The 67,566-nt window shown below is 44.0% G+C and overlaps 1 protein-coding gene across 2 annotated transcripts; it reads right to left on the bottom strand.

Annotated features, from left to right (window-relative positions):
• Positions 1-13,504: 13,504 nt before the first annotated feature.
• PFDN1 (prefoldin subunit 1) lies at positions 13,505-66,075 on the bottom strand. 2 transcript variants are annotated; one of them, XM_073573713.1, is made up of 4 exons: positions 65,771-66,075; positions 46,900-47,066; positions 43,189-43,273; positions 13,505-13,889 (listed from the first exon to the last, which is right to left on the bottom strand). In XM_073573713.1, exons 1-4 carry the CDS (start codon positions 65,801-65,803, stop codon positions 13,830-13,832), a joined length of 345 nt encoding a protein of 114 aa, XP_073429814.1. In that variant the 5' UTR covers positions 65,804-66,075; the 3' UTR covers positions 13,505-13,829. The 2 variants fall into 2 exon arrangements, with proteins under 2 accessions (XP_073429814.1, XP_073429813.1); XM_073573712.1 differs by lacking the exon at positions 13,505-13,889 and adding an exon at positions 38,718-39,307 and having other exon boundaries at positions 65,771-66,072.
• Positions 66,076-67,566: the final 1,491 nt, after the last annotated feature.

The raw sequence follows: 67,566 nt of genomic DNA, 5'->3' as shown, positions 1-67,566 counted from the left end.
AATTGTCTATTATGACAGGGACGGGATGATTTGTGGTTCAAGAAAGTGACTGTGGTATGAGAATGTGCTTGATTAAAGAAGGAACTAAGATCCAGACAATGTGTCAGGCAGTCGGATAGTTAAAAGTGATGATTTGAAACAAGACGTTTCCCTGCTAGATGATAAGGTCCCTCCCCAGGAAATCCCTTAACCCTAAGGCACCGATGTATCCTGGACTACCGAAACTCAGTATGCCCCCACCCTATGATCCTGCCGGGTGGATCTGTGCTGTATGTGTAGTTACTAATCCTCAGTGGAGAGAGGTCTGTTATAATTGTGGCACAAGAAGACCGAGAGTTGCAGCCCCCACCTCTGCTAACGGCACCTATTATCATCCACCGCTAGCCTTAGTCCCCGTTATTGCTAGTGGTTATGAGTAGCCACCCCTTCCATTTACCAGCTCCAGAGGAAAAAAAAAAAGAAAAGTTTTCAGACTTTAACCTGCTTTGTTCAGGAGAGAGAGAGATAAAAAAAAACAAGAGCAAACAGCAGCCTCTAGCCCCCACCGCAGCTGCGATCACACAGTGTGCCCTTCAGCCCACACAGCAAACTCTGCCCCCCCTTCCTCGACTTCAGCTAGTGGGAATCTTGCTCCTCAGCCCCTCCCTGCTAATTCTCGTTACTGCTCAGCTTGTAATCTCTCTCATATGTCCTGTAAATTTACTAGGGGTAGATTTATTATCACAGTTCCGCTCCTGAATACAATTCCAAGATGATGGTCAGATGTTTGTTTTTTTTGTTATATAATCCCTATGTAGATGAAGACAGTGAGGAAACCTGTATTTTGCATGCCCTTCCTATAGTTATGATGGCCCTGATAGGCCCAGGTCCACCCCCAATATTGCCTGAGGATCAATGACTCACCCCATACCTCTCAGAGATACCATCTAAATTCTGGTCAAAAGGGTCAAATGATATAGTGAAAATGCCTGTAGAACCAGTAAAAGTGTTTCTCAAACCTGGTGCCTAATCCACATACTCTTTTGTCCCAAATACCCCAGGATGCTGCTTGGTTTACAGTTATTGATCTTACCAATGCCTTCTTTAGCATTCCGTTATACCCAGACTGCCAGTTTCTATTTGCATTCACTTAGCAGGGACGACAGTTAATATGGACAGTTATGCCACAAGGGGCACAAAACAGTCCCAACCAGTTTGCAAAAAATATGAGCAGGTGTCTTTTGCCATTGCTGCCATTGTTAGCCTCCTTAAGCATCTGGCAGCACTGAACTGTCGGGTTTCGGCCTCGGGACTTCAGTTCTGCCTTGGTCAAGTGATATTCTTGGGTCACTGTCTCCTTCAGGATGCCAGAAACCTCGCAGAAGGAAGAATAATAGCTGTCAGCTCCCTTCCTTTCCCAAAAGATGAAACTGAACTCCAGCGTGTTCTTGGACTATGCACTTATTTTTGTCAGTGGATACCGGATGCATCCCGCATAATGCAACCCCTTTACAATGCCTTGAAAGATGGTATAATGAACTATAAGGAAAGATGGCAGTGATGAGGATTACCTCCAACATGATTGTTCCCAACTTCTGACTGAAGAAACAGCTACTCCACTAAATGTCAGAGAGAATCCGCTCCCAAATCCTGATCTGGTGTTATACACGGATGGTTCAAGATATGCTGACGAGTTTGGTAGATTCCACTCGGGATATGCTGTTACCACAGAGGACACTGTAGTGCACACAGCTGTGCTCCCGCCCTCACAGTCAGCACAAGAAGCAGAACTCCAGGCTCTGTCTACTGCATGTACTTTGGCCAAGAACAAACGGCTAAAAAATACACGGACTCACGGTATGCATTTGGTATTGCTCATGATTTTGGGGCTCTATGGGCCAATCGAGGGTTTATTACTACTGCCGGAACCCCAGTGAAAAATGCTGAAGCTGTTAAAGCCCTCATGGACTCAATCAAATTACCTACTCAGGTGGCTATTATCAAAGTTAAGGCGCACGGCCCTAGGAACAGACCACAGACTGTTGGCAACACATTTGTGGATATGCAAGCAAAAGCCGCCGCTCTCTTACCCGTTGAACCAACCATGCCAACTATGGTGACCACACGCTCTCAGCGTAAACAGTTACAAGAAGCATTGACCCTACAAGAACCTGATGATCTACAACAGACTGAAGTTTTCTGTCGGACCCTGCAAGACCGCTTAATGACGATGCAGAGAATGTCTCCAAAGGAAGAGGTGAAGCAATGGAAGACTGATGGGGCACGTATGGATAATGGTCTCTGGAAAAAGGACCAACTTGTGTGTCTCCCTAAGCGGATGTACCCTGCTATTGCCACATGGACCTACACATCGAGGAAAAAATCAGGCCCTCGCACTGGTGCAAAAATTCTACTGGGCCCCGGTTCTCCAGTTGGCCGGAAGCATTCCCCGTTACCAACATGACTGCAAAGACCACAGCGAAGAAACTGGTGATGGAAGTTTTATACAGATATGGGGTTCCAGAAATTGTTGAAAGTGATCGAGGTCCGACCTTTTCTTCTCATGTGTACCAAGAAGTTCTGACAATGCTTGGATCCACTGTAGCCCTCCATACTCTGTACCACCGACAATCCAGTGGTGAAGTTGAGAGGCTGAACAGCACACTGAAAGGACAATTGGCCAAAAAATGATGCAGGAGACTTCTGCTCCATGGCCAGAGCTCCTACCCATTGTACTATACCACATTCGTACTACCCCTATTGCAAAATATGGCCTGTCCCCATATGAGATATTGTTTGGTACTAGGCCCCCAGTTGCAAATTTCCAGCCTTAGCAGTTATCAGAAGAAACCGACTATGTTGTTCAATATGTTATTCAGCTTAGTAAAAATCTTGCTAACATCTATGTTCTAGTTTCCTTTTCTTTTCCAGATTCAGCAGAAACCGACACCTGTCATAACCTGAAGCCTGGTGATTTGGTAGTCGTGAAGAGGCATGTCAGGAAGCACGGACTAGAACCCTTGTATGACGGTCCCTATGAAGTCCTCCTCATCGCCCAACAAGCCAATATCAAATAAAGGGGGCATAATGTTTTGGTTTTCCGCATTTTTCATATTATTATTGGTAGAAGTTAAAGTTAGAAGATATCCAAAGACTCAGATCAATACGATAAAGACAATGATCGTCATAAGGACAGTTGGTGGTCAGACACCTTCTCCTTTCTCAATCCAGCCAATTGATTTAAGGGAATTGGGGGCTGGATAGCTGGGATCTTACAAAGCTTGTTACACATTGCTGCCTGTATCCTTGTTGTATATGTGATACTAAAACTTGTTCTTTGGTGTATTTCTGTATGTATTAGGTAATTCTGTACCAAAACAGCTAATGATGATACCAAAGGTGTCGTTGCCTCTGCTCTTCTCTGCACCGATCTCAAAAGGCTACTTGATGAAGATGTTGAAGCCAAGTACATGGCTACCTACAAAAGATCCCCACCACCATCATCAAAAATTGTTATTCGTGAACTGCAGTATACAGGGGGGACGGGTGCGCCGCGACAGCCATGACTGATAACACGGCATCAGTCATGTGAAGACCAGTACCCCTCAAGCTGTTAGCTTGGGATAGCACCTCTGATGCTGCATATGTGTTAAAAATTTTTATCTAGGGGGGAATGTGAAGGGTTAATACTAAAATCAGAGTTGAAGTTTCGTTTTATCCATTCTCTGTAGGTTTCGTTTCTCCGTTTTTGTTGTTGTAAGATACATTTTTGTAATTGGCATGGGCTGTCATGAAACCAGACTGTTCCCATCTGTATAAGATAAGGGAGGTGGGAATGTAAAACTCTGAAGAATATGCCATTATACTACTTTCTACGCTATCTAGGTACGGACATATATGTAGTATGCTACTGGTACTTGAGAACCTTGCATAATTAAGCAAAAGATTATAAAAGATGTGACTAAAATAAAGGGGCTTAGTGATCTGCCTCGATCCTCCCGTACAGAGACCCCAGTCTCCGTGTGGTCATTTGAGTTGCTAGCAACACTGGAATAATTTGGAAATCACTGGCTCAACCGTGAAGGGTTAATTTAGCCCTCCCAAAATAGCTACCTCGACAACAGTTCTTTTATCAGTGCCCGGCCAGGACTTTACCTCCCTCTGGACCACACCAGTTAACTGGCCAGTGAGGATGCTGACTTTTTGACTATCAGACAGGGGGTACACTTCAAACAAACTGCATAGTCTCTCCTTGAAATCGCTCAGGGTGTGTGACTCCCCTGAGTTTTGCGGTAACCAGGCCGCTTCTAGTATGTACGGCATTGTTAGTGGCATTACGGGGGGCTGCGGCCACCGCTGGATCTCCACCTAGGTTGGACATTTTCTTCCCCTCGATGAACCTTAGCCAGGTTCTGTGTTTCTGCTGGTTTATCAGTCTGCTGCTCTGTAGGTGGGATGAATCGAGAGCACAGGGGTTCCAGGTCAGGGCCTCCTGATTTCCGCACACCGCTGGGCGTGATAATGACGGATACCAAACAATTCAATAAAGTTTATAGCACACAGGACCCGGTGGTTCTGGGTTGCAAAATCCTGTTTGTGACGCCAATTTGACACACCCCCTAGGGCCGGAGGGTACTCGGAATTGGGCCAGACAGTTCTTTGGGGGAGGTCAGGGGCCGTGATCCATTTCTGTGGCCGTGGCCGTGTCATAAAATGGGGAATAGTTATATGGAATTGAGTCGTGACACCACCCGTGGTGTTGGGCAATGGGTGGCCGACGATGCGATTCAGGACCACTGGGGTCGATGGTGAAGCAGCAAAGATGGTACAGGTCCCCACGGGTAGAGCGGGGCCCCAGGGCAAGCATTTTTGGCTGTTCAGGTTGTGGTGATCGTTGGGGTGCAGAGAATAAGTAAGGGACACAGAGAAGTGCAGTTTTATTTACCTTTTAATTCTTGGCAGATGAAAATGCAATCCGGGGTACCAGTTACAGATGACAGGAGTCCGGCTAGCCTGGAGGCCTTCAGGGGGTCCACCCTGCCAGGTGGGGTTGGGGACCTTCCTGCTGCGCTCTCTTTTCTGGTCCCTGCTGCCTGTAGCTAAACTGTGGCCCTCTCCTGTGTGTTGGTTTTAACCTATAGGGCAGACAGCTTGAGCCTTTCACGGGCATTGCCTTTTCATTGTCAGCCCCGGGCTCTTGGTCTGCTGTGGTGCCTCTGGGTGTTCAGTGTGGCCAGGGAGCTTGAAGTCCCTTGCCCTCCAGATTTGGCTGTCGGGGCGTACAGCACCCGCCCAGCAAAGGACTCTGGCGACCTTTAAGTCGGCGCTCCGCTCCGGGGTCAGCTCCATGCAGCTTTAATTCCCCAGAGCCCTTGACTCCGCTCCTCTCCACCGAGCAACTGCCAAACAAACTTAACTGACTCCTCCTCCCGACCAGAGAGAGCAACTCCCCTGAAGTCAGGTCTAGAGCTCGCCCCTCTGGCCTGGAGCAGGAATTGCTCTGTATTACCTGACATGGAGAACCCCCACCTCCAGGCATGACATCACCCCTAAGAGGGAGGTAATGTCACCGTGGCAACTGAACTCTGGGGTGCCACACATGCACCATATTTCTGCTACAAAACTGTACCTTCCCCACAGCAACTGTGTATGACACATTATTGTTTTCAAGGGTGTTTATGATGCCTGTAAAAAAAATGTTGACACAATATGTTGATGTGTACCCTCCCAGGGGGAAATGTTTGTCAGCCCATACACTTAGTGTATGGGCATTACAAGTATAGGAGACCCACTGCTTTAACCTGGGAAAACATTTTTCGGAGGCCATCCTCCACATTTCTTCCTTGGGGGATTGGAGTGCATACAAATTTTGGACAGACCTTGTGTTCACTTTATGGGCAATCTTTATGTGACTTAAAAAAATCATAATAATGGGAACTTTTGTTTCATGTGGCCATCCACTACGTGGGTTCAAATGCTTATTGGGGTGCGTGTAACTTTGGGGTAGGGCAGGCCTTGCATTCAATGCATAATCAAACCGTATGGGAGTACTAAATGAAAAATATGAACTTGGTTTTCCTGTGGCCATCCAGTACGTGTGTTCAAAGGCTTATTGGGTTGCGTGTAACTTTGGTGCAGGGCAGGCCTTACATTCAATGCATAACATACAGTATGAAAGTACCACATGAATAATGTGAACTTGGTTTTCCTGTGGCCATCCAGTATGTGTGTTCAAAGGCTTATTGGGGTGCGTGTAACTTTGGTACAGGGCAGACCTTGCATTCAATGCATAAGCAAGCGGCATGGGAGTACCAATTGAATAATGTGAACTTGGGTTTCCTGTGGCCATCTAGTACGTGTGTTCAAAGGCTTATTGGGGTGTGTGTAACTTTGGTGCAGGGCAGGCCTTGCATTCAATGCATAAGCAAACAGTATGGTAGTACCAAATGAGGAAAAATATGAACTTAGTTTTCCTGTGGCCATACAGTACGTGTGTTCAAAGGCTTATTGGGTTGCGTGTAACTTTGGTGCAGGGCAGGCCTTACATTCAATGCATAAGCAAACAGTATAGTAACATAGTTATTAAGGTTGAAGGAAGACTTTAAGTCCATCTAGTTCAACCCATATCCTATCCTAACTTGCCCTAACATGTTGATCCAGAGGAAGCCAAAAAAAAACTCATGTGGCAAACAGTAAGCTTCACATTGGGGAAAAAAATTCCTTCCCGACTCCACATACGGCAATCAGACTAGCTCCCTGGATCAATGCAATATGAAGGAAACTAGTGTATATACCCTGTAATATTATACTTTTCAAGAAAGGCATCCAGTCCCTTCTTAAATTTTATTAGGGAATCACTCATTACAACATCATATGGCAGAGTTCCATAGTCTCACTGCTCTTACAGTAAAGAATCCACGTCTTTGAGTATGCTTAAACCTTCTTTCCTCCAGACTTAGAGGATGCCCCCTTGTCCCCGTCACAGGTATAAGAGTAAAAAGATTATTAGAAAGGTCTTTGTACTGTCCCAGCATATATTTATACATTGTAATAAGATCACCCCTAAGCCTTCGATTCTCCAAACTAAATAACCCCAAGTGTAATAACCTGTCTTGGTATTGCAGACCCCCCAGTTCCCTAATAACCTTGGTCGCTCTTCTCTGCACCCGCTCCAGTTCAGCTATGTCTTTCTTATACACCGGAGACCAGAACTGTACACAGTATTCTAAGTGTGGTCGCACTAGTGACTTATATAGAGGTAAAATTACGTTCTCCTCATGGGAGTAGCAAATGAATAATGTGAACTTGGTTTTCCTGTAGCCTTCCAGTACGTGGGTTCAAAGGCTTATTGGGGTGCATGTAACTTTGGGGCAGGGCAGGCCTTGCATTCAATGCATAAGCATGTCTAATGATGCGTCACACACCACATGGCCAAATAAGGTTGTAAAATGTAATGAGAGAAAAAAAAATAACATTTTTGAATTTACCAAATGGCTGCAATTAAACAAAGAGGGAAAAATTTAAATACTTTCCGTACCCACTATATAAGTGATACTGCTATATATAATCACTGTATCACCTATATAATGTATGTACAGCAGTCTATATACATTGTATAGGCAATACTGCTACTGATGTGTATATTTGTTATATAAGTGATACTGCTGTATATTTTAAAACTGTGCTGTGGTCTCTGAATTTTTGCCAGAGCTGTATACAGCTCTGGCAAAAATTCAGAGACCACAGCACAGTTTTATAAAAATCAGCTTCTCTACATGTCTGACAGCCATTCCATTCCAGTGTCAGTTGAATTAATGTGCTTCTGATTAGGTGATCACCTGAACCAAATCTTATTTAACGAAGGAATGTATAAAAAACCCTGCTGTGGTGTTCACAATCATATTGCAATAGGACAAGCTGGATGGCAAAACAAGTGCTAGAAATATCGCAAAAGTAACCGGAATGAAAAAATAACTTTTAACCATGTCAAAGGAGTTGAAAAGAAAAGTCTTGAGTGAGGAAAAGAAGGGCTAAATTCTGGCTTTACTAGCAGAGGGATACAGTGAGCGTCATGTTGCCTCCATCCTTAAAATTTCTAAGATGGCAGTCCATTACAACAAGGTCAAGCAGCAGACATTGCAGACAACAAAGCTACAGACCGGAAGAGGGTGAAAACAACTCTCCACTGACCGGGATGACCATCATCTTATTTGAATGTCACTCAGCAACCGCAGGATGACATCAAATGACCTACAAAAGGAATGGCAAATGGCAGCTGTCATGAAGTGCACGGCAAGAAGAGTTTGAAACAGGCTCTAGAGGCCGGGCACAAGTCATGTAAAGCTAGAAATAAGCCTTTCATCAATGAGAAGCAAAGGAGAGCCAGGCTGAAGTTTGCCAAAGACCATAAGGATTGAACCATAGAGGTCTGGAGTAAGGTAATCTTCTCTGATGAGTCTAATTTTCAGCTTTGCCCAACACCTGGTCATCTAATACTTAGTCGGAGACCTGGAAAGGCATACAAGCCACAGTGTCTTGCACCCACTGTGAAATTTGGTGGAGGATCGGTGATGATCTGGGGATGCTTTAACAAGGCTGGCTAATATTTGCGAAGGACGTATGAATCAAGCCGCATACAAGGTTATCCTGGAAAAAGTTGATTCCTTCTGCTCAGGCAATGTTCCCCAACTCTGGCGACAATGCGCCATGCCACACAGCTAAGGCCGGTTTCACATTAGCGCTTTTTCAGCGCGTGCACGGCCGGGGGTAGCTCCGCCCCCGAGCCGGCTCTCTGCCCGGCGTGCCCGCCCCTTGCTTGTAGCGCCGCCTACTAGCGGACAGCGGCGCCTGCGATCGGCGCACCCTATCTTTAGCATAGGGTGCGCAGATCGTGCGCAGGCCGTGCGCTAGTTGCGCTTTGACCTGCGCTGCGCAATTTTGACGGTGCACCGTGCGCGCCAAAATCAAACTTTTCGGATTTTGGCGCGCACGGCGCACCGTCAAAAGTGCGCAGCGCAGGTCAAAGCGCAACTAGCGCACGGCCTGCGCACGATCTGCGCACCCTATGCTAAAGATAGGGTGCGCCGATCGCAGGCGCCGCTGTCCGCTAGTAGGCGGCGCTACAAGCAAGGGGCGGGCACGCCGGGCAGAGAGCCGGCTCGGGGGCGGAGCTACCCCCGGCCGTGCGCGCGCTGAAAAAGCGCTAATGTGAAACCGGCCTTAGTCAATCAATGTGTGGATGAAGGACCACCACATCAAATCCCTGTCATGGCCAGCCCAATCTCCTGACCTGAAACCCCATTGAAAACCTCTGGAATGTAATCAAGAGGAAGATGGATACTCAAAAGCCATCAAACTAAGAAGAACTGCTTAAATTTTTGTACCAGGAGTGGCATAAGGTCACTCAAAAGCAGTGTGAAAGACTGGTGGAAAGCATGCCAAGACGCATGAAAGCTGTGATTAAAAATCAAGGTTATTCTACAAAATATTGATTTCTGAACTCTTCCTGAGTTAAAATATTAGCATTGTTGTTTCTAAGTGATTATGAACTTGTTTTCTTAGCATTATTTGAGGTCTGCAAGTACTGCCTTTTTTTTGTTCTTTTGACTATTTCTCATATTCAGAAAATAATACAAAATTTAGTGCTTGGAAATTCAGAGATATGTTGTCAGTAGTTTATAGAATAAAAGAGCAATTTACATTTTACTCAAAAATATACCTATAAAGAGAAAAATCAGACAAATGGAAAATTTTGCAGTGATCTCTTAATTTTTGCCAGATATATATATATATATATATATATATATATATATATATATATACAGCTCAAAAAATAAAGGGAACACTTAAACAACACTATGTACTAGGATGTGTTCCCTTTATTTTTTTGAGCAGTATATATATATATATATATATATACACTGTATATATATATATATATATATATATATATACACACACACACGTACATACTGTATATACACAGCAGTATCACCTATGTATAACGTATATACACACATCATCAGTGGCAGTATCGCCTATTTGACGTATATACAGTAGTCTATACATTATACAGGTGATACTGCAAATGCTGCATACATGTTATTCATGTACATAAATGAGAACAAAAATAGACTTTTTTTGAACTTACCAAATGGTTGCAATGAAACAAAGAGTGAAATTTTAAAGGGGTCTGAATACTTTCCATACCCACTGTAAATCTCAGCCTCTTATGCTTTTGTATACCAACGCAGGAAAGGCATTCGGTAGGGTTAACTGGAAATTTTTGAATGAGACACTTTCTCGACTGTGTCTGAAATCCAATATGCTAAGCTGGATTTCCGCCTTGTACTCAAAGCCAACCACCAAGGTAAAGGTAAACAGATCTTATCTAAGGTTTTTCGATATATGTAATGACACGTGACAAGGGTGTCCGCTTTCCTCTCTGATTTCCATTCTCACATTGGAACCATTTCTTAGGTGAATTCAGTCTAACAATATACTGTAATATTGAGTCCCTGCATTTATGGCTGTCCATATTGATTGCGGGCTGCCTATGCAGACAACCTGCTTTTCTTTATTAATAAACTATGGACTATTTCTGTACCTAACCTGATGTCAGAATTCAGTACATACAATAGCCTTTCAAATTTTAAAATTAATTTTTCCAAATCAGAAGCAATGAACATTCCACACTCTGTCCTGACACCTGTGAAAACCACCTTCAGTTTTAAGAGGGCTAAGTCAGCTATGAAATATTTAGGAATATTTTTGACAAATGACATTAACCCCTTAACAACCAGAGGAATTTTTGCTTTTTGCTCCCCTTCTTCCCAGAGCCATAACTTTTTTTTAACTTTTGGTCAATATAGCCATGTGAGGGCTTGTTTTTTACGGGATGAGTTGTACTTTTCAATAACACCATTGGTTTTAACATATCATGTACTGGAAAACGGGAAAAAAATATCCAAGTGCGGTGAAATTGCAAAAAAAGTGTAATCCCACAGTTGTTTTTTTTTGTTTTGTTACCATGTTCACTAAATGCTAAAACTGACCTGTCATTATGATTCTCCAGGTCATTATGAGTTCATAGACACCAAACATGTCTAGGTTCTTTTTTATTCAAGTGGTGATAGAAAATTCCAAAATTTGCGTAAATAAAAAAAATTGCAACATTTTTCGATACCCGTAGCGTCTCCTTTTTTTGTGGTCTGGGGTTGGGTGAGAGCTTATTTTTTGCATGCTGAACTGACGGTTTTAATGATCCCATTTTTGTGCAGGTATGATCCTTTGATTGCCAGTTATGCATTTTAATGCAATGTTGCAGCGACTAAAACAACGTAATTCTGGCGTTCTGACTTTTTTCTTGTTGCGCCATTTCACGATTGGGTTAATTATTTTTTTATATTGATAGATCGAGCGATTCTGAATGCGGCGACACCAAATATGTGAATATTTGATTTTTTTAATTTCTTTATTTTGAGTGGGGAGAAAGGGGGGTGATTTGAACTTTTATTTTTTAATATTTGTAAAAACTTTTTGTAATTTTTTATGCTTCAATACTCTAGAAGACTAGAAGCTGCAGTTGTCTGATCGGCTCTGCTACATACAGGCGATGATCAGATTGCTGTATGTAGCAAAAATGCTCACTTGCAATCTGGCTATGACAACCTTAGAGGTCTGCTGGAGACCTCTGGTTGTTATGCCAACCTATTGGTGACCCATGATCAGATCACCGATGGGCAGGTTTAGCGACGCGCTTCCGGTAAGTGCGAGTTAAATGCCGCTGTCAGAGATTGACAGCGGCATTAGCCGCGGGTGGATCGTGATTCCACCCGCGGCTGTTGCGGGCACATGTCAGCTGTATATATCAGCTGTCAGAAGCCCAGAAAGGTGCGGACTCTGGCTCTGAGCCCGCATCAAACAGGGGGGAATCCGACATCGGCATGCTAGTATGTCGCAAAGGGGTTAAACTGATGTACTCTCTTAATTTTCCTAGGTTACTTAAATCTGTGCGGGAGAACTGCTCGAGATGCCTATACATGGTTTGACAGAAGCGCAATTTTTACGATGAATATTCTTCCTATCCTATATGTCATTCAGACTCTCCCGATTACCATTCCCTCATCCTTCTTTAAGAGTCTCTCTGCCGTCCAAACTAAATTTGTTTGGCCAGGTAAACTGCACATATTGATAGGGCAACACTATATCGTCGAAAGTCCTCAAGGGGTATAGTGCTACCTTCTAACATCCTAACAAAAAAATATGTTTAAAAAATGATGCTGATGTAGACATGTGGGAAATGTTATTTATTATTTTGTGCGGCATAACTATCTGATTTAAGTACATAAAAATTTTAAATTTGAACATTTTCACATTTTTAGACATTTTCATAAATTTACGCAAATCATATCGACCAAAATCTACCACCAACATGAAGTACAACATGTGACAAAATAATCTCAGAATCAATGGGATACATTGAAGTGTTCCAGGGTTATTACCACATAAAGAGACACTGGTCAGATTTCTAAAATTTGGCTGGTCCTTAAGGTCAAAATTGGCTCCATCACTAAGGGGTTAAAGTGCTATCATGGGATTTTAATTGTAGTCATGCCTGTTTTGCTATACTATTTCATTGTGACCGAGCTGTCAATCAGTGTTACGTCCAGCCCAGCCAATTTTAATCCTTATGACTCAGCAGTCCCGCGGCCATACACTTCATTGTGATTGAGCTGTCAATCAGTTCATGTATCATTACTCAGCTGTGCCGAGCTCTCTATTCATTTTCACATTCTATTTGGATCACTAGACAGTCCCGCAATTCCATCATATACTGGTATATTATATGTGATGGTTATTGTCAGGTAGTGAAGTCTGTAACTTAATTTCCATTATATATTTATGCATTAATTAATATAACCTCTTTTCTGCTGACACTCTTTTCCCTTTTTTGTTCAAGGACAATCCATACATATCCCATTCATAGGTATAAACATATTATGGAACCCTTTTGACTGTATCTTACAATAACTCCCTAGATGACTGAAAATAAATATATGAAATATATGCAGATCTCCGCCGGTGATTATTATGCACCTTTGATGTACTTAAACGATTCCTTAGGATGCTGTATGTTACTTACTGAATTTGCCTAAGATATGCAAGTCTTCAAAGTTCTTCACATCAGAGGCAAGGGATACCTTACACACCCCTAACGTTTTTCCGCATTTATTAACTATACATTGTCTCCATATACTAGCTGCCATGTGTTATTATCACGATTATGAAACATGTATCTGTATGTTTTGATTTGTTAAAAGCCTGATGAAGGGTTCATTAGCCAAAACATTGCTATACTTAACCTTGCGGTGTAATATTTTTGAGGGGATATGTGGGAAGAAAAATAAAGCATTCAAATAAACATTCCTTTGTTAGGGTGGTCTTCAAGTCAGACCATCAGGTATATTCGATGGTTGTCAAATGTTGTAGTTGCTAGAGCAAATGATGGATCGACACAGAGTAGTTCTGTACCAAATACCATAAGTTTATTCCACAGATGGGCTTTCATATATATACCCCTTCAAAGGGGCGTACACATTATGTAATCTCTGTGCTATGCGCATGTCAAGATTTGTTATTGCAAGTAAGCGGAATTGTTTATTGCAGTGAAACATCCTGTTATGTGCATGTCAGCTGTCTATTACATGTATGCAGCAGCAGCCACAGGTCACAAGTATCGATGCCATGACTGCCAGAGAGATGAGAAGACTTAATACGAGATGACTCCATCTTCCAAACCAGGATTCAAGCCAATCTGTGAATTTGGTTGTCGATACCAGAATTTTCTGTTAGTTCGTCAGATAGTAATGTAAGACGTTCCAATGCTCTTGTAATGCTTCCATCAGGGGCTGTGTTATTGGGGATAAAAGTGCAACAGTGAGTGCCAAACATTTTACAGACCCCTCCTTTTTTTGCTTGCAACATGTCTAAAGCCATTCTGTTCTGGTATGTCATTAATGAAGTTGGGCCTAATTATTCGGCTATCCCTTTTATTGCATCACTAGTGTAGTTTATAAACCTTTGCTGATTATAATAAATGTAATTTATCCAATCCACATTTTTATTGAGTGTAACCCACCAAATGAAAACGGATTCAAATCCTGCTGCGATCTGGTTCCTAGCTTTGGTCCAGTACCTCTCTAGGCAGTCTGATCCTGAAAACATTTAGCTGTATAACCAACTGTATCTGTGTCTATGGGGATGGTGATTTCACAAAACTCTGAAGTTAGATTTCCTACCAATCTCTCCGTTCCTGTCCCTTTCCTTTGGAAACAAGTGTAGTTACCTGAGTATGCAAAAACCCTAGGAGGTACTTGATCAGTTTTTACTATCGGGTACAGGGCTGAGAGAGTCTGACAGAGAGTTTTATCAGTAGGGTCATATGTGGCATTATATAAGGCTAAAATACATTGTAAATCTGTTTGGTCTTGCTATGGGAGCCTGAGGGAAATTGTACTTAACTGGAGTCTGACAGTTGCGCATGCAATGCAGCTGGATTTATTATTTTGCTCTGCAGTATATTTCATCCACATGTGCCATTCATTTCTTTCTGCGTAACCTGTTTCTATGGCTACCATCTCCTCATAACTCACTTCCGCTTCCACAAGTACTTTGCCTGACTCTTGGGGGCTCTCTTTTTTACTTCCTTTGTCCTGTTGAGAAGTAGCCTTTAACCAAAATGTTCCATGCTGAACCCCTCTACCCAGGACATATAACTCTAATACATAAAAACCTTCATCTCCAAGAGAGGGTTCAAGATAATCCCCAGGTCAGTACCTCCGGATTGCAACTCCATCTGTGACTTACAGCTGACACCCGCATGCGATTGCTGCGGCGCTGAGCATGAGGCCACGCAATCATTGCATGGTACATATACTTCTCATTGTGGGAACACACCTCCTGCATTGCAGTATATGTATGTACGGCACATGTCGAAAAGAGGTTAGCCTCTCGTGTGTTTCCAGTCCATAGAGGATAAGAAGGACTACCTCCTGTCGAGCTGTCATGAGGGACGTCCCAGAAAAACGTGTTATCTGAGCATGCTCGTGTGCTAACAAAGTGACTTCAGTGTGCTTGAAACATATGTTCGAGTCCCCGCAGCTGCATATCTCGAGTCTGTTTCACAGCCGCAACATATGCATGGATGTCATGCAACATGGGCCCCGGACTCAGTAAGGGCCCTGCTGAAGGGACTTTAAGAGCCCAGATTCTGGCGTAAGGACTACTGACTCTTCTGGCTGCTGTGGCTGTTGTGGGTATGGCCATGGTCGCCTTAGGGAGAGAGCAGGAATGTCCTCTGAATTTACTGCAACTACATTTTTTCCCATTCCTACTCTTTGTTCTTCAATAAACCGTTTTTCCCTGTTGGTATCTTAACTGCTTCCCTGGACCCTGTTTACCGGTGCTGCAGTGACTGAAGAGAGAAGGTAAATCACTTGATATCACACCTTTCCTGTCTATTTATGTACGAGGTGCCAGAGTGCACACTGACTGTGGCTTCGTTGACTAGGCTGGGACTTCAACGCAGGCCACCACGTTACAAAAACACTATTTACATTTAGTAACAGAGTGCCTGGTAGAGTGGGGGGGGTTGTGACCAGTCCTGATGTATAGGCACAGAGTGTATATCTCATATTTTAGTTTTACTAAAACAAACAATTTATAGTGTATAGATAATCCAGATCTAATGACCTCACATAGGATAATATACCAAATCAATTATAAAGTACAAAGATTTCATCTTAAGCAGTATCAAAAATGCACTGTATAAATATATCAATCACAAGAATATTGTATTTTTAGTCACAAGCACAATGCAAACTAAAGTTGCTAGGATGAAAAAAAAACCACTGCAAGCTGCCTAAGACAAATGGTTATAGTCTGGAAGGATTTTATAAAAAGGTAGATTGCAAACAACTAAGTTAGTGGAGATATTACCTTGGTTTGCATATGGCGGTATATCATACAGGACAGACTAGGCATCCTCCCTCACCCTGACGCACGTTTGGGGGCGTGTCTGGCTTCTTTGGGGGCGTGTCTGGAAAGGGAGTGGAAACCTTTTCTATATCCCCTATTGCCAATGAAAGGGTATAGACAATGGAGATAGAAGTTGCTTTTCCAATCAGTCCTTCAGTTACAGTGGAGTCATTTACCTCTTACCCCTCCCCCTGTGCACGGTTCTACCTTTAGAAAGATACTCCTTGGAGCGCACGCTGGAACGCATGAGGCAGTGGGCCATCCCCAGGATGTGGTCAGCGCATGAAGTCCTTCTGTAAAGCGTCAATACCAGGAAAGAACTCCATGGAATGCATGCTGTCCAAATAAGGTGCACTCCCGGAAGTGTATGGGGCTGTGAAAAAGAGTGCATGTGCACTAGTGATGAGTAGTCTGGCTCTCTTTGGTGATCCGGCTCTCATGGCTCAGCTCACCAAAAAGAGCCAGCTCTTTTTGGATTCTAAATGGATCCCTAATAAATATGTGTTCACGCATCCGAAACCCCGCCCTCCTATGGCAGAAACTCCACCCACTTACTAGTTACCAATTAAATTGCTGAGTGGGTAGAGTTTTGTTCTGGTGGGTGGAGTTACGTCTGCCGAACACTGGGATTTTACAGCCAGTGAGAGCCTTTCAGAAAGTTTAGCAGCTCTCATTGGGGTGCCGTCACCCATTGTTCACAGCAGGGAGCTGGCTCTTTGTACCAGATCGTTCGAGAATGACCCATCTCTAATGCGCACCGTCTGGGCCCCGCATGGGATTTAGGAGCTAAAGAGGGAGGGACAGATGAATGCCACAAATCCAACCTCAATCAAATACCCATAAGTGCCCACTCAGCCAGCGTAATAATCCCCACAGAAAAAATAATAACCTAAAACCATATCTATACAGCTACATTGAAACAGGCAGATAGAAACATATTGACCAAAGAATGGGGGACACATTTATCTTGTGGATGGTGTTAGAGAAATTCATGATGACTAAAGATAATAAAGACATCTTCAAATAAAAAGGGGAAGCCTGTGCTGAGTGATACCAGTACCAATATGAGGATATAAGTGTAGATATCCCTATATTAAGAAGCTAGTGCAGAAAATATAAAAACCTGTGATAAAGTGATGCATGAATAATGGAAAAAATAAAAGTAATGTTAAAGAACTTTAATGTTGAAATGAATTAAAATGGCGGTGCATAGTCATTATAATAGATATATGGAATCTATAGTGATAAATATTACATGTAAAGAACAGTTACATCCTTAGATTTGTGTGTGATAACTTAATATGAGTAAGTGAATACACTGGACATTAGTAATGGCCTAAATGTCAGTAAACAAATATAAAGTGATAAGTATCCGTAGGAAAAAAAACAACCAAAATAATACCACCCACAGTGATAGTGGAGAGCAATAAAGAAAAGTGTGCATTGAGTTTATAAAAAGACACAAAAGTTGAAATATAATATTAAAAGAGACAAGTGCATAAGGACAGAAGAAGCTAACCATTCTAATGCCACCCAAATGTTCACATAGTGGTAAGATTTCCTATATAATAGTGTCATTCAGTATATTGTTCAATAGCTTATACATACAGTATATATCATATAAGATATATGGTCCATCAGAAATACAATGTAGGCCTATTACCAAACTATATGAAAATAATAGAAAATGGAGTTCTTGTAACGAACAGCCTTTCATTGCTGAAATATATGACTACCATGAAGCTGAACCCAAAGAGAGGTGTAAAGTCCCACAATGGATGAACTTGCTTGATTCTGTATTCAACTGGACTATACGGGGGATCCAAGAAGAGGAGGGACTGGCAATTTTGCATCCAAGTGGGCTGTGGGAGGATCCAAGAAAAAAAAAAAGAGGGAACTACAGCAACCATTCCAACCAAGCTATGGAAAATGTACCCCTTCAGCACATGAAATCTAAGTGTAAGAAAACGGTAATTAGACCTACCGGTAATTGTGTTTCCCGGAATCCATCCTGACAGCACTATGGAGGTCGTCCTTCTTATTTTTGCTGGGATAGGAAACAACGAGAAGTTAAAATGACCCTCCCAGTCCCACCTCAACCTCTCAGTGTCTTTTCCAAGTACCACACCAGGCTGGACCATGTTGCAACCCTACAAATATCCAAACAGTGGAAAACTTGCTCCTTATGATTTTTAGGATGCTGGCAGAAAGAAGGAAGGACAGCCTCCTGATTCATATTTGGGACAGACAATTTTGGAGAGGAAACCCGGGTCAAACATGAAGACTATTCAGCCCTCAAAATCTGTAGATATGGATCCCTCATAGACAGTCAGCAGTTCTCTCTTGGCTGATGTATTAGCCACCAGAAAAAACAGTCAAAAAATGAAAGCCTCACTGGCTCGTATGGGTGTTTGCATAGCGCATTGAGTACCAGGTTCAAGTCTCAAGCTGGGACAGATTTCCTCACCAAGGGCTTAAATCTCTGGACAGCCCTAGAAAATCTCACTAACCATGGGAAGACAGCTAGAGGATAATCAAAAAATATGCTCAAGGCTGGAATTTGGACCCTCAAGGTACTCAGCCTTAATCCCCTGTTGAATCCAGCCTGCAGGAAATCCAGGATTATCGGTATATCTGGATGTGCCGTATCTACCGAGGATTCCCCAAACTCTGTACAGAATCATTTCCACATTTTGTTATATATAGCCGATGTTAAGGGGTTTCTACTTGCCTGAATGGTAGATATTATTACCTCTTCAGACAAACCTCTTAACCTTAGGACCTGCCTTTTAGGACCATGCTGAAAGGTGCAGTCTGTCTGTGTTCTGATGAAGAACTGGGCTCTGGAAGAGAAGATCTTCCCTCTGTGGAAGCAGGATAAGCTCTCCCACAGACATATTTTTTAGCAGGGGAAACCAGCTCGATCTTGGCAAGAAGGGCACTATTAGTATTATTTTTGCCCTCTCCTCTTGCACATTCCTCAGCACCCTGGGAATTACAGGGAGTGGAGGAAAGGTGTAGGCCAATTCTTTGCTTCAGGTCTGGGATAACGCATCGATCCCTGTCTAGGTGATTTAACAAAAATAATTTTCTGACCTTCGTATTCTCTCTGATTGCAAAAAGTTCTATTCTTGGGTCACCAAATGCTAACAAAGCGTGTGGAACACTTCCTCGTTCAGTTCCCACTCTGTGGGAGATATTCTCTGCCTGCTTAGGAAGTCTGCCAATTGGTTCTGGGACCCCTCCAGGTGAACTGCTGAAATAGACAGAACCATTTCCTCTGCCCACCAAAAGATCTTTCCCACCAGGTGCTGCAGTGAGGGATGTCTTGGGCACCCTTGATGGCGCAGGAAGGCCACAGTCATCATGCTGTCGAACCGGATCCTCACATGCCTGTTTTTTACTACTGACTGGCCCTGGCGCAGAACCTCCCATACTGCACGCAGCTCCCTGTAATTTGAGGGCCTGGCCCAGACTTCCGGAGTCCATATTTCCTGGAATTTTCCTTCCATATGACTGCCGAAACATAGCTGACTTGCATCGGTGCAAACCACCAGGAAGGGGAGAGGATCCAGTGGACTCCCATCTGGAGGTATTCTGGAACAGTCCATCAGACTAGGGAAAATTTTTTTACTGAGGAGAGGTGCATTTCGACATCTAGGGATAGTTGGTGTCTGTCCCAGGCTAATAAAATGGACTCCTGGAGTCTCCACGAATGGACCTAACTCCAATGCACACAGGGAATGCAGGATGTCATTACTCCCATGATCCTCATCGCCCCTCTGATGGAGCAAAGGATCTCTGAAAATTGACAGATCCTGCCCTCTATTGAGGCCTGCTGTTCCGCAGGTAGAAAAGACGTTCTTAGATGAGAGTCCAGGAGAACTCCCAGGAATTTCTTCATGGTTTCTGGAATAAGATCCGATTTCTCCCGATTTATCACTCTGCCCAGATTCTGAAGCATGCGGAAGGGGTTTGGCAATGCTCCATAAGCTTCTTATAAACGCTTCTGGTGCTGGCTATAATTTGGAAGTCATCTAGGTAGGGGACTATGACAATGTCAAATCTCCTTAGATAGGCCACCAATTCTGCCACTAGCTTTCTGAATACTTGGGGTGCTGAGTCTAGACCAGTGATGGCGAACCTTTTTGAGACAGAGTGCCCAAACTGCAATCTAAAACCCACTTATTTATCTCAAAGTGCCAACATGGCAATTTAACTGGAATACTGAGGTTTTAGGTTAGAAAAACAACTCCTACATTAGCGGCTATAACAAAGAGCTTGTAAGCCCTCCACTCCAAGCCTAAGATACTAGCCACTGATTTCAGTGGAGGTCTGTTCTTGAGTATGAAGGGGATTATTCAAAAAGTAAAATTGCCAATTCGTTTTTTACCTCTTTGTAGCCCTTTATCATGATGAGAACAAACTCTTTAAGCATGGGATGTAAAACTAAATACACAGAGGGCCAAAATTAAAAACTTTGACAAAATCGCAGGCCAACCTTGATATTTGTTAAAAAAAATGTCTACAATTGAGGAACGTTTTCCTTAGCAAATAAAACGATTAACTTTTGGAATTATAGTGGTATTATATAATGTTATGTAACAGCAGTAAAAAGCATATGACCCAATGGCCGGATATAAATTTGTAACAGATACATAAACACAGTATTCCTCCATACACAGTATGATGACCCTACATTATCCCCCTCCCTCAATACCCCCAACAAAGAATGATGACCCCATTACAGTGTGATTCTCCAAAGGTAATCGCCACACAGCTCTCCATACAGTATAATGTGCACAAAATGTCCTCTGTACAGTTCAATGGTTCCACATAGTCCTCCATACAGTGTAATGGGCCTCACATAGTGCTCCATAGAGTGTAATGGGCACTGCACAGTCCTGCATAAAGATTAATGGGCTCCACATAGTGCTCTATACAGTATAACGGGGACCTGCATTGCCTTCCATACAGTATTAAGGCCCCACATAGTGCTTGAAACAGCATTATGGCCCCACATGATGCTCCATTCTGTATAATGGACCCATATAGCGCTCCATATGGGAATAATGGCCCCAACATGATGTTCCATACTGTATAATGGCCACACCTGATACTCCATACTGTATAATGGCCACACATGATGCTCCATTCTGTATAATAACCACACATAGTGTTCCATACTGTTTAATAGCCACACAGTGTTCCATACTGTATAATCGCCCCACATGATGCTGCATACTGTATAATGGCCCCACATGATGCTGCATACTGTATAATGGCCCCACATGATGCTCCATACTGTATAATGGCCCCCACATGATGCTCCATACTGTATAATGGCCCCCACATGATGCTGCATACTGTATAATGGCCCCACATGATGCTCCATACTGTATAATGGCCCCACATGATTCTCCATACTGCATAATAGTCACACATGATGCTCCATACTGTATAATGGCCTCATATGATGCTGCGTATAATGGCCCCACATGATGCTCCATGCTGTATAATGGCCACACATTATGCTCCATACTGTATAATGGCCCCACATGATGCTCCATATTGTATAATGGACATGCATACCAGGACTGGGATGGGGCCAATCATACCAGGATGATGGGACCATGAGTACCAGGAATGGGATGAGAAAAATCATACCAGGATAAGATGGGACCAATCATACTAGGATAAGAATGGAGCCATGCATACCAGGATAAGGATGGGGCCATGCATACCAGAATAAGCATGGGGCCATGCATACCAGGGATGGGGCCAATCATACCAGGATAAGGATGGGGCCATGCATACCAGGACTGGGATGGGGGCAATCATATCAGGATAAGGATAGGGCCATGCATACCAGGATAGCGATGGGGACTCTGCATACTAGTATAGGGATGAGGGCGATCATTCCTCCCAGGATAAGGATGAGGGGGACCATTCCTACCAGGATAAGGATTAAGGGGCAATGTATAGCAGACTAGGGATGAGGAGGCATTCATACTAGGATGGAAATGAGGGCCATGCATATCAGGATAGGAATAAGGGTGCCATGCATACCAGGATAGGGATGAGGGAGCCATGCATGCTAGGATAGGGATGAGGGGCTATGTGTATCAGGATGGGGATGAGAGGTCCATATTTACCTAGACAAAGGATTTTAAGTACAGAATTGACCATATTTTTTGCTTTAGTTTTTTTTTTTTTTTAATTTTCTCCTTTAAAACCTAGGTGTGTCTTATAGTCCGGTGCATCTTATAGTACGAAAAATACAGTATATAATCCGAGAAAACCTAAACAAATTAGAGTGGTGTTTGATTCAAGAGCCAAGTATCATGGTGTATCTCTGAACGACGTTCCCCTCACTGGTCCCGTGACTAATAATCTGGCTCATTTTCAAGTGATTATATATTGCTAGGCTTATAGGATTGTGCAGTATGATCAAGTTACCAGTATTTCTTGAAAGGATGTCTATGATTTTTGTGGTATTATTACTATTTAAAGTTTGTGGAGCCTTGTATTGTCTCATTCAGGGATCATCATGCCGTATCCAGGTTTTAGATGTTTTTAATGTTTGTCCTGGTTTTTGCAATAAAGATTTTGTAATATTGTCTTATATTAGGTGTGCACGCCATTTTTTGTTTGGTCTTTTTCTTCTCCTTGTTTTGTAATAACCTGGTGGGAGCACTCATGAGATTCAGAAAAGAGCCAGTCGCTATTACTGCTGACATTGAACAAATGTTCCATTGCTTCATCGTGCGACAGGACCACAGAAATTACAGTGGGAAAAAAAGTATTTAGTCAGCCACCAATTGTGCAAGTTCTCCCACTTAAAAAGATGAGAGAGCCCTGTAATTGATATAATAGGTAGACCACAACTATGAGTGTCAAAATGAGAAAACAAATCTAGAAAATCACCTTGTCTGATTTGGCAAGATTTTTCAAATTATGGTGGAAGTATTTGGTCATTAACAAAAGTTCACCTCAGTATATTTTGTTATATATCCTTTGTTGGCAATAACAGAAGTCAAACATTTTCTGTAAGTCTTCACAAGGTTCGCACACACTGTTGGTGGTATGTTGGCCCATTCCTCCATACAGATCTCCTCTAGAGCAGTGATGTTTTGGGCCTGTGGCTGGGCAACACGGATTTTCAAATCCCTGCAAAGGTTTTCTATGGGGATGAGATCTGGAGACTGGCTAGGCCACTCCAAGACCTTTATTTGCTTCTTTCGAAGCCACTACTTCATTGCCCTGGCAGTGTGTTTGGGATCATTATCATGCTGAAAGACCCATCCACGTTTCATCTTCAATGCCCTTGCTGATGGAAGGATATTTGCACTCAAAATCTCACGATTAGTGTTGAGCGATACCATCCGATATTGAGAAATATCGGATCGGATTGGATCGGCCGATACCCAAAAAGTATCGGGTATCGCCGATTCCGATACCGGAAGTCCCATTCAAGTCAATGGGACAGAAATATCGGAATTAAAAAAAAAACCTCTCTTTCCTTGTAGGTTAATTCTACATGAAGAAAAACAACTAAGAATAATGTAGAATGTATTGGGGGAGGTGGAGAAGACATTAACTGCATAGAGGTTTAGCCCAATCAAATGGAATAGCAGGAATACATTTTTTTTTTTTAAAGACGTTCGGAGTTACAAAGATATTGACAATGTTAACCTTTTTTATATTTTATCAGATATGTATGTTTCACTACTTAAATGCTCTACACCTTCTTTTTTACGTCTCCCACATTTTCTACTTCATGATCCTCAGCAGCAGCAGCATCTTTTTCATCAACTTCTTCACTTTATTCATCTTCTTCTTCCTCTTATTCTTTTTTTTACATTATTCATATTCTTCTTATTCAACTATTATTCTTCTTCATATTCTACTTCTTCATCTTCTTCCTAGTCTTCTTCTTCATCATATTCTTATTTGTGACAGGCATTCCTGTAGTTATCTATAAAAATTTGAAGATTACACCTTCCGTTCTGCCTGTCACAAAAGAGTTACACCAGGATTTGTCCGCGTTCAGTTTGGCCTGCAGCAGCAGGCATTTTCCAGGGGCACCACGAGGAGGAACGGACTCACCCCCATACACTGCTTAGTCTTCTTCTGCTTATACTTTAGACAATATCTTTTGCTCTGATTTTTAGTCTTATGCTTAATGTTCTTCTGCTATTTGTTCTTCTGCTTTTTGTTCTGCAGCTTCTTGGTCTTCTGCTTCTTGGTCTTCTGTCTCTTGTTGTTCTGTATCTTGGTGGTTGTCTTCATGTTCTTTGTCCTCTTGGTTATCTTCTTCAGGGTCATCTTTTTGGTCTTCTTCGGGGTGGTGTTCCGGGTCGTCGTCTTCAGGGTCATCGTTTTCGTGGTCGTCGTCTTCTTCGGGGTGGTCTTCAGGGTTGTCGTCAGGGAGATCCAGAGTGATAATAAACAAAAACCATTTCCAAAAGCTTGAACTTGGAAATGTAGCAGAAAGTACAAGAAGGCTGAAGAACTGCCGAGAACCAGCTGATGGTGCTGGAACCCGGATGGGTAGCCGAAGCTGCAAGAGCCAATGGAACTAGCGAGGACCAGCTGACGGTGCTGGAACCCGGAGGGGCAGCAGAAGGAACAAGAGCCAATGGCACTACCGAGGACCAGCTGATGGTGATGGAACCCGGTTACTAAGCAGGAGGTACCTGTGCTAGAAAGCACTACCAAGGACCAGCAGACGTTGCTGGAACTCGGATACCGAGAAGGAGGCACCTCAGCCAAAGGTACTGCCGAGAACCAGCTGACGGTACTGGAACCCGGATGGGTAGCAGAAGGTACCCATGAAAAACAAAGTTGCAAGGCCGCGAGCCGGCCTCAGTTACCGAAACCCACAGTCCTTACAGGGGGTGCTTGTCCTATTGGCACTACAGAACCAGTCTTTATTACCAGAACCCGCAGCCCACATAGGAAGCACCTAAACTGCAGGCACCATAGACTCGGCTAACCTGACCGCAACACGACAGGACAACGTATTGGTGACAAAGTGACGTTGACACTTCCCGGAAACAGCTGGCGTGCTGGAACCAGGCTGGGCAGGAGGGAGTACCCGTGCCAAAGACACTTCTGAGCAGCAACTGGCGATGTTGGAGCCCAGAGACAATCTGGGTGTAGGCTGAGGCCTAATTTCATCAAGTTTTATATCTGTTGTAGACTACTACTGATTTTAACCGTGCTCCAATTAAGCCTCTGGCTCCACTGTCTCTAGTATATACTTTGTCCTCCAACATCGGCAGTTGCTGCTCAGAAGTGCCGTCTGCACAATCAACACTTATTCCTGTGTTACTGGGGCTCAGTAACGTCAGTTGATCCCCTGATGTGTGTCCGGCAATGTCTCCTGCTCTGTCCACATTCCCACTACTAGTAGTGGGAATGTGGACAGAGCAGGAGACATTGCCGGACACACATCAGGGGATCAACTGACGTTATTGAGCCCCAGTAACACAGGAACAAATGTTGATTGTGCAGACGGCACTTCTGAGCAGCAACTGCCGGTGTTGGAGGACAGGGTAAATACTAGAGACAGTGGAGCCAGAGGCCTAATTGGAGCACGGTTAAAAATCAGTAGTGTGAATGTGGAGGCAGCAGTAGACATTGCCTGACACACAGCAGTGGAGCAGCTGGCATTACTGAACCCCACTAACACTGGAGCATGTGTTTTTCTCTGTGCAGACGGCACTTCTGAGCAACAACTGGCGATGTTGGAGCCCAGGGTCAATCATGAAGCAGGCTGAGGCCTAATTGCAGCAAGATTTATATGTAATGTAGTTTGAATGTGGAGGCAGCAGTAGACATTGCCTGACACAGCAGGGGAGCAGCTGGCATTACTGAACCCCACTAACACTGGAGCATGTGTTTTTCTCTGTGCAGACGGCACTTCCGAGCAACAACTGGCGATGTTGGAGTCCAGGGTCAATCATGGAGCAGGCTGAGGCCTACTTGGAGCAAGATTTATATGTGATGTAGTTTGAATGTGGAGGCAGCAGGAGACTTTGCCGTACACACAGCAGGGGAGCAGCTGGCGTTACTGAACCCCACTAACACAGGAGCTAGTGTTGTTTTCTGTGCGGACGACACTTCTGAGCAACAACTGGCTGTGTTGAAGCCCAGGATCAATCATGGTGTAGACTGAGGCCTACTTGAAGCAAGTGTAAAATCTGAGGTAGTTTGAATGTGGAGGCAGCAGGAGACTTTGCCGTACACACAGCAGGGGAGCAGCTGGCGTTACTGAACCCCACTAACACTGGAGCATGTTTTTCTCTGTGCAGATGGCACTTCCGAGCAACAACTGGCGATGTTGGAGTCCAGGGTCAATCAGGGTGTAGGCTGAGGCCTAATTTCATCAAGTTTAATATCAGTTGTAAACTACTACTGATTTTAAACGTGCTCCAATTAGGCCTCTGGCTCCACTGTCTCCAGTATTTCCCCTGGCCTCCAACACAGCCAGTTGCTGCTCAGAAGTGCCGTCTGCAAAATCAACACTTGTTCTTGTGTTACTGGGGTTCAGTAACGTCAGCTGATCCCCTGATGTGTGTCCGGCAATGTCTCCTGCTCTGTCTACATTCCCACTACTAGTGGAATCCTCGAAGGCACGCAAAACGAGGCAGATGTCCTTCATAGAGGCCCACTCAGTGGTGCTGAAGTGTGACCGGCGCACAGTGCGACTTGTTTGCGCCTGATGCAGCTGGTACTCCATTACTGCTGCCTGCTGCTCACACAACCGCTCCAACATATGTAACGTTGAATTCCACCTGGTGGGTAGGTCACATATGATGCGATGTTCCGGAAGGCGTAATCGGCGCTGCAGAGCTGCAATGCGCGATCTTGCCATGCTGGAACGCCGCAAGTGAGCGCACTCTATGCGGACCTTGTGCTGCAGTGCATCAAGATCCGGATAGTCCCTCAGAAAGCTCTGCACGACCAAGTTGAGCACATGTGCCAGACATGGGATGTGAGTGAGGTTGCCTAGGCCCAGAGCTGCCACCAGATTTCGGCCATTGTCACACACTACCAAGCCTGGCTGGAGATTCGCTGGCACAAACCACACGTCGCTCTGCTTGATGGCATTCCAGAGCTCCTGCGTTGTGTGGCTTCGATTCCCCAAATAAATTAATTTCAGTACGGCCTGTTGACGTTTGGCCACGGCTGTGCTCATATCGGTCGTAACAGGCTCCTGCAGCAGATTCTGAGGAACTGGAGTATGAGGAGGAGTCAATGTGTACAGACTGGATTCCTGGTCACAACATTGACCCAATGGGCAGTGAGGGAAAGGTATCGTCCCTGTCCATGGTTACTGGTCCACGCATCGGTGGTCAGGTGGACCTTGCTACTGACGGCGTTTAGTAGCGCATGTTTAATTTTTCCCTCTGCATGCTTTTGCAGGGCAGGGACGGCTTGCCTGCTGAAATAAAAGCGGCTGGGCACATTGTATTGTGGGACTGTCAATGCCATGAAGTTCCAGAAGGTGTCTGTCTCCACCAGCCTGAATGACAGCATTTCAAGGGCCAGTAGTTTGGCAATGCCAGCATTCAAAGCCTGTGGTCGGGGATGGTTTGCCGAGTATGGCCGCCTTTTCTCCCATGCCTGTAGAGTGGCCTGGGAGTGTGAGGATGAACGGGAACGTGGTGCTGTGGGTGGAATATCACTGGGTCTCTGGACAACAGTGCCAGAGGTTCTTCCATGGTGATCCTGTGAGGAAACCGAACCAGCTGTGTGTGAGCTGGAGGAAGAGGCTACAACACGAGCTGAAGAGGTGGTAGGTGGTGCTGTAGGTTGGCCTACGTCTTCAGTGTGTCTTTGTAACTCCACCACGTGCTTGAGCCGCACATGTTTCCACATATTTGTGGTATTGAGGTTGCTGACACTTTTCCCTCTTTTGACTTTCTAGTGACACAGCTTGCATTTGACATAGCAAATGTCATCTGCCACTGTCAAAAAAGGACCACGCACTGCAAGTCTTGGAAGCGCCCGTTTTGGCTTTTGGAAGAGGAATGCTCCTAACGGGTGCCAAAGTGGAGGCTACAGGCAACCAAGTCAGCCCTCTCCCTCCTGTTTTGGCCTTTCGGGGAATCTCTTCCTCAGAGCTGCTCCCACCACCTTCCTGTTCCTCACGCCATGAAGGGTCAAGGACCTCATCATCTACACTCCCCTCTTCAAACACCTGCTTCTCCTGGGTAGTCTCGCCAGCACCATACACACCAGAAAGTGGCACCTGAGTCTCATCATCTGATGCGTACTGAGGTGTGTTGACCATAGGCACTGGCCCACCCGCCTCTTCAGATTCGGAGGGACAAAGCAGTTGCGCATCACTGCATACTCCCTCTTCTTCACATTCTTGAATGCTGCTTGGCTGGCCCCCTCTTTCCAAGCCAACAGATTCAGAGAACAGAAGTAGAGACTGAGATGGCTCCTGCCCAGGGCTCTCTGACTGCCTGGGCAATTTGGCAGGTGAAGAGACAGATGGTTGCTCTTCAGTGCTCTGGCCCTGAGAGGATGTGGAAGTCATTGAAGTCGATACGTTAGCTGCCATCCATCCGACAACGGCTTCAATTTGTTCGTCCCGCAGCAGTGGGGTACGGCGAGGTCCTACAAAGCTGCGCATAAAGGACTGTTGCCTGGTAAAACTGGGGGATGCTGACTCACTGGTGCCCGCAGCAGGCACAGAATCCCCACGTCCTCTCCCTGCTGCAACTCCACACCCACGACCACGTGCCTTTCTCCCTGCCTTCTTCATCTTGGTAGACTGATAAAGATAGGCAGAAAAGTACCAAGGGGGGCTTAGTGTGCTTATTCCTGAACAGCTGCTAACAGGTATAAGAAACACTAATTTTATAAAGTGTGTGGACTACACTTTAATATGAGCTAATGTGGCCTACACAACTGTCAAGTGGAGTGTTTGGTGAACTTTATTTTGTTTTTTTCAAAAAACAAAAAGGATGTGACCAAAGATGTAAAAGCGATAGCTCCAAAAAGTTTGTGATACTATTACAATGCAGGAAGGTAACCTACAATGCAATTGATGAGGCTCCAAAAAATAGGGTAATACTAATCTGGCTGCGGCTGCAGGGCACAAGCCAGAGAAAAAGCTCCTCTATCTACTCCTATATAGTGTTTGCAACCAACCAATGTATATGGATACGGATGGATGCACACTAATAGGAGAATTAATGAAAAATGAGCTGCAATAAAAGAAAAATATGTGTGAGGCAGTGACACACGCTGAGCGGCCTACAACCAGACGTGGCTGTAGGACACACTACAGCGTGAGCTGCACTCACACACAGAGACCTCTCAGACAGCCGTGAACAGTGCAGATAACTGGGCACTAGCACTGAAAGGCTGCAGAAAGGCTCCGCTGTCTACTTCTATAGTGTTTGCAACCAATGTATATGGATATGGATGGATGCACACTGATAGAATTAATGAAAAATTTGCAGCAATAAAAGAAAACTATGTATGAGGCAGTGACGCACGCTGAGCGGCCTACAATCAGACGTGGCTGCAGGACACACTACACAGCGTGAGCTGCACTCACACAGACCTTGCAGACAGCTGTGAACAGCGCTGCAAGGCAAGAGAGCTACACTGATTGATAATGTAGCCTGGGTAAAGCACAATATTATTTGGAAAATCGCTATCTCTAACTGTCCCTCAGAGTCTTGAACAGCAGCCTGTCCCTAACTGAATTCACAGCAGAGTGAACCCGAAATGGCGGCGGCTTTTATAGTGCATCATGACATCATTTCAGCAGCCAATCACAGCCATGCCATTAGTTAACATGCCTACATGCCTAACAGGATGTGCCCACACTTCTGAGGATTGTCATTGGCTGAATCAAATCAAACTGGCTCATAGCATTATGGGAACTTCCGATACCGGTATTCGATATGCAAAAAGTATCGGAACTCAGTATATCGATACCCGATATTTGCGGTATCGGAATGCTCAACACTACTCACGATACATGGCCCCATTCATTCTTTCATGTACATGGATCAGTCGTCCTGGTCCCTTTGCAGAGAAACAGCCCCTAAGTATGATGTTGTCACCCCCACGTTTCACAGTAGGTATGTGTTCTTTGGCTGCAACTCATCATTCTGTCACCTCCAAACACGATGAGTTTTGTTTCTACCAAATAGTTGTACTTTGGTTTCATCAGACCTTATGACATTCTCCCAATACTCTTCTGTATAACCCAAATGCTCTCTAGCAAACTTCAGACGGGACCAGAGATGTACTAACTTAAGCAGGGGGACACGTCTGGCACTGCAGGATCTGAGCCCCTGGCAGTGTAGTGTGTTACTGATGGTAGCCTTTGTTACAGTGGGCCCAGCTCTATGCAGGTCATTCACTAAGTCCCCCCCCGTGTGGTTCTGGGATTTTTGCTCATCGTTCTTGTGATCATTTTGACCCCACGGGGTGAGATCTTGCGTGGAGCCCCAGATCGCGGGAGATTATCAGTGGTCTTGTATGTATTCCATTTTTTATTATTGCTCCCACAGTAGATTTCTTCACACCAAGCTGCTTGCCTATTGCAGATTAAGTCTTCCCAGACTGGTGCAGAGCTACAATTTTGTTTCTGGTGTCCTTCGACAGCTCTTTAGTCTTCACCATAGTGGAGTTTGGAGTGTGACTGTTTGAGGTTGTTGACAGGTGTCTTTTATACTGCTAAGTTCAAACAGGTGCCATTACTAAAGGTAATGAGTGGAGGACAGAGGAGCCTCTTAAAAAATAAGTCACAGGTCTGTGAGAGCCAGAAATCTTGCATGTTTTTAGCTGATCAAATACTTATTTTCCACCATAATTTGAAAAATAATGACTTTCATAGTTGTGGTCTATGATGTCAATTACAGGCCTCTCTCATCTTTTTAAGTAGGATAACTTGCACAATTGGTGGCTGACTAAATATTTTTTGCCCAGTGCATCTCCGTTTTCTATGGCACGAGGACAGCGACACTGACAAGGAATTGATTGAATACCGCATGAAGGTGCATGAGTTCGGAAACAGTTCTTCTCCTGCAGTTGCTACATGCGGCCTATGTAGGACTGCTTCGGATGGCAAATCAAGAGTTTGGAAAGGATGCCCAACAGTTCGCTGAAAAGGATTTCTACGTGGACGACGATCTCATATCCCTGCCCACACCGGAAGAAGTCATAGATCTGCTCAAATGGACACAAGACATGCTTTCTAAAGCTCATTTAAGATTGCATACAATTGCCTCCAATAGTCCTGCTGTCATGAAGGCCTTTCATCCTAATTATCATGCTGCAGAATTCAGGGACTTGAATCAAGGCTCAGACAATCCAACAGTACAGAGAAGTCTGAGCTTGAGGTGGAACTTGTTTAAGGACTCCTTCAGCTTTCAGGTTAGTGGTGCAGAAAAGCCATTTAGTAAGCGTGGGGTTCTGTCAGTGGTGAACGGTCTGTACAATCCTCTTTGGTTTGTTGCACCCTTGACTATACAAGGCAAGCTTGTATTAAGATAACTCTCAGAGTCTATTAAGGGTCCAGAATGTAGCACTCCCTGCTGACAACTAAAGTGAGACAGGGAGTGTGCTGTTAGCTAACCTTTTGCAAAGACTTTGAACCATTACATAATGTATATTTACTGCTCAAAAAATAAAGGGAACACTCAAATACCACATCCTAGATATCTCTGAATGAAATATTCCAGTTGCAAGTTTTTATTCACTGCATAGTGGAATGTGTTTAGAACAATAAAACATAATTATCAATGTAAATCAAAATTAATATCCCATAGAGGTCTGGATTTCGAATGTTACTTTAAAATCAAAGTGGAAAATCAAATTACAGGCTTATCCAACTTCAGTGGAAATGCCTCATGACAACGAAAAAGATGCTCAGTAGTGTGTGTGGCCTCCACGTGCCTGTATGACCTCCCTACAGCGCCTGGGCATGCTCCTGATGAGGCGGCGGATGGTCTCCTGAGGGATCTCCTCCCAGACCTGGACTAAAGCATCCGCCAACTCCTGGAAGTCTGTGATGCAACGTGATGTTGGTGGATGGAGCGAGACATGACGTCCCAGATGTGCTCAATCGGATTCAAGTCTGGGGAATGGGCGGGCCAGTCTATAGCTTCAATGTCTTCATCGTGCAGGAACTGCTGACACACTCCAGCCACATGAAGTCTGGCATTGTCCTGCATTAGGAAGAACCCAGGGCCAATCGTACCAGCATATGGTCTCACAAGGGGTCTGAGGATCTCATCTCGGTACCTAATGGCAGTCAGGCTACCTCTGGCGAGACATGGAGGGCTGTGCGGCCCTCCAAAGAAATGCCACCCCACCCCATTACTGACCCACTGCCAAACCGGTCATGCTGAAGGATGTTGCAGGCAGCAGATCGCTCTCCACGGCATCTCCAGACTCTGTCACGTGTGCTCAGTGCGAACCTGCTTTCATCTGTGAAGAGCACAGGGCGCCAGTGGCAAATTTACCAATCCTGGTGCTCTGTGGCAAATGCCAAGCATCCTGCACGGTGTTGGGCTGTGAGCGCAACCCCCATCTGTGGACGTCAGGCACTCAGACCATCCTCTTGGAGTCAGTTTCTAACCGTTTGTGCAGACACATGCACATTTGTGGCCTGCTGGAGGTAATTCTGCAGGGCTCTGGCAGTGCTCCTCCTTGCACAAAGGCGGAGGTAGCGGTCCTGCTGCTGCTTTGTTGCCCTCCAACGGCCCCCTCCACGTCTCCTGGTAGCGCCTCCAGCATCTGGACACTACGCTGACAGACACAGCAAACCTTCTTGCCACAGGTTGCACTGATGTACCATCCTGGATGAGCTGCACTACCTGAGCCACTTTTGTGGGTTGTAGAGTCTGTCTCATGCTCCCACGAGTGTGAAAACTCAACCAACACTCAAAAGTGACCAAAACATCAGCTAAAAAGCATTGGCAATGAGATGTGGTCTGTGGTCCCCACCTGCAGAACCACTCCTTTATTGAGTGTTTCTTGATAATTGGCAACAATTTCCATCTGTTGTCTATTCCATTTGCACAACAGCATGTGAAATTGATTGTCAATCAGTATTGCTTCCTAAGTGGGTAGTTTGATTTCACAGAAGTTTGATTTACTTGGGAGTTATATTCTGTTGTTTAACCCCTTCACTACCAAGGGTGGTTTGCACGTTAACTCCCGGGCCAATTTTTACAATTCTGACCACTGTCCCTTTATGAGGTCATAACTCTGAAACGCTTCCATGGATCCCAGTGATTCTGACTTTGTTTTCTCGTGACATATTGTACTTCATGTTAGTGGTAAAATTTCATTCAAATAACTTGCGTTTATTTGTGAAAAAAACGGAAAATTGGCAAAAAATTTTGAAAATTCCGCAATTTTCCAACTTTGAATTTTTATGCCCTTAAATCACAGCGATACGGCACACAAAAAACTTAATAAATAACATTTCCCACATGTTTACTTTACATCAGCACAATTTTGGAACCCAAATTTTTTTTTGTTAGGAAGTTATAAGGGTTAAAAATTGACCAGCGATTTCTCATTTTTGCAACACCATTTTATTTTTAGGGACCACATCACATTTGAAGCCACTTTGAGGGGTCTATATGATAGAAAATACCCAAAAGTGACACCATTCTAAAAACTGCACCTCTTAAGGTGCTTAAAACCACATTCAAGAAGTTTATTAACCCTTTAGGTGCGTCACAGGAATTTTTTGAATATTTAAAAAAAAAATGAACATTTAACTTTTTTTCACAAAAAAAATACTCTTCAGGTTCAATTTTCCTTATTTTACCAAGGGTAACAGGAGAAATTAGACTGCAAAAGTTAATGTGCAATTTGTCCTGAGTACGCTGATACCTAATATGTGGGGGGGAACCACTGTTTCGGCGCATGGCAGACCTCAGTAGGGAAGGAGCGCCGTTTGACTTTTTCAATGCAAAATTGGCTGGAATTCAGATCGGACACCATGTCGCGTTTGGAGAGCCCCTGATGTACCAAAACAGTGGAAACCCCCACAAGTGACCCCATTTTGGAAACTAGACCCCCCAAGGATTATATATAGATATGTAGTGAGCACTTTGAACCCCCAAGGGCATCACAGAAGTTTATAACATACAGCCGTGCAATTAAAAAAATCATATTTTTTCCACAAAAATGATCTTTTCACCCTCAATTCTCCAAGAGTAACAGGACCCTAAAAGATATTGTGCAATTTATCCTGAGTGCGCTGATACCCCACATGTGGGGGTAAACCACTATTTGGGCGCATGGCAGAGCTCGGAAGGGAAGCAGCACCATTTGACGTTTTTGGCTGGAATTGAGATCGGACACCATGTTGCGTTTGGAAAGCCCCTGATGTACCAAAACAGTAGAAACCCCCCACAAATGACACCATTTTGGAAACTAGACCCCCCAAGGAACTTATCTAGATGTGTGGTGAGCACTTTGAACCCCCCAGTGATTCACAGAAGTTTATAACGCCCGGGCGTGAAAATAAAAAAATCGTATTTTTTCCACAAACATCATCTTTTAGTCCCCATTTTTTTTATTTTCCCAAGGGTAACAGGAGAAATTGGCCCCCAAAAGTTGTTGTCCAATTTGTCCTGAGTACGCTGACACCCCATATGTGGGAGAAAATTACTGTATGGGGACACGTCGGGGCTCGGAAGGGAAGTAGTGACGTTTTGGAATGCAGACTTTGATGGAATGGTCTGTGGGTGTCATGTTGCCTTTGGAGAGCTCCTAATGTACCTAAACAGTGGAAACCCCCCACAAATGACCCCATTTTGGAAACTAGACCCCCTAAGGAACTTATCTAGATGTGTGGTCAGCACTTTGAACCCCCAAGGGCTTCACAGAAGTTTATAATGCCCAGGCATGAAAATAAAAAAATCGTATTTTTTCCACAAACATGATCAATTAGTCTCCAATTTTTTTATTTTCCCAAGGGTAACAGGAGAAATTGGACCCCAAAAGTTGTTGTCCAATATGTCCTGAGTACTCTGATACCTCATATGTGGGAGAAAACTACTGTATGGGCACACGTCGGGGCTCGGAAGGGAAGTAGTGACGTTTTGGAATGCAGACTTTGATGGATTGGTCTGCGGGTGTCATGTGCGTTTGGAGAGCCCCTGATGTACCTAAACTATTGAAACTCCCCACAGGTGACCCCATTTTGGAAACTAGACCCCCCACGGAACATATCTAGATGTGTGGTGAGCACTTTGAACCCCCAAGTGCTTCACAGAAGTTTATAACGCCTGGGCGTGAAAAAAAAAAAAAAATCATTTTTTTCCGCAAAAATGATATTTTTGCCCCCAATTTTTTATTTTCCTAAGGGTAACAGGAGAAATTGGACCCCAAAAGTTGTTTTGTAATTTGTCCTGAGTAGGCTGATACCCCATATGTGGGGGTAAAACACTGTTTGGGCGCATGGCAGAGCTTGGAATGGAAGGAGCACCATTTGACTTTTTCAACGCAGAATTGGCTGGAATTGAGATCAGACGCCATGTTGCATTTGGAGAGCACCTGATGTGCCCAAACAGTGGAAACCCCCCAATTATAACTCCATCCCTAACCCCAACACACCCCTAACCCTAATCTGAGCCCTAACCCTAACGGGAAAATGGAAATAAATACATTTTCTTTTAGTTTTATTATTTTTCCCTAACTAAGGGGGTGATAACGGGGGGTTAGATTTACTATTTATGGCGGTTTTTATGTTTGGCGGCTGTCACACGCTAAAAGACGCTTTTTATTGTAAAAATAGTTTTTGCATCACCACATATTGTGAGCTATAATTTTTCCGTATTTTGACACACCGAGTCATGTGAGGTCTTATTTTTTGCTGGACGAGGTGACGTTTTCATTGGTACCATTTTCGGGCACGTGACATTTTTTGATCGCTTTTTATTCCGATTTTTGGGACGCAGAATGAACAAAAACCAGCGTTTCATGAATTTATTTTGGGGGGGGGGGGGTGCGTTTACACCGTTCCGCGTGCGGTAAAATTGATAAAGCGGTTTTATTCTTCGGGTCAGTACGGTTACAGCGATACCTCATTTAGGTCATTTTTTTATGTTTTGTCGGTTTTTTGCAATGAAAACAATTTTATATAAAAAATAATTATTTTTGTATCGCTTTATTCTGCGAGCTATAACTTTTTTATTTTTTTGCGGATGACGCTGTATGGCGGCTCGTTTTTTGCGGGACAAGATGACGTTTTCAGCGGTACCATGGATATTTATATGCGTCTTTTTGATCGCTCGTTATCGCACTTTTTGCTCGGTGGTATGATAAATCATTTTTTGCTTCGTTTATTTTTATTTAAGGGGTTTGCTAAAGGGGTTAACTAATGGGACAATTTTATAGGGCGGGTCGCTACGGACGCGGCGATACCAAATGTGTACTTTGTGTTTTTTTTTTTTATTTTGAAAAAATGGATTTATTGGGGAATTTTTTTTTTTTTACTAATTTAGCGATTTTTTTAAAAATTATTTTTAACTTTTTTTTTTTTACTTTATTACCTTGTCCCAGGTGGGACATCACTGTCCTGTGACAGATCGCTGATCTGTCACATCACAGATCACTGTGACAGATCAGCAATCTGTCACAGGCAGTTCTGCAGACTTCCTCATGCCTGCGCTTTGCAGGCAGTGAGGAAGTCAGCTCCCTACAGGCCCCCGTCGCCAGCTTGGATCCGGGGGCCTGTGGGGAAAGAGACCCCCGCAGCAGCGCTGCACATTGCGTTTGATCGCGGTGTACAAGGGGTTAACGTGTCGGGGGCGGTCCGTGACCGCCCCTGACACATTGTGCCGGGTGTCAGCTGTGATAACCAGCTGACACCTGGCCGCGATCAGCGGCGCTCACCACGTGGGCGCCGCTGATCGCTGGGACGTAATATTCCGTCCATGGTAATTAGGTCCAGGGTCACATGGACGGAATATTACGTCCATTGTAGGTAAGGGGTTAAGTGTTCCCTTTATTTTTTTGAGCAGTGTAGTTTAAGTCGATTTTATTTGTGCACTTTTCTGCCATCTACTGGCCGTTGTTATATTATGTTGTTCATGTAATATTACTGTGCTCTACCAATAATATATTTCTTTCTGCAACTCCTCCTATCTCATTTCTCTTCCTTCTTGTGGTCAGTGCCATCTTGGACAACACAAGCTTCAAGACTGGAGAAAGGATTTTCTTGTTACCTTTAACTGCTTGCTTCTAATATCAGTTCTAACTTCTACCTCATCTTCATCCTTTCATCTTCCCTGATATTTCACCTTATCTCATCAAGGTACTGTAAATAAAACCTGTTGAATTCATCACTGCATCATCCTTCTAGACAAATCACATGCAGCTCATCAGAAATAGAGGCACGAGTTAGGCTAGTTTCACACAAGCGTATGGCCGAGCAGCGGAGGGCTGCGGACTTCCTCCTTGAAGCTCTGCCCACGGCCGCATCTCTTCCGGTCAGCTCCGCCTAGGTACTCTCTCTTTAATATTAGGTACACAGGCCGTGCCGATGCATGCGGATGCCTCCGCATGCGTCATTTTGACGGTGCGGCGAACGCAACGAGTTGTATTATGTTGCGTTCGCCGCACCGTCAAAATGACGCATGCATCGGCACGGCCTGCGTACCTAATGTTAAAGATAGGATACGCAGGCCGCATGCCGACGTAGGTGAAGCTGACCGGAGGAGGTGCGGCAGTGGGCAGAGCTTCATGGAGGAAGTCCGCAGCTTGGCAATACGCTAATGTGAAACTAGCGAGTAACGCTACCTGCCATTTGCTTATACAGATAACCATGTTCACATCCCTCTGACACATCTCATCCACGTACATCATAGCAGAATAATTTCTGCTAACACCCACTTGGGTTACCAACATATACCACGTGTGAAGCGGAATAAGCTCTTGAGCCCACTTCCATACTTGCAGACCTCTTTAGAGATTGTTTTTTCACATCCTAATTGAGGGTATGGGGGTTAAGGCTACCCATTTAGTGTTCTAAATATGCACTTTAAGTCATATCCAAGGGTTCAAGCCTGTCAATCTTCTGCATAAATCGCACAACAATCATACCCATCCCCTTTCCTCGGATAAATTAACACTACTGAGCATGGACCATATCCTAGCTGGAGAAAGGAAGGAGTAGCTGTACAAAAACTAAGAAAAAACCTACAATAGTGATGTTCATGTTAGAGCAAAACCCCATCAAATAAGCTTCTCTCCTAGGAAAAAAAAAAATAGGTTACCCATAATGCAGAACGTACTACTGTATTAGAGTGCCACACTCCTTTTATTGGGTTTTATAAGGGACAGAAGTGATAATGGCGTTGGATATTTCCAAGAATTATCAATTAAATTTGAAATTCATTTTATTGGCATCAGATGAAACAAAGACCATTGGTTATGGGTGAACTGTCACACAAGGAGGGAGCATGGTCTTAGCCAGTGTAAATTTCTATTAGCCATCTAAGGTCATGTGATCCAAGAGTCAATATATGGTTTGTAGGTAGATTTTAACCTCCAAAGTGGGGTTATGTGTATGAATGAGTACCAGTGGGTTATATGAATGACTACCAGTGGGTTATGCTTCTCCTTTCACCTGGTTAGCAGTTCCTCAACCTGTATGTTTCATTGGCAAATAAAATATTAAATGTAAAAAATTTATTGTGCACGTTTGTTCAATTTTATTAGGTTTATTGTATGTATCATATGAATAATAAGTCACAGGAAGATTCTTTCGACAATTTTTGATTCCTACAACCTGGGAAGAAACTCAAGTTGAGCTACCTCTCAGTATATTGTCATGTAGGCTTTTGTTTTGAGATATGCCCACTTCAATGGATCCTAGCTCACAATAACAGCACAGCAGCAGGATGTCCTGTGACAAGTAAAAGGTTAGCCTTTAGTAGCTGAATAGCTGTTGGCAACTGGTGTGTAACCGACACCCACTAATTAGATGGGGTTTCCTTATATTTTTACGCAAAAATTGAATACAAAATTGAAAAAAACCAAAACAAATTGCTTTAGCAACATAGAAAATGTAATGATAGATTTCAATTAATGCAAACAGTCAATATGCAACAAAAAAAATTCAACTTATGACTGAGGTGTTAAAGCTGAATGTATCTCAACCATTTCAACACTTAACAGGAACATTTTAGTGCCATTACATTGATTTTCTAGCCAATAGCATTTCTCTAATGTTATCTTCAGCTTCCTTCACACTTCTCTCCAGATATGACTTTTTCTGCTGCAAAAAGAAAATGCAATATTGGCACACTGCAAATACTAACTATTGCTAAGGCAGATTTATGAAAAGTTTACATTTCATATTTGATCTAAAAGTAAAAATCGTCACAGTATGCAGAAAACAAGCATCACATAATCAGGTAGAAGCGCTTATTTATTTCACTGAGTGATAATAAGGCAGGAGCACACAACTGTCCTGGTGTCAGGTATTGCAGATTATTCATGGAAGTTAATAGGACTAAGCTGCAATATTGAACAACACATGCTGTGCGGTATGGATTTAGGAAGGAATAAGAAATCTTTCAAATCTATTAAAATAATAACATAGCAGCAGTGTGCATAACAGACAAATTGTGAGTCGGAGTTATATTCTGTGAGCATTATCAATGCTCCCATGAAAGCATTGCACTACATTGCAAAGAGAAAACAATGCGTAAAAGTCACTAAAAAGGGATATTTGTCAAAAAGGCGATTTTTAATAACGGATCAATAATTCATCCACACTCAGGAAAAAAAAAAAAAGACGTGTAATGGTGCAACTCCAAAGACTTTGGCATTTTAATGTCATGTTAAGCATTACACTAAAGTTGGCTGAACTTGCCAATATCTACCAATGTTTAAGTGGGCTTCCCAAACATTTCTCTACAGAGGAAGCCGCTAATTTCACTGCTGAACAAAAGTCCAAAGCCCTGAGCCTTCTCTCCCCGACATTCTGTCAAGTAATCCATCATCTGCCAGGAGACCAAGAGGATCACTCATTCTAGTGGCCGGATTATTCAGAGTGTTCTCTTGAGAGAGCCACAGCTAGTCTTATCTGGCAGCCGTTCCAAGTGAACACAGAAGGTGAGAGTTCCCATGTATGTGGAGACAGAAAGCTGACTTCTGATTGCTCGGCCATGTGAATGGTGGCCTTTAGTTCCTGCTGACTGTAAGGCTATGTACACACGTTGCGGATCCGCAGCTTTTTTTCTGCGCGGAATTGCACCAAATCCGTAAATGATTGCTCAAGCAAGGTTAATCAATGGGAATCCAAAATTTGCGTGCACATGCTGTGGAAAATTCCATCCTGTTTCGCTGCGTTTTATTTTCCGCAGCATGTCAATTCTTTTTGCGGATCTGCAGCGTTTTTCCCCCCATTGAATTCCATTGAGGCACTCAAATCCGCAGGTGGAAAAATGTTTGCGGATTTGGCGGAAAAAGCGGAGCACATTTTTAAAATGCAAATATACAGTAGGTACGGAAAGTATTCAGACCTCTCTAAATTTTTCACTGTTTCATTGAAGCCATTTGGTAACTTCAAAAAAGTTCATTTTTTTCTCATTAATGTACACTGCACCCCATCTTGACTGAAAACAAAACTAAAATGTAGACATTTTTGCAATTTTATTAAAAAAGAAAAACTGAAATATCACATGGTCATAAGTATTCAGACCCTTTGCTCAGACACTCATTTGTCCATTTCCTTGTGATCCTCCTTGAGATGTTCTACTCCTTCATTGGAGTCCATCTGTGTTTAATTAAACTGATAGGACTTGATTTGTAAAGGCACACACGTGTCTATATAAGACCTCACAGCTCACAGTGCATGTCAGACCAAATGAGAATCATGAGGTCAAAGGAACTTGCCAAGGAGCTCAGAGACAGAATTGTGGCAAAGCACAGATCTGGCCAAGGTTACAAAATAATTTCTGTAGTACTCAAGGTTCCTAAGAGCACAGTGGCCTCCATAATCCTTAAATGGAAGAAGATTGGGACCACCGGAAGTCTTCCTAGGCCTGGTCGTCCAGCCAAACTGAGCAATCATGGGAGAAGAGCCTTGGTGAGAGAGGTAAAGAAGAACCCCAAAATCACTGTGGCTGAGCTCCACAGATGCAGTAGGGAGATGAGAGAAAGTTCCACAATGTCAACTGTCAGGAACACCGCACTGCACTTGCTCACTGAGCCAGTGCGCGTGTCCTGACTAAGACAAACTGTGCTCTAAGATACCTGTGGAGCAGGGCAGCAGCAGAGAAGATGCGTGCTTCAGACCAGCAGGACCCAAAGCACGTGACTGTTGGGGGCGTGGCCTAAACTCCAGAGAGGAGCTTAAGGAAAACTCCTAGCAGGGTAACTACGGGACAAAGTTACCAAGGGGCATAGACAGGGACGTAAACTGATCAGGCCGGGGTCAAAGCACATGATAGCAGGACTATACCAAAGGATTAGACAGAACGGATGGTCAGGACATAGCCAAGAAGTCAGAAACCAAAGAAACAGATATACAGTACAGAATCAACAGGAAAACTCACAACGGTGGACAGAACCGGGTCAGAACCATATAAGCAAGCTAGAAGACAACAAACAGGCACACAGGGGTCATCACTCTCGGCCAAAGGCAAAAGTATAACTGCTCGGGATTGGAGTTTCCCAGGGCTATAAGAAGCTCTCCCTGAACCAAAAAGAGGCCACAATAATTAACCCCAGGCGTTCAGGTCAAAGCCTGCACTGGGCTCAAGACATTAACCCCTGACGTGAAGGTCGAAACCTGCACTGGGATCATGACACTATCACTGCAGCCCTCCACCAGTCGGGCCTTTATGGCAGAGTGGCCCGACAGAAGCCTCTCCTCAGTGCCAGACATATGAAAGCCCGCATAGAGTTTGTAAAAAAAAAAAAAAAAAAACACACCACCACACATGAAGGACTCCCAGACTATGATAAATAAGATCCTCTGGTCTGAGACGAGGATATAACATATTGGTGATAATTCTAAGCGATATGTGTGAAGAAAACCAGGCATTGCTCATCACCTGCCCAATACAATCCCAACAGTTGAGACATGGCGGTGGCTGCATCATGCTATAGGGGTGTTTTTCAGCTGCAGGGACAGGACGAAAGGTTACAATTGAAGGAAACATGAATGTGGCCATGTACAGATATACCCTAGATGAAAGCCTCTTCCAGAGTGCTCTGTAGCTCAGACTTGGCCGAAGGTTCACCTTCCAACAAGACAATAACCCTAAGCACACAGCTAAAATAACAAAGGAGTGGCTTCAGAACAACTCATCTTGACTAGCCCAGCCAGAGCACTGACCTGAACCCAATTGAGCATCTCAGGAGACACGTGAAAATGGCTGTCCACCAACGTTCACCATCCAACCTGATGGAACTGGAGAGGATCTGCAAGGAAGAATGGCAAGGGATCCCCAAATCCAGGTGTGAAAAACTTGTTGCATCATTCCCAAGACGACTGATGGCTGTGCTAGCTCAAAAGATGCTTCTACTCAATACTGAACAAAGGGTCTGACTACTTATGACCATGTGATATTTCAGTTTTTCTTTAATAAATTTGCAAAAATGTTTACATTTCTTTTTTTTCCTGTCAAGATGGGGTGCAGAGTGTACATTAATGAGAAAAAAAATGAACTTTTTTGAATTTACCAAATGGCTGCAATGAAACAAAGAGTGAAAAATTTAAAAGGGTTTGAATACTTTCTGCACCCACTGTATCTGAAGGAGGAAGTGTGTGTGGGCGGAGAATCAAAAATAGAGTCAATCTTGATTGAAACACATCAACATTGAAGGTAGGACTTGAGAAAGGCATTTTTTTTTTATTTATTCTTTTTTACAGTAGTACATCTTTGTTGAGCTAACAAATCCGTAGACAAAGCCACATCCAAATCTGCATGTCAATCCGCATCAAAACCGCATGAAATCTGCAATAAAAAACACACGGAATATCCACTGCGTTTTCTGCCAAGTGATGCAGAGTCCGCGCAGAAATTTCCGCAGGCAAATCCGCAACTTGCGCACATAGCCTTAGCTGTTCTAGGATGGCTCCGTCTCCAATGTGAGAATCAGTCCTTTCCAAATGACAACAGTGAATACAAAAAAGGTACCGACCTCTATTTCCGCAATCTTGTCATCTGCAATTTTCTGTTTATTTAAGAGCTGACAGCTAATTTTTTCTTTAGGTTGAAGAACAAACCTAAAAAAGGCAGCACATATTAGAAAGGAAAAGGTCATCATTAGCTCAAGGTTTTGTGTAAAGTTTAATAGGCAGCTACAAAATATTATTGTTTATTCTGAAGAAACTTCAATGAATTTAAAGACGCAACTGTAAAAGGACCAAAGGCAGAGAAAACAGGCTGCGTATGGCGTTGTATCATTTATCCCTCACTTTCCGACCCGTTTGGGATGAGCTTTTGCGGTTGCAGATTTCTGCACCTGCTAAGTAAATTCGGTTACTTGCATTCTCAACATTATTTGCCTTTTTTGTGTGTCTTTCTTTAAATAAAGCATAGGCAGCATCAATAGTAAAAAATTGGTCACACTTGTCAAGCACTATGCTTGACAAGTGTGACCAGCCTGTCAATCACTTTTCCACGCGATGCTTCAAATCGCTTGGAAAAGCGAAAGCATTCTGCAAGCTAAAAACGCTTGTGTTTTATGGGAAAACGCATGTGAATTCCGAATGCGTTTTACCCGCGACAGGGAGTTGAGGAAATGCTGCGGACATTTCCGCAGCATCTCTGCAACGTGGGCACATAGCATAAAGATTATATCCTGACACCGATGAAGCGTCAGGATGTACTTTGTGGGCGGAGTTAGCGCACAATTTGTGCAGCCCCACAAGATTGGTATAAATATCCAAGTGGCCCTTGGCAGAAATAAGGTTCCCTGCATTAAGGAATAACTTACAGCTCACTGAAGACCCCAGTTCCAAGTTGGAGCCTCAGCAATTGGATAAGGGAGAATTTGGAGGACACACTTTATGCTTTGGCTACACAGACTCTCTGTATTGCGACTGATTGACTTTAGCTATTGAGTTCTAATTTAGAATGCATAGTGTTACAAAAGTCTCAGTCCAGACCGGACCCTTCACTGTCAAATCAGTGTCAACCGTATCAAAAGGTGGAGGGACCAGAGGGACGCGAGGAACAGAGGGACGCGAGGAACGAATGGTTGAAAGCACTGAGATTACAGAAAATGTGCTCACTGATTGTTATTTTACAAGTGTTTAATAAAACATACTCGGAAAGCCCTCTTTAAGGGCATTTGTTACCTATTTTTTGCAAGATAATCTGAGAGCATCATAGACAGAGACCCTGGATTCCAGCAATGTGTCCATTACTGGGCTGGTTGCTGTAGTTTTGATAAACCTGCTGGTAGGTAGCCCTTCATATTCATGCACTCTGTATAACCCTGCCCCCACCAAAGATCGGCAGCTGTGTACATTGTGCATAAACAGACAGCTGCCAAGCACTGGTGTGCGTGCTGGTTGTACAGGGCTCAGCATTCAGAGAACAGGATCATCTGCAGCACAGAAACATGACAGTCCAGTAAGTGACAATACTGGAATCTGGGTCTTTGCCCCTACATCATGCTGCTGTCAGAGGGATAGCAAAAACTTGGTGACATACTCCCTTTAACGAGAATGTTCAGTAATGGTCACATTGTCTAAGTCACTTGTTTCTTTTTTTTTCTCTCCTTAACCCCAAGGGTGGTTTGCACGTTCATGACCGGGCCAATTTTTACAATTCTGACCACTGTCCCTTTATGAGGTAATAACACTGAAACGCTTCCATGGATCCCGGTGATTCTGACATTGTTTTCTCGTGATATAAAGTACTTCATAATAGTGGTAAAATTTCATTCATATAACTTGCGTTTATTTGTGAAAAAAAAACGGAAATTTGACGAAAATTTCGCAATTTTCCAACTTTGAATTTTAAATCACAGAGATACGGCACACAAAAAACATAAGTAACATTTCCCACATGTTTACTTTACATCAGCACAATTTTGGAACCAAAACTTTTTTTTGTTAGGAAGTTATAAGGGTTAAAAGTTGACCAGCGATTTCTCATTTTTGCAACACCATTTTATTTTTACGGACCACATCACATTTGAAGTCACTTTGAGGGGTCAATATGATAGAAAATACCCAAAAGTGACACCATTCTAAAAACTGCACCCCTTATGGTGCTCAAAACCACATTCAAGAAGTTTATTAACCCTTCAGGTGCTTCACAGGAATTTTTTGAATATTTAAAAAAACACAAAAAAAAACGAACATTTAACTTTTTTTCACTTCAGGTTCAATTTTTTTTAATTTACCAAGGGTAAAAGGAGAAATTGGACTGGAAAAGTTATTGTGCAGTTTGTCCTGAGTACGCTGATACCTGATATGTGGGGGGGGGGAACCACTGTTTCAGCGCATGGCAGAGCTCAGAAGGGAAGGAGCGGCGTTTGACTTTTTCAATGCAAAATTGGCTGGAATTCAGATCGGACGCCATGTCACGTTTGGAAAGCCCCTAATGTACCTAAACAGTGGAAACCCCCCACAAGTGACCCCATTTTGGAAACTAGACCCCCCCAAGGAACTTATCTAGATATGTGGTGAGAACTTTGAACCCACAAGGGTTTCACAGAAGTTTATAACGTACAGCCGTACAATTAAAAAATCATATTTTTTCCAAAAAATGATCTTTTCACCCTCAATTCTTACTTTTTCAAGGGTAACAGGACCCTAAAAGTTATTGTGCAATTTGTCCCGAGTACGCTGATACCCCATATGTGGGTGTAAACGACTATTTGGGCGCATGGCAGAGCTCGGAAGGGAAGCAGCGCCATTTGACGTTTTTGGCTGGAATTGAGATCGGACACCATGTCACGTTTGGAAAGCCCCTGATGTACCTAAACAGTGGAAACCCCCCACAAATGACACCATTTTGGAAACTAGACCCCCTAAGGAACTTATCTAGATGTGTGGTGAGCACTTTGAACCCCCAAGGGCTTCACACAAGTTTATAATGCCCAGGCGTGAAAATAAAAAAAAAAATCATTTTTTTCCCCACAAAAATGATATTTTTTCCCCCAATTTTTTATTTTCCTAAGGGCAACAGGAAAAATTGGACCCCAAAAGTTGTTTAGCAATTTGTCCTGAGTAGGCTGATACCCCATTTGTGGGGGTAAAACACTGTTTGGGCGCATGGCAGAGCTTGGAATGGAGGGAGCACCATTTGACTTTTTCAACACAGAATTGACTGGAATTGAGATCAGACGCCATGTTGCATTTGGAGAGCCCCTGATGTGCCCAAACAGTGGAAACCCCCCAATTCTAACTTCAACCCTAACCCCAACACACCCCTAACCCTAATCTCAGCCCTAACCCTAGCCCTAACGGGAAAATGGAAATAAATACATTTTCTTTTAATTTTATTATTTTTCCCTAACTAAGGGGTGATAACGGGGGGTTTGATTTACTTTTTATGGTGGTTTTTATTTTTGGCAGCTGTCATACGCTAAAAGACGCTTTTTATTGTAAAAATAGTTTTTGCATCACCACATATTGAGAGCTATAATTTTTCCATATTTTGACCCACCGAGTCATGTGAGGTCTTATATTTTGCGGGACTAGTTGACGTTTTTATTGGTACCATTTTCGGGCATGTGACATGTTTTGATGGCTTTTTATTCCGATTTTTGGGACGCAGAAGGAACAAAAACCAGGATTTCATGAATTTCTTTTGGGGCGTGCGTTTACACCGTTTTCTCAGTCGGGGTAAGCAATCTGCTTCAAGCATGAATACAGAGAAGAGGTTTACTTACATCCTTCCCACACCTTCATACATTGGCGTTTCATCAGGCAGGTTCTTAATTTCGGTGTCGGTAAGATGAGCATGCTTCTTTGTTCTATTTAGCTGCTCAATCTGAAGATCAGCGAGCTTCACCTTTTGCTGCGTGTCAAGAACTTTTGCCTGAAGTTCTGTGAAGGCCTATGATGAACACAGGAGTGTAATGAAGAGCCAAACAAGAAAAACATTTACCTAATAGGATCACTGGGATCAGGGCCTCTACCCCTACATCATACTGCCCTCAGATTACAAAGCAAAAACCTGCGGACAGGCTGAGCTGTACTCCACTGTCAGATCAGCATGGCATATCTATGTGAAAGATCAGAGTGTGCACCGATGTAGCAGAGCCGAGTGTGTGCTTCAGTACAGCTACATGAGGGCACGCTGATTTTACACCATTTCTGGTCTGACATAGGGATGCAGCACACAATGGACCTCTGCTACAGCTATGCTCTGATTTTACTGTGGTCAGTGTCAACTCTACATAACACAGATAATATTAGAAAATCCCGTGGCCCTATTATTAAGACTGATACTGCTGGAGTAAGGTGGGCCCAATATTCATCAGGAAGTGCAGGCCCCTTAGGCTATGTGCACACGGTGCGGATCCTCCCGCGGATTTTAAGAAATCCGCAGGTCAAATGACCTGCATTTTTCCTGCGGATTTCTTCCTTTTTTTTGCGGTTTTCCTGCATGTTTTGTGTGGTTTTCCACCTGTAGATTTGTAGAATGGAGCAGGAGGAAAACTGCAGCAAAACCGCACAAAAGAAGTCACATGCTGCTTTTTTTTTTCCGCACAAAAACCACGCGGAAAAATCCGCAGCGTGTGCACAGCATTTTTTTTTTTTTCATAGGCTACAATGGTACTGTATATCACCGGCAGTTCTGCTGCAGATCCGCAGTGGCAAATTCGCTGCGGATCCGCAGTAGAAACCGCACTTTGTGCACAGGGCCTTATAGGGAACCTGGCAGGTCCTCCATGCCCCCCAACCCACCAGCATTAGACTGTGTTGTCAAATACCCTGCCTAACCAGCCCTCTATAGTGTTTACCACCTAGACCCATGTTTAACCCCTTCACCACAGGGCCATTTTCATTTTTTGCTCCCCATCTTTCCAGAGCCATAACTTTTTTATTTTTCCGTCAATATGGCCATGTGAGGGCTTGATTTTTGCGGGACGAGCTGTACTTTTGAACGACACCATCGGTTTTATCATATAGTGTACTGAAAACAGGAAAAAAAATCCATGTGTGGTGAAATTGCAAAAAAAAATAAAGTAAAATAAAAATCGCAATTGTTTCTTAGGTTATTTTCCATGTTTACTGTATGGCAAAACTGACCAGGAAATATGATTCTCCATGTCAGTACGAGTAAGCAAATCAGGAAATACCAAACATCTTATTTTTTATTTCAGTGGTGAAAAACGTTCCCAAATTTTGTATGAAAAAAGGTTTTTGCAATTGTTGCCATTTTCTGAGACCCATAGTGTTTCCATTTGTAAATCAGCCGTCATATGTGAGGAAAACTCGGGATCAGCATTGAAAGCACGCATTACCAGGCAGGGACACAACATATGTATATATACGTCATATTTTGTGAAGGGATTCAAAAAAGGCTTTATAAACTTTGCGTTTCATCACCTGATCTCTGCAGAACTCAAGCATGCATGCGGCTTTCTTCACCCACATCGCTGCTCTTGTTGGGTGTACGCTTGAGAACCGACTAGTCTGGCGAAAACAAAGCCCCATCAACTACTCTAAGTGCTAACTAGCATATGAAACGTATACTTTATAAAGCATTTTCTTAAACATGGGTCTAGGTGGTGAACACTAAATAAACAGGGCATTTCAAAGAAGATACATGATCCGGTCATCAGCCAGAATCAAAGTACAGTTACTGAGTGCTATCAGGTACGCATGGCAACAATTGCAAAGACCTTTTTTCATACAAAATTTGGGAAATTTTTTTATTTCAGTGGAGAAAAACAAAAATGTTTGTTATTTTCTGATTTGCTTACTCGTCTCGTACTCTGTGGACGTCAGGCCCTCAGACCATCCTAATGGAGTCGGTTTCTAACCGTTTGTGCAGATACATGCACATTTGTGGCCTGCTGGAGGTCATTTTGCAGGGCTCTGGCAGTACTCCTCCTGTTCCTCCTTGCACAAAGGCGGAGGTAGTGGTTCTGCTGCTGGGTTGTTGCCCTACTACAGTTCCCTCCATGTCTCCTGGTGTACTGGCCTGTCTCCTGGCAGCACCTCCAGCCTCTGGACACTACGCTGACAGACACAGCAAACCTTCCTGCCACAGCTTACATTGATGTGCCATCCTGGATGAGCTAAACTACCTGAGCCACTTGTGGGTTGTAGAGTCGGTCTGTGTGAAAGCACAACCAACATTCAAAAGTGACCAAAACATCAGCCAGAAAGCATTGGCAATGAGATGTGGTCTGTGGTCCCCACCTGCAGAACCACTCCTTTATTGGGGGTGTCTTGATAATTGCTAATAATTTCCATCTGTTGTCTATTCCATTTGCAAAACTGCATGTGAAATTGATTTTCAATCAATGTTGCTTCCTAAGTGGACAGTTTGATTTCACAGAAGTTTGATTTACTTGGAGTTATATTTTGCTGTTTTAGGGTATGTGCACACATAGTTTTTTGTCTCTGCAGATTTTGTAGAGAAAACCGCAGGTAAATCCACAGGACAAAGACCTGCGGTTTATCTGCGGTTTTGCACCTCATAATGGATGAGGTGTAAAACTGCAGCGTTTCTGCACCAAACAATTGACATGCTGCATTTTGAAAACCGCAGCAAAACCGCGCGGCAAAAAAACGCAGCATGTGCACAGCTTTTTTTTTTATTTCCATAGGAAATAAAGGTACTGTACAACGCAGCAGAATCTGCTGCGTTTCTGCAGAGCCAAAAACGCTGCGGAAACGCAGCAGAAACTGCAAATTGTGCACATACCCTAAGTGTTCCCTTTATTTTTTTGAGCAGTATTATATATATATATATATATATATATATATATATATATATACACACACACACATATATACATACACACAAAATATGTTAGATCTATACTGCAAGGCTGATTTACTTTGTTTTCACTGTAATCTTCTGATTTTTATACCCCCCCCCCACAAGTATGTTTCTTGTTAAATTTGAAAATCATTAAAAAAAAATTTCAATTATAAAAAAAAAAAAATGTTTCCAACAAAAGCATCAACTCGGTCCACAAAAAAAGCAAGTCTCCACTCAGGTCAGTCATCTGTTAACGGAAATATAGTGGCTTCCACGTTAGTTGTAGTACAAAGGCTCTGAAAAAGCGCTATAGCTCCTCACCCACAAAAGAAATTTAGCAAACTCTGCGCTCCCAAATCCAAATGGGCCCCCTCCCTTCTGAGCCCCTCATTGTGCCTAAACCACATTTAGCGTCCACATGTTTGGCATTTCTGAACAGATGAGAACCTGCCTAATTTACAGGTGCATGAGTCCAGAAGCATGAGCTGCTCATAACGTACTGATCATTACAATAGCAGATTTGCAATTTTCGCTCAGCAACATCCACTGCTACTTGATTCTGGAAAACACCCATGGAGTCAAAATTGTCACTACGGCTAGTTTCACACTTGCTTTTTTTTGCAGCGCGTTTTTCCCGCAAAAAAACGCATTAAAAAAACGCATACAAATGCATACAAACGCTGCGTTTTTTTCCAGCATTTTAATGCGCATGCAGGAAAAAAACGCAGCGTTTTTGCGCGTTTGTATGCGTTTTTTGTGCGTTTGCGTTTTTTTACAGATTTTGGAAAAACCCCACAAAAAAGAAAAAACAACCATTCAACAACACACAAGACCAATGGGACTTCATTGTGGGTGTGGTATGTTAATATATATACACCCTGTCTACAGTATTCTTCACATTTGCTTGATTCTTCTCGTGACCATGGATCTGCGCTGGAAGAGTTTTCACTTCAACTTGGATTTGGACATCGCGATGGCTCAGGCGTATGCAGTTGCTTGCCATGAACAAAGGAAGAGAGAGAGGCAGCGAAGACGGCGGCGTATGTGGATACATCCGATTGTTGAACTCCGGGAGAGCCGTGGGGCATACCATACCCTCTACAGCGAGCTCCAGTCAAACCCGGAGAAATTTACAGATTATATCCGGATGTCCCACGAAAGTTTCATGGATTTGCTTGCTCGTGTCCAACAATCCATCCGGAGACAGGACACACAGCTCCGTCGTGCGATTCCTCCTGAGGAACGGCTACTGGTGACATTACGGTATGTTTTAAAAACAAAGGGGTGTGGTCTGATGTTTTTTTTTGTAAATTTAGTATTCAAAACCTTGGGTAATTAGTTTTCGTGAATGTACTAATATTTTTTTTATAGTTTTTAAAAATAATATACATAAATATTAATTTTACTTCTTTGTCTGTTCACAGATTCCTGGCGACTGGAGAAACCCTATCCTCACTACACTTCCAGTACCGTATTGGAATCTCTACCTTGTCTGGAATTGTTGCTGACACCTGCCGGGCTCTCTGGAATGTTCTTTGCCCAGAATTTATGCCCCTGCCCACCGCTGAAAAGTGGATGGAAATTGCTGACAAATTCTGGACAGTATGCAATTTTCCCAACTGTTTGGGAGCTGTTGATGGGAAACACATACGGATCATCAAACCCCAAAGAACGGGATCTGAGTACTATAATTACAAAAAGTACTTTTCAATAGTACTCATTGCAATTGCGGATGCCGGATGTATGTTTGTAGCAGTGGACATTGGAGCATTTGGCCGTGGTAATGACTCGCAGGCTTTTAAAAACTCAGACATGGGCCGGAGGTTGTATGGCAACCAATTTAATTTCCCTATGCCACGGCCTCTTCCTCACACCGAAGCTCCGCCACTGCCCTTTGTAATGGTTGGCGATGAGGCTTTTCAAATGTGCGGAAACTTACTGAAACCCTACTCCAGCCGAGACTTGGACCACACCAAAAAAATTTTTAATTACAGGCTGACCAGGGCCAGAAGAACTGTCGAGTGTGCTTTTGGGATTCTTGTTTCCAGATGGCGAATTCTGGGCACGGCCATTAATCTTAAACTTGAAACAGTCGATGAGGTGGTGAAGGCCTGTGTGGTTCTACATAACTTTGTGATGGCTAAAGAGCACCCGACCTTTGAACTGGACGATGATGCTCCTAACCCATTGCCTGAATTCACTCAGCACACTCTCAGGTCATCCGTTGAAGTTGGCCAAATGAGGGACAAATTTGCGGCCTACTTTATTTCTGATGTAGGACGGGTGCACTGGCAAGATGAAATGGTGTAATGTTGTTGTTTATGGTAATAAAAATCCTTATTTGATACCATTACTGAGTGCACTATATTTTTTAAACTCCGATTAATTAAAAAACTTCCCATGTATAACTGAATTTTGTTATGTTCACACACCTGGGCAGGTAAATACACATACGAGTTAAAATGCAGCATTGCTAGTCTGCGTGAAATATATTGGAATGAGCAAAGCTGCAGGCCATGAATCAGGAAACCATTTTTTTTCAAGATAAAATTGTGCAAATAGTTTAAAACAAAGTATGTGATTTTCTCAAAACACAACACTCAAAACCCAACCCCAATGAAAGTCCATGGGGAATACAAGTCAGCATTGAGTGGATGAATGTAATCTGCTCCATTAAAAGTTATTACACTAGGCCTTTGAATTGACTATACTAGGCCGTGGTATTTCAAATATGAGTATACTAGGCCTTGGGGCTAGTAGTATAGTAATATGTGAAATACCACGGCCTAGTATAGTCATACCAAGGCCTACTGTTATAACTCGATTTTTAACAACTAGCATCTTGTTTCAACAAAAACAAACTGGTGAAACTAGAAAGAAACTTATTTTTTAGACAAGTTTCAACAGTTTGTTTTTCATGAAACCAGATTCTATTTTGTAAAACTAGAGTTATTACACTAGGCCTTGGAATGACTATACTAGGCCGTGGTATTTCAAATATGAGTATACTAGGCCTTGGGGCTAGTAGTATATGTGAAATACCACGGCCTAGTATAGTCATACCAAGGCCTACTGTAATAACTCGATTTTTAACAACTAGCATCTTGTTTCACCAAAAACAAACTGGTGAAACTAGAAAGAAACTTATTTTTTAGACAAGTTTCAACAGTTTGTTTTTCATGAAACCAGATTCTATTTTGTAAAACTAGAGTTATTACACTAGGCCTTTGAATGACTATACTAGTCCATGTTATTTCACATATGACTATACTAGCCCTTGGGTTGGTTTTTAACATGTATTTACCCATCAGTGTTTGTGAGTGGCGCAAACAACATTAATGAAACTTATTAATGGTGAACCACAAATGTAAATTTATTTTTTATCACAAAAAAAAAATTTAAAAATTATTTTTTACGGCGTTTGGGGGCAGATGGTTTCAATTTGGGGGTGTGCAGGGAATATGCAACACTTGCAGTTGAAGACGGTGTTTGAGGGGAAGGGGCAACAAAACTTGTGGGGGAAGGTAGTCCAGTTAAGGGAATTAAACTTGGAACACTTGTAGGAGAGGAAATCTGTTCAGTTACATTAGTTGTAATGGCATGTCGCCGTAGGCTTGTGTGCCTGGACCGACTTTGGCCCAATGCCCGCCTTGATTGATTTCGCCTTGAAGTAGGGGCAAATATGGAATGTAGGTCCCCCGTCTGCTGGTATGGCTGCTGCTGCTGAGGTGGCGGCTGCTGCTGCAGAGGTTGCGGCTGCTGCTGAGGTGGCGGCTGCTGCTGAGGTGGCGGCTGCTGCTGAGGTGGCAGCTGCTGCTGAGGTGGTTGCTGCTGCTGCTGAGGTGGCGGCTGCTGCTGAGGTGGCGGCTGCTGCTGCTGAGGTGGCGGCTGCTGCTGAGGTGGTTGCTGCTGCTGCTGAGGTGGCGGCTGCTGCTGAGGTGGCTGCTGCTGCTGAGGTGGCGTCTGCTGAATTGGCTGCTGCTGCTGAGGTGGCTGATGCTGCTCTTCTTGTTCAGTGCTCGTCCTTGCAGGAGGACTGGTGGCGGCAGTGATGGCCCAGGTTTGCAGAGTGGTGGTGGCAGGGCTACTACATGTTGTTGTAGCGGCAGGGCTGTTCCATGTTTGCCTAGTGGTGGCTGAGCTCCACGCATGCATGGGATTGGCGGTGGTGCTCCAGACAGGAGCAGCGCTTGCCATGGTGGTGTCGGTGAAGTGACCAGCTGCACTCAGACTTGTGGTGGTGTAACGGTGGGTGTCCAGCCTTTGAAGAGAGGTGTCCGTGCAGTGGTATGCAGCACAAGTCGGTAGTGAGGTGAAGCGAGTCAATGGTGGCACAGGTGGAAAGGACACCACTGCCTGCTGACCGTACCGATTATGCTGCATAGCCTGCAAGAAAGCATTGTTGCAGGCCTGCAGCACATTCAGCTGTTGATCAGGACTAAGGTGTTCCGCCATGCCCTTTTCAATCTTACTAAAAAAATGGTGTGCTGGTCTGTTGAGGTCGGCCTCCAGACGGTCAAGGCGCTGTTCTACAGAATTGAAGCGGTGTTCAAAGTGGTTAAAACCACGTTCCATCAGTGCAAAACCGCTTTCAACTCTGTCGGACAGTGACTTGAGGCTGGAATTAAATGTCTCGCTCAAATGCATAAACTCGGGCAAGACATTCCTGTCCAAGGCCCTCTGCCGCTGGCGGGTAGTGCCCGCATAACCAGTGGCAGAGACCTGGGACAGGGGAACACCTGATGGCCCAGCTTCCTGGTCACCAGCTGTGTGTGTGTGGGACCTGCAAGGTGCTTCCTGGCTGTCGGATGGCTGGGACGGGTCAGAGGACGTCCGACGAAGGACCGCTCCAGGGCCAGGTTGCAGGGTGCTGCTCCAGGTGCTGTGGAAGAAAGGAAAATCATTACTACCATGCCTTTACAAGAAGCATCAGCTGTGGATTAGAAAAACACAGATTAATAAAAATAAAAACCCAAAATGTATAATACTTACGATCTTGTGGCAAGGACCGGTCTTAGGAACTGCAACGCGTGATAGTGACGGTATCTAGTTCTGGTCCTTGACGCAGATCCACTGCGAACCTGGCCCTCAGCACGAACATCACTGTTGAAGCGGTCCTTGATCGAACGCCAACGTGTTCGGACTTTGTCCACTGTTGATAAAAAAAAACAGTGCCGTCAAGTACAACAGTCACTGCTTCACAATTTAGCAATACAATACTCAAAGCAGTCACTGTACACCCCGATGACACTGTTGGGTTTCCTGCTAGAATACACCTAGCACGAAACCCAACAGTGCCGTCAAGGACAACAGTCACTGCGGCACAATGTAGCAATACAATACTCAAAGCAGTCACTGTAGACCACGATGACACTGTTGGGTTTCCTGCTAGAATACGCCTAGCACGAAACCCAACAGTGCCGTCAAGGACAACAGTCACTGCGGCACAATGTAGCAATACAATACTCAAAGCAGTCACTGTAGACCACGATGACACTGTTGGGTTTCCTGCTAGAATACGCCTAGCACGAAACCCAACAGTGCCGTCAAGGACAACAGTCACTGCGGCACAATGTAGCAATACAATACTCAAAGCAGTCACTGTAGACCACGATGACACTGTTGGGTTTCCTGCTAGAATACGCCTAGCACGAAACCCAACAGTGCCGTCAAGGACAACAGTCACTGCGGCACAATGTAGCAATACAATACTCAAAGCAGTCACTGTAGACCCCGATGACACTGTTGGGTTTCCTGCTAGAATACGCCTAGCACGAAACCCAACAGTGCCGTCAAGGACAACAGTCACTGCGGCACAATGTAGCAATACAATACTCAAAGCAGTCACTGTAGACCACGATGACACTGTTGGGTTTCCTGCTAGAATACGCCTAGCACGAAACCCAACAGTGCCGTCAAGGACAACAGTCACTGCGGCACAATGTAGCAATACAATACTCAAAGCAGTCACTGTAGACCACGATGACACTGTTGGGTTTCCTGCTAGAATACGCCTAGCACGAAACCCAACAGTGCCGTCAAGGACAACAGTCACTGCGGCACAATGTAGCAATACAATACTCAAAGCAGTCACTGTAGACCACGATGACACTGTTGGGTTTCCTGCTAGAATACGCCTAGCACGAAACCCAACAGTGCCGTCAAGGACAACAGTCACTGCGGCACAATACAGAGCAGGGAAATACTCACTAAACGCCTTTTTGGCGGATGCTGTGGCGCTGTCCCAGCCATCCATCAACGCTGCGGCCACCTCATTCCATAGCCGCCGTGTCACCACATTGTCCTTGTACAGCCGGTCACGGCTGTCCCACAACGGCGAACGCTCCTGGACCAGGCTGATGAGCTGCTCATTATCCAGGTAGACGTCTTCATCCCGTTGTGGAACCTAGACAAAACACATTCATTAGAATAATCAAATTTAAATTGACTAAAAAGTTACAAAAAAAGAAAAAAAAAAAAAGAGTAAAAATAGAAGATAAAAAAAAAAAAAAAACATTACAAATCATTTGATACTTACATTACGTATCACCACCGGGACTTGGCTTCGCTGCTCCTGCTGTTCGCCCTCACTATTCCCGTCCGCAGATGATGATGACGATGTCTGAAAGTTGAAAAAAACGTAAGAGATTTGGAGAAGCAGCAGATATACTTACCAGATGCACGAAAATAATCACCTCACGGTCTGCTTGCGCCAATTCCTGCCGCGATGGGGAATACTCCGATTCTGAAGACATACTGCATGTAAAAATAATAAAAATCATTAGTACATACATAATTTAAAAGGACAGGCATATAATGTAATATACTCACATTCTTCGCTGATATAATGTGTTCTTGGTTGAATGTCTGCTCTTCAATCTGTCTAGTGTAGTAGTGGCAGAGTTTTGGCAGGCACCTCCTTTATATAGCCTTTTTTTTTTGGACTTTAGAAGATTCTAACTAGGATAAAAAGTGGACACCACCCAAAAAACGCTGCGCTAAAAAAGCGCATACCTGCGCATGCCAGTGCGCACGTATGCGCATCCATAGGCTATAATGGCCATTTTTAGCGCAAAACGTGCGCATACGTGCGCATGCGATTTTTTCAAGGGCCAAAAAATGCAACATGCAGCGTCTGGAAAATACCATCGCACACCCCAAAAAAACGCAGCGCATGAAAATCGCATACATGCGCTTACAAGTGCGCAGGTATGCGCACCCATGTTAAATATAGGGGAAAAATCGCATGCGCACGTATGCGTTTTTTTCCAGCGCTAAAAAACGCAAATGTGAAACCAGCCTACCCCTGTAGATAAATTCCCAAAGGGGTAAAATTTCCAACTGGGGTCACTTAAGGGAGGATTCTGCTCTTCTAGCATTTAAGGGCTCTGTATATGGAGCCTGTAAACTATTCTAGGAAAATCAGCACTTCAGGAGGCAAATAGCGCTCTTTCCCTTCAGAGTCTCACTGTGTGGTAAGATAAGCCACATATGGGGAATGTCTACATTCAGCAGAAATTGTGTGACAAATTTTGGTGCCATTTGTGCCAATTTCCCCTTGTGAAAATGTAAAATCTGGGGCTAAAACATTTTTGTAGTAAAATGCAAATATTTTTTCTTCAAATGCCGAATGGTATAAAATTCTGTGACACACCCGAGACGTCAATATGATCACTGCACCCCTAAATGAGTTAATTGAGAGGTGTAGTTTTTAAAATGGGGTCACTTATGGGGGGCTCTGCCAATGTGACATGGCACCCTTAAACCAGTGCAGCAAAATCTAAAATCCAATATGGTGCTTTTTCCTTTTTGAGCTTTGCGCTGTGCCTCAAAAGAACCACATATGGGGTATCGATGTACTCAGGAGAAATTGCACAACAAATTGTATGGTGTAATTTTTCCTGTTACCCTTGTGAAAATAAACAATAAGGGGCTAAAAGAACATTTTTGTGGGAAAAATGTGGTTTTATTTTCACTGCTCTACATCATAAATATTTATTAAACACCTGGGGGTTCAAGGAGCTCACCACATGTCTAAATACATTCCTTTAGGTGTCTAGTTTCCAAAATGGGGTCATTTGTGGGGGGTTTCCACTGTTTAGGCACATTATGGGCTCTCCAAACGCGATATGGCATCTACTAATGACTGCAGAAAATTTGATGTTCAAAAAGTCAAATGGCGCTCCTTCCCTACCTACCCCTGCCTTGAACACAATAGTTTTTCTCCTCATATTGTGTATCGGCGTACTCAGGAGAAATTGCACAACAAATTGTACAGCGTATTTTCTCCTGTTACCCTTATGAAAATGCAAAATTTGGGGCTACATTGTTTTTGTTGGAAAATATGATTTTTTTTTATTCACGGCTCTATGTTATAAACGTCTATGAAGCACCAGGGGGCTCAAGGTGCTCACCACACATCTAGATACATTTTAGATACATTCATTGAAGGGTCTAGTTTCCATAATGGGGTCACTTGTGGAAGGGGGAGGAGTTTCCAATGCTTAGATACATCAGGGGCTCAATTCAAGTCATTTACGTGTTCAAATAGTATTCCTTCCCTTCTGAGCCCTGCCTTGCGTCCAAACAGTAGTTTTCCCCCACATGTGGAGAATTGGTGTACTCAGAAGTTGCACAACAAATTTTGGTTTCCATTTTCTCCTATTACCCTAGGGAAAATAAAAAAATTGGGGCTAAAGTAAAACGTACATTTATTTCCTTCCACATTGCATTAATTCCTGTGTAGCACATGAAGGGTTAATAAACTTCTTGAATGTGGTTCTGAGGACTTTGAAGGGTGCTGTTTTTAGAATGGTATCGCTTTTGGGCATGTTCCATCATATAGGCCCCCTAAAATCACTTCAAATGTGATGTGGTCCCTAAAAAAATGGTTTTGTACATTTCGTTGAAAAAATAAGAAATTGAAGGTCAATTTTCAGTTCATGTACCAATGTTAAAAAAAATTCCATTTAAAAAATTGTGCTGATGTAAAGTAGACATGCGGAAATGTTATTTATTAACTATTTTGAGAGACAGAAGTCTCTGGTTTAACACCTTTACCCCCAAGGGTGGTTTGCATGTTCATGACCAGGCCAATTTTTACAATTCTGACCACTGTCCCTTTATGAGGCAATAACTCTGAAACGCTTCCATGGATCCCAGTGATTCTGACATTGTTTTCTCGTGACATATTGTACTTCATGTTAGTGGTAAAATTTCATTGATATAACTTTCGTTTATTTGTGAAAAAAACGAAAATTTGGCAAAATTTTTTAAAACTTCGCAATTTTCCAACTTTGAATTTTTCTGCCCTTAAATCACAGAGATACGGCACACAAAAAACTTAAGTAACATTTCACATATGTTTACTTTACATCAGCACAATTTGGGAACCAAAATGTTTTTTTGTTAGGAAGTTATAAAGGGTTAAAAGTTGACCTGCGATTTCTCATTTTTACAACACCATTTTATTTTTAGGGACCACATCACATTTGAAGCCACTTTGAGGGGTCTATATGATAGAAAATACCCAAAAGTGACACCATTCTAAAAACTGCACCCCGCAAGGTGCTCAAAACCAGATTCAAGAAGTTTATTAACCCTTCAGGTGCTTCACAGAAATTTTTTGAATGTTTAACCCCTTAATTCCCGGAGCTTTTTTCGATTTTTCGCTCCCCTTCTTTCCAGAGCCATAACTTTTTTATTTTTCTGTCAATATGGCCATTTGAGGGCTTATTTTTTGCAAAACGAGTTGTACTTTTAAACGACACCATTGGTTTTACCATGTCGTGAACTCGAAAACAGGAAAAAAATTCCAAGTACGGTGAAATTGCAAAAAAAGTGCAATCCCACACTGGTTTTTTGTTTGTCTTTTTTGCTAGATACACTAAATGCTAAAACTGACCTGCCATTAAGATTCTACAGGTCATTACGAGTTCATAGACACCAAACATGTCTATGTTTTCTTTTATCTAAGTGGTGAAAAAAAATTCCAAAGTTTGCTTAAAAAAAAAAAAAAAGCACAAATTTTCTGCGACCCGTAGCGTCTCCATTTTTCGTGATCTGGGCTTATTTTTTGCGCGCCGAGCTGACATTTTCAATGATACCACTTTTGTGCAAATACGTTCTTTTGATCTCCCATTATTGCATTTTAATGCAATGTCGCAGCGACCCAAAAAAAAAAAAAAAAAAAAAAAACACGTAATTCTGGCGTTTTGAATTTTTTTCTTGCTACGCCGTTTAGCAATCGGGTTAATACTTTTTTTTATTCATAGATCGGGTGATTCTGAACACGGCGATACCAAATATGTGTGATTTTTTTTTATTGTTTTATTTTGATTAGGGCGTAAGGGTGGTGATTTGAACTTTTATTTTATTTTTTAACTTTTGGCATGCTTCAATAGCCTCCATTGGAGGCTTGAAGCATGCACAACTCGATCGGCTCTGCTACATATGGGCGATGAGCAGATCGCCCATATGTAGCAGATTTACTGCAGTGCTTTGGTCGCCGGCCATATGGCGGCGCTCAAAGCGATCTGCCTGGAACAACCATAGAGGTCTCTATGAGACCTCTGGTTGTCAGGGCAACGGGTCGCCGACCCCGGATCACGTGACGGGGGTCGGCGATGAGCAAATGCCCGCTGTCACCTTTGACAGCGGGATTTAACTAGTTAATAGGCGCGGGCGGATGGCGATTCCGCTCGTGCCTTTTGCGGGCACATGTCACGGCTTTGAGGTGGGATCACCGCCGGAGCCCACCTCAAAGCAGGGGATCCTTACCGATGACGTACTATTCCGTCATCGGTAAGGAAGGGGTAAAAAAAAAAAAAAAAAAAAAAATGAACATTTACCGTATTTTTCGCTTTATAAGCCGCACCTGATTATAAGACGCACCCCCAAATTTGGTGAAGAAAAAGAGAAAAAAATGTTTTTATGTTAAATGGAGGTGTGTCTTATAATGCCAGTGTCCGTCTTACAAATCATATATATGTCCCTCATCCTGGTATCTATATAACCCCCATCCTGGCACATGGCCCCCTGGTGCTGGCACATAGCCCCCCATCCTATCCTGGTTATGGCCCCCCCTCTCTCTATATGCCTCCCTGCTGGTACGCACACGGCCCCCCGTCCCTATATTCCCCCTGCTGGCATTCACACAGCCCCTCTCCCTATGTTCTCCCCTGCTGGCACACATTGTCCCCCCGGTCCTATAATCCCCCCAGCTGGCACACATTGCCCCCCCCTCCATATATTCCCCCCTGCTGGCACACATTGTCCCCCTCCATCCCTATATTCCCCCCTGCTGGCACACATGGCCCCTCGTTCATATATTTCCCCCCTGCTGGCACACATTGTCCCCCCCATCCCTATATTTCCCCCTGCTGTCACACATGGCCCCCGTCCCTATATTTCCCCCCTGCTGGCAAGCACATGCTAAAATAATAAAGTTAACTCACCTACTGATGATCGCTCCTGCTCCCAGCTCTCCCATGGCTCACCTGTGTCTGTGCTGTGTCTGCTGTCATCCTCCTCCTGCAGGGCGCACGCAGCAGCAGCTCATTCAGGCAGCTCTTTGTAGCTACAGTACCTTCCATGATGTGACCAATAGGAGCTGCTCAGCTGTGGTCATGTGACTCGCAGTGCACACTGGGAGTCATGTGACCACAGGTCCTATGGTCACATCATGCAAAGTCCCGAAGCGATGAGCTGCTGCTGCCGCTCACCCTGCAGGAGGAGGATGACAGCAGACTCGACACAGGAAAGCCATGGGGGAGCTTGGAGCAGGAGCGCGATCATCAGTAAGTGTCTATAGTGACTTGGGGAGAGTGCAGGCACATGTACTATGCACCGCTCCTGTCTACCAATTCGGCGCTGTTTCAGCACCGAGGTGATGGACAGCGGGTGCAGTGAATATTACATGAGCCTAATGAGCGGGAGCACAGGACCTCCCACTGTCTCTGCAGCCCCCATCCAGCCCACCCCAGCCCCCTGACTCCATGCCAGAGCCGCCCCCCCCACTCTATAGCACAGCAGCACACAGATTCGCTTTATAAGACGCACCCCCCCACTTTCCCCAAAAATTTGGGGGAATAAAAGTGCGTCTTATAAAACGAAAAATACGGTAACTTTTTTTTCACAAAAAAATTACTTCAGGTCCAATTATTTTTATTTTACCAAGGGTAACAGGAGAAATTGGACTGCAAAAGTTATTGTGCAATTTGTCCTGAGTACGCTGATACCTGATATGTGGGGGGGGGGGCCCCACTGATTCGGCGCACGGCAGAGCACCGTTTGACTTTTCCAACACAAAATTGGCAGGAATTCAGATCGGACACCATGTCACGTTTGGAGAGCCCCTGATGTGCCTAAACAGTCGAAACCCCCCACAAGTGACCTCATTTTGGAAACTAGACCCCCAAGGAACTTATCTAGATATGTGGTGAGAACTTTGAACCCCCAAGGGCTTCACAGAAGTTTATAACGTACAGTCGTAAAATTAAAAAATCATATTTTTTCCACAAAAATGATCTTTTCACCCCCAATTTTTATTTTCCCAAGGGTAACAGGACCCCAAAAGTTACTGTGCAATTTGTCCTGAGTATGCTGATACCCCATATGTGGGGGTAAACGACTATTTGGGCGCATGGCAGAGCACAAAAGGGAAGCAGCGCCATTTGACTTTTTTGGCTGGAATTTAGATTGGACGCCATGTCGTGTTTGGAAAGCCCCTGATGTGTCAAAACAGTGGAAACCCCCCCACAAATGACACCATTTTGGAAACTAGACCCCCCAAGGAACTTATCTAGATGTGTGGTGAGCACTTTGAACCCCCCAATGCTTCACAGAGGTTTATAATGTAGAGCCATAAAGATAAAAAAAAAAAAATCATTTTTTTTCCACAAAAATGATATTTTTGCCCCCAATTTTTTATTTTCCCCCAAGGATAACAGGAGAAATTGGACCCCAAAAATTTTTGTGCAATTTGTCCTGAGTAGGCTGATACCCCATATGTGGGAGGAAAACCACTGTTTGGTCGCATGGCAGAGCTTGGAAGGGAAGGAGCACGGTTTGACTTTTTCAACGCAGAATTGGCTGGAATTGAGATCAGATGCCATGTTGCGTTTGGAGAGCATCTGATGTGCCCAAACAGTGGAAACCCCCCAATTCCAACTCCATCCCTAACCCCAACACACCTCAAACCCTAATCTCAGCCCTAGCCCTAATGGGAAAATGGAAATAAACACTTATTTTATTATTTTTCCCTAACTAAGGGGGTGATAACGGGGGGTTTGATTTACTATTTATGGCGGTTTTTGTTTGGCAGCTGTCGCACGCTAAAAGACGCTTTGAGAGCTATAATTTTTCCATATTTTGACCCACCGAGTCATGTGAGGTCTTATTTTTTGTGGGACGAGTTGACGTTTTTATTGGTACCATTTTCGGGCATGTGAATTTTTTGATCGCTTTTTATTCCGATTTTTGGGATGCAGAATGAACGAAAACAAGCATTTCATGAATTTCTTTTGGGGGGGGGCGTTTACACCGCTGAACGGGTGGTAAAATTGATAAAGCGGTTTTATTCTTCGGGTCAGTGCGATTACAGTGATACCTCATTTAGGTCTTTTTATGCTTTGGCGCTTTTATGCAATGAAACCCATTTTATATAATAATTATTTTTGCATCACTTTATTCTGCGAGCTGTAACTTTCATTTTTTCGCTGATGGTTCTGTGTGGTGGCTCGTATTTTTGTGGGACAAGAGGACGTTTTCAGCGGTACCATGGATATTTATATGCGTCATTTTGATCGCACGTTATTGCACTTTTTGTTCGGCGGTATGATGATACAGCATTGTTTTTTTTATTTTTTAAGGGGTTCACTAAAGGGGTTAACTAATTGGACAGTTTTATAGCGCGGGTCGTTACGGACGTGGCGATACCAAATATGTGTACTTTTGCTTTTTTATTTCCAAAAAATGAATTAGGGAGGTTTTTTTTTTACATTTATTTAGGGATTTTTTATTAATTATTTTTACTTTTTTTTTTTTTTTACTTTATTGTCCCAGGGGAGGGAGGACATCACTGTCTAGTGTCAGATCGCAATCTGACAGGCGCTGCACAGGCTTCCTCAGTGCCTGCTCTCTGCAGGCCCCCGTGGCCATCTTGGATCCGGGGTCCTGCAGGGAAGGAGGCCCTCAGAGCAGCGCTGCTCCAGGGATCTCAGGGAAGGACGGAGGGAGCCCCCCTCCCTGCTGATGCTTCCCTAATCCCCCGGTACACTGCGATCATGTTTGATCGCAGTGTGCTAGGGGTTAATATGCCGGGGGCGGTCCATGAGCGCCCCTGACACATAGTGCGGGTGTCAGCTGTGATAATCAGCTAACACCCAAGCCTTGATCAGCAGCACCGCTGATCGCTTACTATCCCATCCCCGGTCATACGGGCCCGGGTACCGTGGACGGGATAGTACCATGAAGCACCAAGCGCCTGTGTTTAAACAATCCATCTGTGCTGACAGATTCCCTTTAATAAAGCTGCTGAAAAGAAAATTGCATCATGCACTATTCTTTACTTTAGATGCAATGCGACCATTAAAGTCTATAGTTGTACAAAAAATAAAAATCAAATCTTAGGCTAGTTTCACACTAGCGTTTTGGAGCGCAGCGACGGCCTGCGCACGGCCGCCGCTAAGCCCCGCCCCCTGCCGGTAGCTCCACCCACCGGCGCATGACGCTGCATGCGCCCCCTATCTTTATCACAGGGGGCGCAGGCCGTGCGCAGTATGCGTTTGGCGGCGCATGCGTCCTTTTGACGGTGCGCCGATCTGCGCCAAACGCAACCTGCTGCAGTTTGGTTGCGTCGGCGCACCGTCAAAAAGGCGCATGCGCCGCCAAACGCATACTGCGCACGGCCTGCTCCCCCTGTGATAAAGATAGGGGACGCAGGGCGCATGCAGCGTCATGCGCCGGTGGGCGGAGCTACCGGCGGGGGCGGGGCTTAGCGGCGGCTGTGCGCAGGCCGTCGCTGCGCTCCAAAACGCTAGTGTGAAACTAGCCTTAGAGATCATCCAATTCTTCCGAATATATTGCAAATATTAACATAGGAAGCTGCATTTCGTCTTTTATTAACGGCTGACGTATAAAAGAGCTTACCATACACGGCATCAGGAATGAAAAATTACTTGCTTTTTTCTAGAGTAAAAATTATTTGATTGTTATTTATACACTCACGTGAGCGCAGCCGTCGAAAGGCCTAGAGCCGTGCAGCAGGAAAGCCACGACCGGCACGATCAGTCCGAAGAGAGGCGCACACTGGGGTCAATCCCAGCCCCTCAGGCAGGAAGGCTCAGCGCTCTACTGCTATGGAAACGGCAGCGCAGGAGCAGACAAGGAAAGTGCCAGCGCTCTCCGGCCGTGCCTGGAGGAGCGCTCCCCGGCCGTGCCTGGAGGAGCGCTCTCTGTCCGCGTCGCTGGCCTGTGGCTTCACCTTGTTGCTATAGGTGATGGGCACTCACTGCTGACAGGACATTGGCCCAAGGAATGTGACGTTGGGCTACCTGTGTGGTCGTGCCTACGGACGGGCAGACATTGCCAGAAGCAGGAGGATTGCACCCAGTGACCTGAAGCGTCACATAGAACCCGTGCAGCCTGCCCACCAGTGTTCTACCCTGAGCAGGGACCTCTCCTCATCCTGCCCGCCTACACCAGCACGCCACTCGGCACATATGAGAAATGCGACCCGAGAATAACGAGCAGCTTCTCCTCCCAGTCAGAAGAAGCCTCGCCCCGACGAATGGCTCCCGAGGCCGCCTCATGACTACCTTCTTAAGCTCCAGGTCCATAGCAGAAGCCATCTTCTTCGCTACTAGCTAGCAAGAGTGCGCGTGCGTCAACGGGGTGCCGCTGTAGCAACGTGAGAGGTGATTGGCTCCGGCAGCATTGACACGCCTCCTGCTGTGCGGCCGCGTTGTGCTGTGTGAGGTAGATCCTGCCTGCTCAGTGGTCGTCGGACTCGGCGCCTGGCACAGCTGACACGCGCAGTGACAGTGTGGAGCGCACAGCCTCGTGCAGTAGTCACAGGTGTCAGCCGCTTCTCCTCCAATCTCTCTCCTTCCCTTTCCGCCAAGTCTTTATGTAGAGCGTGGCCTTTCCTGTTGTAGCAGCCGTGGCTTGTGGCAGTTAACCCCAGGCGGACTAGACGCGGGCGGGGCTTTGGTGCCTTCGCTTTCCTGTATGGGGATTTCGGGTCTTCTCAGCAGTGGTTTGCGGGTTTTTTCTTTTCAGATGAGAATGTGTATAATGTTTTGCAGAGTTTTCTGTAATTCATGTTTCACAAAGTAGAATGGATTCTTCGGGTTAATATTAGGCATGAGCGAGTAGACTCGTTGGGATCGGTCCTCGGCGAGTAATGCAGTACTCGAATCCTAGCGAGTAAATTTCACTACTCGCCTCGCAATATTCAGATCTCTCGCCCGGCATGTGTTAGGCTGGTTTCACATTTGCGTTTTTTAGCGCTGGAAAAAAACGCACACCTGCGCATGCGTTTTTTCCCCTATATTTAACATGGGTGCGCATACCTGCGCACTGGTCAGCGCATGTATGCGATTTTCATGCGCTGCGTTTTTTTGGGGTGTGCGTTGGGATTTTCCAGACGCGACATGTTGCATTTTTTGGCCCTGCAAAAAAGCGCATGCGCACGTTTTGCGCTAAAAATGGCCATTATAGCCTATGGATGCGCATATGTGCGCACTGGCATGCTCATGTATGCGTTTTTTTGCATATGCGTTTTTTTTTTTAAACCATGGAATTTAGGGGTTTGGGTTAGAGTTAGGGTTAGTTAAGGGGGTTTAGGGTTAGGGTTATGGTCAGGGTTAGGGTTAAGTATGGTTTTGTTAAGGATTAGGGTCAGGATTAGGGTTAAGTATGGTTTTGTTAAGGGTCAGGGTTAGGGTCAGGATTAGGGTTAAGTATGGTTTTGTTAAGGATCAGGGTTAGGGTCAGGATTAGGGTTAAGTATGGTTTTGTTAAGGGTTAGGGTCAGGGTTAGGGTCAGGATTAGGGTTAAGTATGGTTTTGTTAAGGATTAGGGTCAGGGTTAGGGTCAGGATTAGGGTTAAGTATGGTTTTGTTAAGGGTCAGGGTTAGGGTCAGGGTCAGGGTTAGGGTTAAGTATGGTTTTGTTAAGGGTTAGGATCAGGGTTAGGGTTTAGGGTTTGGGTTAGGGTTAAGTATGATTTGGTTAAGGGTTAGGGTCAGGGTTAGGGTCAGGGTTAGGGTTAGTAAAGTCATGGTTTGGGTACTGTGAGGGGCCACCTAAAAATGTTGGAAAAAAACGCAAACGCGGTAAAAACGCGCTAAAAACGCATACAAACGCATAAAAACGCTGCGTTTTTTTCATGCATGCTCATAAAAATGCTTGAAAAAAACGCAGCAGTTGTATGCTTATGTATGCGTTTTTTCAATGCGTTTTTTTGCGGGAAAAACGCGCTGCAAAAAAAAGCAAGTGTGAAACTAGCCTTAGCCAGTCACAGTAAAGCCGCCGCCTTCTTTGTTGTGGCATTACTATGATTGGCTGGCCCGCAGCATCATAGGCTATGAATATGTGTGCGCGGGACTC

This window comes from Dendrobates tinctorius, unplaced genomic scaffold, assembly GCF_039654945.1.
Source record: "Dendrobates tinctorius isolate UK_male_01 unplaced genomic scaffold, ASM3965494v1 ptg000036l, whole genome shotgun sequence".
Classification (NCBI taxonomy): Eukaryota; Metazoa; Chordata; class Amphibia; order Anura; family Dendrobatidae; genus Dendrobates; species Dendrobates tinctorius.
The sequence above is the reverse complement of the archived record's forward strand: the minus strand, read 5'-3'. Positions and strand labels throughout refer to the sequence as shown.

Excerpts from the sequence above, each read along its gene's own strand:
- PFDN1 (XM_073573712.1), bottom strand. The coding sequence starts at position 65,803 with ATGGCTTCTGCTATGGACCTGGAGCTTAAGAAG. Across the intron at positions 47,067-65,770 it reads TGGACCTGGAGCTTAAGAAG|GCCTTCACAGAACTTCAGGC; the intron begins GTAGTCATGAGG and ends TGTTCATCATAG. Across the intron at positions 39,308-43,188 it reads ACAAGATTGCGGAAATAGAG|CAGAAAAAGTCATATCTGGA; the intron begins GTCGGTACCTTT and ends TTCTTTTTGCAG.